Below are 72,089 nucleotides of genomic sequence, written 5' to 3'. Positions count from 1 at the left end.
ACCGAACAACCCTCCCTCGAACTTTCCAAGTGGTTATCATTCATCGAGAGGATAAGTCCGTGGTTATGATTGTACACCAGTAGTCCTTACGACCCGGGACAACACTTAGGCTTTATATGCTAGGGCTGAGCTTTGACTCGTTTACTGGCTCCAGGAGAGTCATCAGGTGGCGATGTTGGGTATAGTTGCGACACATATAGGAGCCAGTGCATTGTAGTTGGGGATTCACCGCTCACCTGCGGGTGTGGATATCCTATGTGATCTGATGAAATAATAGTGCATGGAATCTCTGGCCAGAGTACTAGATGACGTTGGAGAAGGATTTCTCCAATAGTACATGCGATGCCATTATTATAGTTATCACATAGTTGTCAAATTAATATGCAACCCTCGATGATCCAATGGTTGCAGATTCGATCGGGATATATGAGATGAAGAGACCGTACTGTACGTTAATCATAATCGACTGGTTCTTGCAGGCACTATCAGTGATACCTAGGGGATCATGGGACGATGCTACTAGACGCTCTTACCATGATCCGATGTGTGCAATCAGAAATGAGTTCTTACATTCTTGATCAAGGTGTTGATGAAAAGAATGGGGCTAACTAGGGTAAGCCCAAATAAAGGATTATGTCCAGAATCACAAGGACTTGTGAACCCACGGCTAGCTGTATCTCTGAACCATTGAGGGTCACGCAAGCACTTGATCGTTTGTTCCCGTTGAGAGAATAAATTCAAGGAGTTGAATTTATATTATGATATAGTAAATTCAAGGAGTTGAATTTATGATAATTAAAATTTGAGAAAATAAATTCAATGAGCTGAATTTATAAGATAGTAAATTAAAGAAGTTGAATTTATGAAATTTGGAGAGAATAAATTCAAGGAGTTGAATTTATAAAATTTGAGGATTTAATTTATTAAACTCAAAAGTTGAGTTTATTAAATATTAAATTTGGGAAGTGATAAATTCAAGGAGTTGAATTTATAATTCAAATATTAATTTCAAATATTGAATTTATAATGGAATTAAATTAAATGTAATTGGTATATGTATAATGGGCTTGTAGGAGTACAAGACCAACATACATATTATTAAGGTTCTTGATTTGACTTTAAAAGATTAATTATTTAATTAAACTAGTTGGACTATAATAATTAATTGATTAATCCTATTAAGTATTTAATTTATTAATGGACCATAAGCTTATATATATAGGCTTAAGGTTAAAAACACAATTCATTCACAATTTTGAGAAATCCTAGCCTCCATTCCACTCATTGGAATTTTTGAAAAATACATCTCCTTTTTCTCTCAATTTTCGGCCACCTTGAATGTTATTCAAGGTCTTGAGCCGCCTCTCAAGTTTTAATCTCCAACGAAAAATATCTTCTAAATTTCTAGTGCAATTTAGAAGAGGAACAAATCTTCTAGTCGTGGACCTGATTAGAAGGATTGAAGGAAAGAGTTCTTGAAGAAAGTTCGTAGGGATTTCATAAAGAGCTATCTCCGCTTAACCCGGAATAGTTGGAGCCGTGTGATTAATTCACCAAAATATAAATTCTTACGCCCTATGAATGTTTTTGATAAAATCATACAAGCGCCCAAAGCAAAATATATTTTGATTGTCAAAATAAAATAAAAATTTTTAAAACTTCCGCTGCAGTTTGGGCATGTAGAAAACCCTGATCCAACAGTGGTATCAGAGTCAGGTTTTTCTAGATCGTATGGTTTTGATATTGAATAATTTATTTCTAACCACACAAGAAAATTTTCAGAAAATTATAGCACCATAAAATTATTTTTTCCAGAGAAAAAAAATTTCGAATCTAACCGGAACTGTTCCGGGCAGTCCGCGCGCGCAGGGCCGCGCACGGTGGCATGCCAGCGCGCGCTTGGGCCCCCAGGAGGCACTCCACTGCCCGAAACGTTCGGCAGCGGGCGTTCAGCGCGGGCGACTGCCTGGGAGTGTCTCGGGAAAGCGTGCTGTATGATGGGCTTGAATTGTTTGGCCTAGGTGCAATTTTCTGATTTTTCAAATGTTTGGGCAAAATTGATATTTTTGAAAATTAGTTCAATTTTTATTTTGGAAAATTGATTTTTTAGAAAATTAATAATTTTCTTGTATAATAAATAATTAGAATATGATTTTAATTATTTATGGTAAAATGAGTTTTACAAGAAATCAATTATTATTGATTTAATTAAAAATTAAATAAAAGAGTTTATTTAATTTATTAAATTCTTTAATAATTGTGGTGGTTAGTGATAAAATTATTAGATATATGATTTATCAATTAATTAAATTGTTTAATTAATTGATATTATTATTTGATATTAAATGCATGAAGGATGATCGAGAGCCTTGACCAATGTGTTAGGTGTATGTTATGATATTTTACTGTTTTATTCGTTTTTTTTAATATTTGATATTATTAAAGTGGGACTGGTTTATGGCCCGTTCCCACCCCATGATATGTATCTCTTATGTGCCATGGCTATTTAAATGTAATTAATAGAAATAGTGGGAGATCAAGACTGGAAGATAGTGGGCCCGATGAACGAGATGAAGACATGTAAAATATTGGAAGCTCTTGTAATAGTTGCATTTTCATCCATGCATTCACCTAGGTTTTGGACCTGGATCCATGTTTGGCTCACATGGATCTAATAGTGTTGGAGATCGATCATCATTTTTTATTGTTGAATGTCATATTATGATATATGTGATATATAGTAGTATGCATGTATGTATATTATTAGATAATATAGTTGCATGGATCCGGCAAACATACAAACTCGTGACACGTGATTTTTAAAATAAAATGATTAGACAATTTTAAAATTAAAATCCCTCATTTTGAATATGATTCAAAATTTATATCAAACCAAAAAAGTAAAAATTAAAAGAGTTTAATTTTTTCCTTGCCTTCCATCAACCGTGGTTGCATGTTGATCGCTACCCGCGGACAATGTCTGGCTAATATTATTGGGGAGGCCTGGACGACGGAAAGCTGTGACTTCCATCGGACATATGATGTGAATTGAGTGGAACTCCCATGACTTCGGCTCATATTATTGGGGAAAATCATGGCGACCGTCTACTACAATTCAATATTGATGGGTTGGTTTGACATGAGAAAATAAACGGCGTCATATTATTGGGTCTTTTTTAAACGTGAGGCAAAACACGCGGAGGTTGCATAGGGATGCAATTGGATTCTACATTTTAGAAATTATAATTGGCTGATATTATTCGGGATTATAATTTGCTAATTGAACTCTACGTGCCCACTAAGGAAATACGATTTCTCTTTTTCATCAGAGAGTGGTGGAAATGTCAAAATAGTGGGAGAGAAATTTATAAAATAAAATCCATATTTTATATCTTAAAATTATTTTAAAATAATCAGCAACCATTATTCTGTTTTCGTATCAGTATATTTTCGATTTCGTCACGTAATACATTTCTGTTATTAACAAGCTAACCGAATCTAATTTTCAAGACTGGTTGGAAAATTGTTCTAAATTCGGAGAAATTGACATACACACTAATGTCAGTCCTGCTGAACTGACAAAGTATGCAAGATGGTAGGACCATAGTATGCAAGCTAAAGTGTAACATGCTTGCTTCTATGTCAAATGAACTGTAGGGACAGTTTGAGGGAATGTTGAATGCTGCTGACATTCTAATATACATGCAAGAGTTGCATGGTACATGAAACCCGTACATTGATGCACACCAATTTTAAAAAGCTCATGACTACATGCATGCAAGATGGGGCTATGGCCCATGAGCATGGTGTACGTATGACTGGGCTTATTGAGAATGTGGTGGGTCTGGAATATGTGATTCCTAACAAGTTACTAGATAACATCAATTTGTTGTCTTTCTCTTCCTCATTTGACGGGGTTATGGTGAACTTCAATTTGAATAAGACAGATAATAGCCTTGAAGAGCTAGTCAATTTGCTTATAACTTTTGAGATCACCATAAATCAGGGAATTGCTGTTTTTCTAATGGGCCTCTCGTCAGACGAAAAATGGCCCACCTGGTAAGGGAAAAAAATGTTCTGCCCCTCACAGGAAAAACAAACCCAATAAGAGGCAAACTCTGAAAGACACTTAAAAGGCCTACAAAGCCCGATAAGTTAGAATATATTTATTTCACTGCAAGAAGTCCGGACATAAAAAATTATATGTGCCAGAAATGTTCTGGAAATGATAAGTTAATGTCCAAGTAAACATGATTACAACAACAAACAACATAAAGTTAGATGATCCAAATTCCACACAAATATGGCACGCTAGACTAGGTCATATTTCCCAAAGAAGGATGCACAAGCTAGTGGGAGAAGGCATGCTTGATTTGTCAGACATAAATTCTCTACCTACTTGTAAATCCTGTCTAAAAAGAAAAATGACTAAAATTCCATTCAATGGAAACGTGGAACGTGCGCATGGTCTACTGGATTTGATCCACACGGACGTTTGTGGCCCGTTAAGTGTTAGCAGAATATTTGGGCATTCTTACTTCATTACCTTTACTGATGACCATTCGAGATATGGGTATGTTTATGAAACACAAATCTGAAGCATTTGAAAGGTTCAAAGAATTCAGATCTGAAGTAAGAAAACAGCTAGAAAGGAGTATTAAGATACTTCGATCTGATTGAGATGGAGAATACTTGAGTGCTGAATTTTTGGTTTATCTAAAAGAGAATTAGATTCTCTCACAGTGGACTCCACCAGCAACACCACAATTGAATGGTGTTTCTGAACGTCGAAATTGAACCTTGATGGACATGGTTCGATCTATGATGGGATTCGCTGAATTGCCTATATCGTTTTGGGGCTTTACGCTTGAAACTGCGGCAATGTTGTTGAATAATGTCCATACTAAAGTAGTGGATAAACGCCATATGAGATATGGATGGGAAAAACTCCCAAGTATTCTTACATGAGAATATGGGAATGTCCTGCTTACGTGAAGCAGACAGTGGGAGACAAATTGGATAGTAGATCCACTTTGTGCTACTTTATAGGATATCCAAAGAATTCTGTTAGATATTATTTCTATCATCCCAATGAAGCAAAGGTGTTTGTTTCAAGAAATGCCACCTTTGTAGAAAAGGAATTTCTATTAGATAGAAAAGGCAAGATGATAGAACTTGAAGAAATTCAAGATGCTCCCTCAACTATAGAAGTTGAACCCATTTCCCAAGAACCAGTAGTTGAAATACAAGCTTATAGAAAGTCTGATAGGGTTATTAGACCACCTGCAAGATATACGCTTCTTCATGAACAAGGCCATGATGAGTCTTGTGTTGGATGTGATCCAATGAATTTCAAAGAAGCAATATCTGATACTGATTCTACTAAATGGCTTGAAGCCATGCAGTCAAAAATGGACTCTATGTATTCAAACCAAGTCTCGACATTAGTGAATCCACCTGAGGGAATCGTTCCCATAGGATGCAAATGGATCTACAAAAGAAAGCTTGGGGCGGATGGGAAGGTAGTGACCTTCAAAGTAAGACTGCTTGGAAAATGTTATACTCAAAGGCAAGGAGTTGTCTATGAGAAAACTTTTTCACCAGTTGTTATGTTTAAGTTCATTAGAATACTACTAGCCATAGCAGCATAGTATGACTATATATGAGATATGGCAAATAGATGTAAAGACTGCATTCCTCAATGGAGACATCAAAGATGAAATTGATATGTCTCAACCTGAGGGATACACATCAGTGGGAAGTGAACATAAGGTATGCAAACTTCAGAGATCAATATATGGTCTCAAGCAGACGTCAAGGAGTTGGAACCTCAGATTTGATAGCACTATCAAAGAGCTTGGTTTTGCTAAGAATCCTGATGAACCATGCGTGTACAAGAAAGTTATTGGGAGTGCAGTGACATTCCTGGTACTTTATGTTGATGATATCCTGCTCATTGGGAATGATGTAGGATTATTGCAATCAAATAAAGTATGGTTAGCCAGTAAATTCTTTACGAAAGACATGGGTGAAGCATCCTACGTATTGGGAATACAAATCTATATAGATAGATCAAAGACGATGCTCGGCCTCACCCAAGCCACCTATATCAATACCATTATAAAACGATTCTCTATGAAAGAGTCCAAGAGAGGATACTTACCAATGTGTCATGGTATTACTCTATCTAAGGCAATGTGTCCCAAAACTGATAAAGAGATAGAGATGATGACACGAATTCCATATGCGTCAGCCATTGGTAGTATCATGTATGGTATGATATCGACGCGTCCTGATGTTGCTTATGCTTTGAGTGTTACAAGCAGATATCAGGCGAACCCTGGTCCAATTGATTGGAAGGCCGTGAAAGATATTCTTAAGTAATTGAGAAGGACTAAGAACTTGTTCATGGTCTATGGGTGGAGAATTGAAATTGGAAAGCTACACCGATTCTAGCTTCCAATGTTACATAGATGATTCGAAATCGACCTCTGGTTTTGTATTCATGCTTAATGGTGCGGCTGTCTCTTGGAAATGTTCCAAGAAAGACACCGTTACGGATTCCACCACTGAAGTTGAATACATTGTTGCATATGCCGCAGCAAAAGAAATAGTTTGGAAGAGGAATCTTGTCCAAGAGTTGGGCGTTATTCCTAATGGAGTTGATCTAGTCCCGTTGTACTGGAACAACACTGGTGCCGTTGCGCAAGCAAAGGAACCAAGGTCTCATCAGCGATCCAAACCTGTACTGAGCAAGTTCCACATCATACGGGAAATTGTGGGAAGAGGAGACATATCGGTCGAAAGAGTCCCCTCTGCAGATAATGTTGCTGATCCACTTACATAGCCCTTGCCAGGACCATTGTTTGAGAAGCATCGCGAAGCAATGGGATTAAAGTTATGGGTAGTTCGCTCTAGGGCAAGTGGGAGATTGTTAGAGTAGATACCCTGCAAGCCAACGGTTGGCTAGGGAATTTATTGACTCAAGTGTAATAAACAATCTTTATTTAATATAATTTAACTTTTTATGGTCTTGTTATACTTTATCTGTATACATATGCAAACAGCATAGATAAAGTCCTTGATTATGCTTTAATACAAATGAATCGTAATTCGATGTTGAAACTCATTTGTAAACACTGCATATTCTAAATTCGTTCCTAGTCGATTCAGCCGCCTAAAATAGGGATAAAGGTCACTTGAGCTCGAGACTAGCATCTGTAATGTTGTGTACTGCGTTTCTTGGTAAGGGCATGGAGATGTCCAAACATGCAGATGAGTAGTCATATGATGATTATACCGAACAACCCTCCCTCGGACTTTCCAAGTGGTTATCATTCATCGAGAGGATAAGTCCGTGGTTATGATTGTACACCATTAGTCCTTACGACCCGGGACAACACTAAGGCTCTATATGCTAGGGCTGTGCTTTGACTCGTTTACTGGCTCCAGGAGAGTCATCAGGTGGCGAGGTTGGGTATAGTTGCGACACATATAGGAGCTAGTGCATTGTAGTCAAGGATTCACCGCTCACATGCGGGTTTGGATATCCTATGTGATCTGATGAAATAATAGTGCATCGAATCTCAGGCCAGAGTACTAGATGTACGTTGGAGAAGGAGTTCTCCAATAGTACACGCGATGCCATTATTATAGTTATCACATAGTTGTCGAATTAATATGCAACCCTCGATGATCCAATGGTTGCAGATTCGATCGGGATATATGAGATGAAGAGACCGTACTGTACGTTAATCATAATCGACTGGTTCTTGCAGGCCCTATCATTGATACCTAGGAGATCATGGGGCGATGCTACTAGACGCACTTACAATGATCCGATCGGTTCAATCAGAAACGAGTTCTGACATTCTCGATCAAGGTGTTAATGAAAAGAATGGGGATAACTAGGGTAAGCCCAAATAAAAGATTATGTCCTGAAACACAAGGACTTGTGAACCCACGGCTAGCTGTATCCCTGAACCATTGAGGGTCACACAAGCACTGAATCATTTGTTCCTGTTGAGAGAATAAATTAAAGGAGTTGAATTTATATTATGATATAGTAAATTCAAGGAGTTGAATTTATGATAATTAAATTTTGAGAAAATAAATTCAAGGAGTTGAATTTATAAGATAATAAATTCAAGAAGTTGAATTTATGAAATTTGGAGAGAATAAATTCAAGGAGTTGAATTTATAAAATTTGAGGATTTAATTTATTAAGCTCAAAAGTTGAGTTTATTAAATATTAACTTTTGGAGGTGATAAATTCAAGGAGTTGAATTTATAATTTAAATATTAAATTCAAATGATGAATTTATAAGGGAATTAAATTAAATGTAATGGGTATATGTATAATTGGCTTGTAGGAGTACAAGACTAGAATAATGGGCCCTAAGCTTATAATGTAGGAGTACAAGACTAGAATAATAAGGACTAGAATAATTAATTGATTAAGCCCGTTAAGTATTTAATTTATTAATGGGCCCTAAGCTTATATATATATATATGTATTAGGCTTAAGGCTAAAAAGACAATTCATTCACAATTTTGAGAAACCCTAGCCTCCATTCCATTCATTGGAATTTTCGAAAAATACATCTCCTTTTTCTCTCAATTTTCGGCCACCTTGAATGTTATTCAAGGTCTTGAGCCGCCTCTCAAGTTTTAATCTCCAACGAAAAATATCTTCTAAATTTCTAGTGCAATTTAGAAGAGGAACAAATCTTCTAGTCGTGGACCTGATTAGAAGGATTGAAGAAAAGAGTTCTTGAAGAAAGTTCGTAGGGATTTCATAAAGAGCTATCTCCGCTAAATTCGGAATAGTTGGAGCCATGTGATTAATTCAGCAAAGGTATATATTCTTACGCCCTATGAATGTTTTTGATAAAATCATACGAGCGCCTAAAGCAAAATATATTTTGATTGTCAAAATAAAATAAAAATATTTAAAACTTACGCTGCGTTTGGGCGTGTAGAAAACCCAGATCCAACAGGCTATCAAACAGTTAGTTAATAGTTATTAAGATTATCTAAAGTTAAATAAGATAGTTAAAATTTTGGTATACAAACTATCCAAGAAGCCCAAAACTAAATATATGCATTTACTTACAATTCATTTTTCTATGAATTGGTAAAAAATATATCTATCAAGATTTTGATTAAGATTCAGTATCTATGAATTTTTTTTTTACTGCACTCTCTTACGCTAACTTATGTTGTGTTTTAACTCCCTACAGACGGTCATTTTATTATTTTAGTTTTAAATACTTGACAATTTTCTTATCTACTCATTTCTTAACTCAATAAACATATTATTTTCTAATGTTTTTTTTTATAAATGATTCAACTTTTTTCTATAAATGATTCAACTAAAGTTAATAGTAGGAGAATTTGCTTAATAGTATTGAATGCTGAAAATTTTGTGTTTTATATTGATAGCTGTTGGGAAAATATATTTAGAAAATATAAGTATGTAGTTGATTGAATGGTATGAACATAGTATGATCACTTAATTGTTTTCACATTTATATGTTTGTATAACTAATGTGCTATTTATGTAACATTAATATGATACATGGTATTAATAATTTGTTATTTTATAAAATTGGCATGATGTTAATGTAATCAATTTTTTAAACAATGATGATATCGTTTGTTTGATGTTTGGTATCGATGATATGTTACTTGGTATAGTTAAAATATTTTGGTTCATTTTTATTATACAATAGAGCTTTTTTTATTTAATGGAATAAGAATATTTGCGAGACCAAATCAAGTACCTATTGACCCGATTTAGGTATCTTAAGTATCAATTTAGATATTATATTTTGAATTCACGATACTACCAATAAAAGTCACTCAACAAAAACTACGTAATATATTTTTTACATCCCCAAATAATGGAGTAACGAAATTTACGAGGCCAAATCAAGTACATATTGACTAGAATTAGGTACTTCTGAGGCCAAATCAAGTACTCATTGACTTGAATTCAGTACTCTAAATACCAATTTAGCTTTCTTACTTTAAATTCATGATGATACCAATAAAAGCCACTCAACATCAACTCCGTAATATATTTATTTACATCCCCCAATAATAGAATATATGTATTTACGAGGCCAAATCAAGTATCTATTGACTCGAATTAGGTGCTTATGATAGCCCAAAATCAGTACACGTAAAACCAATCATTTATTTAATTGTTAAATAATTTATTTAAGTTAAAAATGATTTTAGTGAAGCATGTTTTATGAAACTTCATTATTTTAAATTGTTTATATTTACGTGATGCACGTTAAAAATATTTTCTTGAGTTTCATGTTTCAGGTGATTAATCGATGGGGGATCGAGGAAAAGAGACCGGGGACGAGTTTGACAATTTTAAAACGTGGTATTTTATTTTAAGTTAAGGTTGGGTCATTTTAAATAATTTTTTAAGTTTTAGCATTTTAAAAGCCTAAGTTATTTATTTAAGAGATTTTAGAATTTTAAAACTTTTAAAGTTATGACACTTGTGCAAGTTATTTTAAATTTAGAGATTTTATTATAATTAGGAGAGAGTTAGTATTTTAAATTAGCTTGTTAATTATTAATTAAGAAAATTTTCCTCCTAATTAACACTAATCACACGCACACACACTTTTACACACACTAAAAATCGGCTAACACACACACACACACTTCATTATTAAGATTTTTTTATGTTTTTGAAAGAGAAAACCTAGGGTTCTTGGTCTAGAGAGCAGCCGCCCCCTTCCTCTGATTTTCCAGCAAGATTTCCTTGAGTTTTCTTCAAAGAAAATCGCGCCATGTTCGTCCCGGATCGTCTCTCGCATCTTTCCCGCTTCGGTGTCGTCGATCGGTAACGTTAAAGATTTAAAGGCATGTATATTCTATTTATCATGCGTCGATATCGTCATATTATGCGTTGTGTTGTTCATTATACGTAAAAATCCTTGTGTGATGTGCAAAGTTTGAGCAGAAAATTGTTGGATCGATTTTTGAACGTTTTTAGATCTAAAACTCATAATACGCTGTCATTTGAATTACTGCGATTTTTTGGTCGAGTTTCTAGAAAAACTTTCAACATATGAAACAGTATAACTTTTTGATACCTTCGATTTGACAGTAAATTCGAAATATTTAGACAGAAATTAAGTGAGTTATGATCGTTTTCGTGGGACTGCTCAAACTGAGTTTTTCTAAAAATTTGTTATTGATGTGTTCTTGAAGTTTTTGAGTTGCAGGCTTCGTTGGACATCGCTAGGCCATCACTACTGCTTTGAGACATGATGTGGGATGTGTTTAGGTATTATTTTAGGTTTCGTTTTGAGTCGGAGATGGCTTTGGAGACAATAGAAGTCGTAGGAAGATGATCGTGTCGAATTTTGGAATTTGTCGTTTTGTTGTTGATTGTCGATGTTGGGGTTGTCGGATTGTTGGCAAGGGTTAGAGTCAATACCGTAGCAACCTAATTGGGTCTCGAAGTATCGATTCTTAGTCCATTCAATTGAGTTGGGGGAATTAAGCACAATATAAGAATTTTCGCAGGTTTGTTTTCACCCGAGGCTAGCCGAACCCTTACACGGACCCAGGCACGGGCTCCGTACCCTTGTTTCTTCCGAAGTACCATTTTTCAGTGCCTACACGGACCCCTAGACGGACCCTAGCACGGGGTCCGTGTCCTTGCTTATTTTGGGTGTATTTTTACCGAGCCTAACGGACCCATGCACGGACCCTGGCATGGGGTCCGTGTACCTTCATTTTGGGAATGATTTTAATTTCACATTAAGATTTGATTTGGGGTTCAAGATGACGATTAGTACGATGAATAAATGAGGTCAAGTCCCGAGCAAACTAGAATGTCATAAGCTACTTATTCACTTCGGTGGGGAGCTCGAGTACCTACGTCTAAGTTATGCAAGTTAAGTATTTTAAACTCACGTTAGTATGTGCGGCAGTGGCCCTAAGCGAGATTCAACGAACCCCTCAACGCCAAGTAAGTATATTCGACGTGCAAAGAAAATACTTTTAAGCTTTTGAGGTATGCTAAATGTCTTGTGACCAAATTATATATGTGATTGGAAAGCGGTAAAGTATGACCAGGGACCAATCCACCCCGTTAAATTATGAACGGGTTTAGATCAGGATTGGAATGCGGTAAAATATGACCAGGGACCAATCCACCCGTTAAATTATGAACGAGGATCTCATGTATGTGGCAGTGGATCTTCTCTATCAGCCTAGTACTGTGGTTTAGTCTGATCACGCGTATTTATGTATGGGTCACTTGCTTTGAAACATGACTCTACGCAAAATGATGAAATTTATTTATGTACAAGTATGCAAGCATGTTTAATAAAAGTTTTATGTTGATGGCACATCTATGTTATGTATGTATGTTCAAGCTTATTTATGCAAGTTCAAGTTCCAGTATGTACGTTCTATTTTAAAGCTGCATGTGATATTATTACGTAGTACTCATTACTTCTAATTTATACATGTTGAGTCTTTAGAATCACTAGGCTTGAATGATGCATGTGATTATGAGTTTGAAGAGACGAGAGGTGGGGACCAGTGAGCTGGCTTGAGCTTAGCGGGAGGCTAAACCCGAGGACCGCCATATTTTAAGATCTTATGAAATAATCAAAATACTCTGATTTCGCGTTTTGTTTACAATGTTTAAACAAGTATTTATTTCTTTAGCAAATTTATGGGCGATATCTTTTAACGCAAATATGCTTGGTTGAACTATTGATTTATGAACGAAAGATTGAAAGTTCATTTGGTATTTAAGAAAATTTTTATTTTTCCGCAATTTTCAAGTAGTTTAAAAGGATGGTACGTTACAGCTTATATGGCCAAATCTAGTATCCACTTACTCAAATTAAGTACTTAATATTAATTGATGTATCATATTTTGACTTTACGGATGCTACCAGCAAAGTCACTCAATATTAACTCTGCGATATATTTTTTAAATATCCAAATACTGAAATAGGGTATTTACGATGCAAAATCAAGTATCTAGTGGAACGAATTAGGTACTTTTGAGGTAAAATTGAGTACTCGCTAACTCAATTTAGGTTGTAACGTCCCGAAAATTTGAAGGTCCACGTAAATCTCATGCATGTAAGTTATTAAATTTCTTTGATATTTTATTAAAATGTTTTAAAGCATTAAATGCATGGATTATTTAAAGTTCATGCATAATGGCTTTTAAGATGTATTTCGCGCTCGAACGAGGAACAGAGAGCGGAGAATTATCAAGGAAAATATTTTTATGGAATAATTATTTTAATTATTTAATACCCAACCAAAGTCCATTTTCAAATATCATACTTTATGGGTTTCCAGGAGCAAAATGGTTGTTTTGCACCCGAGTCGAGATTTTTGTCCTGACATAGCCCTGAACACATTTTATCATGTTTTTAAATATTTATGCATCATGATCACGATTTTATGACTTTATGAAATATACGTTGCATGCTTGGTTTTATGAAAATTTACGCATGTGCTTGATTTTGATAAGTGATGAAAATGATGATGATTTGAAAGATGAAAATTAGTTGTGGCTACCGAAGTATATGTAAATGCTTAAGACGTATATGTAAATGATGATGATGAGGCCTAGGCACAGTGGATGAGTAAACTGTCACTGATGTCCGACAGCCGTCAGGTACTGTGGTTCTATGTATGATGGATCCATCGTAAATGATGAATGATGAAAACAGTCACAACTAATGAACTGAATTAACCAAAGAGAATGATGTTAATGATGAACGATGAATGATGATAATGATGAACTGTGTAAATCCCCGAAAATTTTAAGGTCCACGCAAACCACATGCATGCAATTATTAAATTCTCTTGTATTTTAATTAATTATTTTAATTGCATTAATTAATTATGTTGGGCATATTGACATGTTTAAAATATATTTTTCTACATGTTTGCATTAAAATATATTTTAAAGGTTATTCAAGTTGCGATCGACGAACGGAGACCGAGGGCTGAAAAATAGAAAATGTTTTTATTAAATAATTATTTAATATGGGTGAAAAATAAGGGGTTTTGAGGTGATTTTATACGTTGGGACGTAATTTTTATCGGTGTTTGATTTTCAACAAAAATACGAACTTATGAGCAACCCGACTAATAAATTCACAAAATTATTTTACTAAAACTATTTGGATATTTTAATTAAATCCTAAACAAGCACTAATGGGCCTAAACTTTTTTTATTAGGCCTAAGCCTTAATTGGTGAGTTAATTAGTGTATAAATATATGGAACCCTCCCCAACCTATACCATACTCAGGGCCACACACTCCAACCAACTCAAAACTCTCCCCACCCCCTATACACGATACACACACAATTTATTGTGGAGGAATTCGAAGGTTCAAAGTAGTGTCAACCCAAGGTCTTGCCTCGTTCTTCGTCGTCAACGTAAATTCGTGCGTATAAAACGCAAAGGCACGCCATATTCTTTCTTTTACTCATCATTCACACCATAGCATTTATTTAAAATTGGAATTGCATGAAAATAAGTTGAACTTGGATGTATTTTCGTTTTTATGCAAACATGAATTTTAAAGCTTGTGGGTTTGATCCAAAATCATGATACAAGGGTGCATGAAGCGGCTGCCATGTATAGGATTAAAAAAGGGGCATGTTTTCACACGTTTTAAAGGGTCCTAGACACACACAAAACACTGCACATGATCAGGAATGAAAGCTGGAACCGTGGCTTGCGTTTTGGGGCCAAGGTTCGTGTTTAAGGGGCTAGGCTTTGCATGGCTTGGCTTGGGACATGGCTGGGTCATGGTATGTGGGGACCCGGGCTCTAATTCAATTATCTTTGGGATTAAGTAGATCTTTGCTAGAAAATGGGTCATAAAAAAATTTCTTTTAAACATTAGAAACTATTGTATATAATCATACACATGTAATAACTTTACTTAGGTCATTAAAAGTAAGTACATGTCTTGTTCCATTTAATTTATACAAACTAGTGTTGGTAACAAACTACATATCACATGTAGAACATCTAGTTTATCTTCTACGCCCGAAATCACCACGCTGTCCAATCTTAGTCACGCTCTCCTTGACCCTGATCCTGATCCTGTTCTACTTGTTGTCATGCACACATACAGACACAACAACAGCCGGATATTCTGGTGAGAACAAATCACAGTATAACACAATGTATCAGGCATATCATGCAAGCATATATAAGATATAAAGCATAAATCAAGAACATGTATCTAATCTAGAACATAGCTCAAAAGAATGCTATACATCAAATCTTGAACTTCAAATCTTTGACTCGACTCCAATCTAAGTCTAGGGATCCCGGTGTGAATAAGACGTAACAATCTCCCACCTACTCTCCCAATCGTGGTGGCGGTACGTCTTATTCCCGGATTTCGGCCCTCTCTGTATCGAATATCTACAATATGAGTCGATCTTCTCCTACGTACATCGACACCACCGAACATCCGGTATCTTGGCATATCTGCCAATCACCTATCTCATGTGCATTGCTATAACTCAATAGACAAGGCATACCCATATCAAGAAGGCATAACCATACCAAATAATAAACAATCTAGTATGTGATTTTGGGAAACTCAAATCGGATCTAATTCGAGTTGTGTCTTCCCGAATCAACATTGAATTATACCTTTCGTTGTTCAGTCTTTATCGAGGTCGAAGTCTAGATGTTGAAGCTTGTCGATATCAATCTGAAATGGCAATGTCGAATAGCACCATATCAATCAATAACTCAACCAATACATGTACGTATCAATATTCCATCTCGGTACATTTTAGCGGCATAACGGTATCTTATCGGTATACCGGCAACTCAAATAGCATATGTGATATCAACAAGTCACAATTCTTAATAACCATCAACCATAAGACTCAAAATCTGCATAATCTCATACACATATATGCTGGAAAATCACAATAATCGCATACGGTATCATTACTTCGATCCGGTTTCGAATATATATCACCGACATCACAATAACAAATAATAGCAATCAAAATCTGATTTCCCCAATCATCTCAACTTCAAAACATGCTGAAATGTAGTAATACTTACATCATTTGGTAGCTTGTAACAAGAGGAACACGAATATAAATTCGGATCGAAAACCGGGTGGTTGGATTTTGCATAATTACTTTTCTAGTATAACTTGAAGCTTGAGGAATTATTCTTTCATGGATTCTCGGAAGGTTTCTTGGCTGCTCAAGTCTGAAAGAATGAATCAAGATACATATTAAATGGTGCCCAAGACATGTGTCAACTTCGTATGCATGCTGGACTTCTCGCGCATATGCGAGCCCTTCCTTCGCGCATATGCGCGAGACATTCTGTCTCGGCGCGTCTGTCTCACGGTAGCTCGCGCATATGCGCGCCCTCTTTCGGCGCATATGCGCGAGGTCCTTCACAATTCTTCACAACTCTCGGGTACCCTCGCGCACATGCGTGGATTCATGTCGCGCATATGCGCGAGGTTCACTGCCTTCCTCACGCATATGCGCCCGGCTGGGTCGCGCATATGTGCGAGGCTCATCCTCACGCATATCTTAATTCTTCTTCCCGGCTTTCCCGGTCTGATCCGTTTCGTCTATAATCACCTCAATCTATCCATAATTCATATAAGATTACAATAATCAAATTCTTGGGCCTTACATTTCTCCCCCCCAAGATATGATTTCATCCTCGAAATCACATGCAATTAAATCATATCAATAAGAAGGTATAACAGCAAAGGCTGTATAGAAGACTTACATCAGTAAAATAACTCTGAGACTCTTTGTCTCATATCTGACTCCGTCTCCCAGGTAGCTTCTTCGACGCCATGACGACTCCACTGGACTTTTACCAGCGGAATAGTCTTCGTCCTGAGTTGTTTGTCCTTCCGATCAATAATCTGAATCGGCTGTTCAAAATAACTCAAGGTCTCATCGAGTTCGGCCTCGTCAGGCTGAAGAATATGAGAAGTATCTTGCAGATATTTCCTTAGCATCGACACATGAAAAACGTCATGTATCCCGGATAGAGAAGGAGGAAGAGCAAGTCGATATGCACGATCACCAATCTTCTCAAGAATCTCGTACGGACCGATGTATCTAGGAGACAATTTCCCACGTTTGCCAAACCTGACAATGCCTCTGAAAGGAGAAATCTTCAAAAATACTCTGTCTCCCTGTTCAAATACTAAGGGTCGACGACGTACATTCGCATACTTGGCTTGTCTATCCTGCGCCGTCTTCATTCTTTTCTGGATCAGTTTTACTTTCTCAGTCATTTCACGAATCATATCAGGCCCAAGTTCTGGTACCTCAGATAAATCATCCCAATACAGAGGAGATCTGCACTTCTTGCCATATAATGCTTCAAACGGTGCCATCTCGATACTTGTCTGATAGCTGTTGTTGTACGAGAATTCACAAAGAAGCAGTGAATCTTGCCAACTAGTGTCAAAATCTAGCACTACAGCTCTCAGCATATCCTCTAATGTCTGGATAGTTCGCTCTGACTGTCCATCGGTCTGAGAATGATATGCAGTACTCAGGTGCAATGTCGTACCTAAAGCCTGCTGCAAACGGTGCCAAAAATGTGAAGTGAATCGGGGATCACGATCTGATACGATAGATTTCGGCACACCATGCAATCTGACCACCTCTCTGACATATATCTCTGCCATCTGATCATGTCGGTACGTCATTCTGTACGGAATAAAGCATGCTGATTTAGTCCATTTGTCAATCACGACCCAAATCGCATCACAACCCCGGGATGATCGTGGTAACTTCGTAATAAAATCCATAGAAATGTGATCCCATTTCCATTCAGGAATAAATAAGCTCTGAAGTAAACCTCCGGGTTTCTTCCTCTCAGCTTTAACCTGTTGGCAATTCAAACACTTAGATACAAACTCTGCAATGTCTAATTTCATTTGTTTCTTTAGATCGTTGTACATCTTTCTGCCACCAGGATGAATACTGAAGCGACTACAGTGCGCTTCTGATAAAATCTGTTGTTTCAAATCTAAAACATCTGGCACTACAAGACAGTTATTCACATACAAAACATGATCATGTACCTGATACTCTGAATGATGTCCTGATCTGACCATCTCAATCGACTTCTGAACATTTTGATCATTTTTCTGTGCTTCTTTAATGCGAACAATCAAATCTGGTTCCATTTGAATCGTAGCAAGTCGCAATAGTACTACTATCTGTATCAAATGCTAATCCAGACAAGCAGCAATCTTCAATTAAATTCGAAACACCTATCGTCGATAAGGATAGAGCACATACCTTTCGTCTCAAGGCATCTGCTACTGCATTAGAATTTACTGGATAGTACTTGATTTCACAATCGAAAACCTTCAATAAATCGAGCCATTTACGCTGTCTCATATTCAACTCTGACTGTGAAAACAGGTATTTAAAGCTCTTGTGATCAGAATTGATTTAAAATTTCTCGCCATAAAGATAGTGTCGCCATATCTTCAGTGCAAATACAATGACAGCCAATTCCAGATCATGAATTGGATAACGAGTATCGTGTGGCTTCATGTGGGGACTCGGGCTCTGACTCACTTGTCTTTGGGATTAATTGGATCTTTGCTAAAAAATGTGGGTCAAAATTTTGCTTTTAATATCAAAACAACTGTATATAAAACATACATCAAGGTTAACTCTATTTTATTTCAACAAACGTAAGTACATGTCTTGTTCTATTTAGTTTATACAAACCAGTGTTATTAACAAACTACATAGTACATGTAGAACATCTAGTTGTCTTCTACGCCCGAAATCACCACGCTATCTCGATCTCTCATCTTTGTCTCGACCCTGATCCTGTCCCATCTGTTGTCATGCACACATACAGACACAACAACAGCCGGAAACTCCGGTGAGAACAAATCCCAGTATAAAACATGTACACATGCATATACACAATATAAATCATGAATATACTGTCATGAATGTAATCAATAGCACGACGTCCCATAGTCTATGAAACATAATCGACTCAACTGACGCGTCGTCTCAGACTCGACTCTAATTCTAATCTAGGGATCTCGGTGTCTGAATAATGATAAATATACCGAATCTCAGTCGAAAGGAATGAATCAATCCCTAAACGGCATCGATATAATTCATATATCCAGTGTGGGCGAATTGGCCGCAGAATTGACGAATCAGTCAAAGATAGGCGAATCAGCCAATGACTAGACGAATCAGCCAGTAACTAGGCGAATCAGCCAAGGACTAGGCGAATCAGCCAATGACTCAATACATACCATGTTTATGTATCAATAGACCATACAAATCAATCTCATTATTACAAGTATCAATGCAATAAACTAACGTATGTGATTTAGGGAGACTCGAGTCAAACCTCACTCGAGTTGTGGAATCCCAATTCAATATTAATTTATACCTTTCTTTCTGATACTCTGACTCTATCGAAGTCTCGAACTCAAAGCTTGTCAATACTCAATCTGACAATAACAATATTGAGGGTACGACATCAATACACCACTCAATCAATACTGGATATAATCAGAATTCAATCAAATTCTGTTTCAACAATATAATGTCATAATTTTAATATATCCATCACTACCATATCAGTCAGATATCAATTCCAACACCTCATAATCGATAACAATTCAATTTTGATATCAAATCGACTCCAAAACTACTTCGAAAATCATAACAATTTCATATGGTATTTGTTCTCCAGTCCGGTTTCGATTATACGATGTCTTACATGACAAGAACATCATATATGAATCATATCAGATTTTGACAATACCATAATTTCAAATCATATCAAAACGTAGCAAAACTTACGTCCAATTGTAGCCTACGTCGATAAGAACTCAATACCGAAGTCGGATTCAAAATCGGACGGGCGGATTTCTCCCAAAAGGCGTAAGGATTTTCTTTCTTTCTCTGAAGCTTCCCTTTCTTCGTTTCTCCCTTCGTTTTCTTGTTCTGAAGAATTTCAAGGTATATATATATATATACATCCATGCACATGCAAAAGGACGAGTGGCTCAATGTGCATACTGCACTGTCTCGCACATATGCGCGATTAATATCGGCGCATATGCGCGAGACCTACGGGTCTCGTGGATAAACTTCTCGGCAGCTCGCGCATATGCGCGACTCATCTCCGCGCATATGCACGAGGTCATCTGGACTTCGCTTGTACAGGCTCGCGCATATGCGCGAGGTCCTCTGCCCACGTCGCACATATGCACGCATCTGTGCCTGCGCATATGCGCGAGGGCTACTGTTCCTCACACATTTTCATGCATCATCTCGTCTTTCCCGGTCCGAACCTTTCCGTCTATAATCATATCAATTATCCCCAAATTATTTCAGATTAATAGGATAAAATTCTCGGGCCTTACATTTCTCCCCTTCTAAGATATGATTTCGTCCTCGAAATCACATGCAATCAATCATATCATAAGAAGGTATATAGAAGAAGCTAAGTAAACAACTCACCTTAGTGAAATAAAACTGGGAACCTCTGTCTCATATCAGACTCAGTTTCCCAAGTAGCTTTTTCAATGCCATGTTAACTCCACCGAACTTTCACAAGTGGAATAGTCTTCGTTCTGAGCTACTTTTACTTTCGATCAAGAATCTGAATCGGCTTTTCGCAATAACTCAATGTCTCATCCAACTCGGCCTCATTTGGTTGGATGACATGTGAAGAATCAGACAGGTGTTTTCGCAAGAACAAACATGAAAACCGTCCTGTATCCCCTATAATGAAGGCGATTAAAGCGGGTCGATAGGCACAATCTCCTATATTCTCAAAAATCTTGTACGGTCCAATATATCATGGAGATAGTTTCCCTTTCTTGCCAAATCTGACAACCCTCTGAAATGTGAACAACTCTTCGGAAAGGTAAAATTTTCAAAAATACTCGGTCACCAGCCTCAAATACCAATGGTCGTCGTCGGACATTGGCATAATTGGCTTGTCTGTCTTGGGCTGCCTTAATTCTCTTTTGAATTAAACAAAACCCTACACTGTTTGGCATTAAAGAAATCGGCCACCCACTTTTAATTTCTGAAAACTTTCCCCATACTCACCACGCACACACGGCACTACACATCCCCTTTGGGAAGAAAAAAGTAGAAAGGTTCAAGCAAAAACAAGCCAAAGGATCCTCTCCGTTCTTCGTCGCCAACGGTTATTTCGTGCGTATATAACGCAAAGACACGCCATATTCTTTTTTTTCAATCATCTATCACATCATAATATTTATTTAATCGTGTTTTGTATGAAAACAAGTGACGTTTTTAACTATTTTCGTTTTTGTATGAACATGAATTTTTAAGGCATGATTTGTGATCCAAAAGTTGTTGTTTTCATGTAAAAAGGCTCTTCCATGATTAGGGTAGGATCAAGAATTGTTTTTACACGATTTCAAGAGTCCTGAGAACACACACACATGCTCCAAGCACGAACCGATTACGCTGGAACCGAATTCGAATGTTTGAGTCTTAGGTGATCGGGTTTACTAATGTATGATGCATGGCTTGGCTCAGTTGCATCCAGGGCTGGGCTAGAGTCATAAGGGGTTAGGGGTTGAGTCCTAGCCAGGCTAGGACTCAAGGGTCACGGTTGGGGAGGAGTACTACAAGCTAGGACTCCACCCAAGATCACCCGAGAAGCTGCGCTGGTACAGCAGCTTGTGCAGGGGAGAGATGGCTCGGCCTGGGGGCTCTAGGCTGGGACAGTTCAAGTGGTTAGGGTCCTAGGGGAGTGATTGAGGGGTTGGTTCAAGGGGTGGCTCGATGGTTGGGTGGCTAGCAACAGAAACAAGAGTTATAGTGCATGTGGGTTTCTCGGCCAAGCATGTGTCTCTGATGTATGGGTTCGATGTTCCACTTGGGGCCAAATCCTATGGGTTCTAAGGGTCCAGGAGGGTGCCTAGAGGGTTTGGTCATGAGTTAGTGCAGGGTGGCTTGATGGGGCTCGAGCCAAGCACATAAAACGTGAGGGAGAAGCACTTGGCACTAAGTTAGGCGTGAAGTTGCTGTCATGTAGTCCAGTGGTTCGCAGCTCGGGTTCTAGGGGCTGGGTTTGTCTGGGCTTAAGCTAAGCGTGGTCCAGGGGAGGTTAGGGTCATGAGGGGCCAAGTGGTTAAGGGCTGGGAGGGTCCTAGACTAGGTGGGAGTCAAATGGTTCAAGGGAACACACGCACACACACCTGCAGAATGTTGGGTTTGGTTCCAGGTGAGTTTGAGCGAGACAGGACTAGGTTCAGGGGCTTGGGATTGGTTAGTAGGGTCTCTAGGTGTGTTGGCTAGGTTTTGGTTCAAGGTGGCTCGGGCGTGGCTAGAGTAAATTGGGAGATGGCCCGGTGTGTTCGTCGATGTGTCCAAAACGAGATTTTAATAACTAAAATTGAATCCATGGGTCCACGGGTGTGGCTCATGACTTGGAATGGTAGAATAAATAATAAAAATGTTATGTTTAAAATTTGGGATCAAAATAACGAGTTTTGGATTTATTCGGGATTTAATTGCCGCACGAAACGCTAATCAACGAGTTAATTGAAACGCCTAGTTTTAAGATTTATAAAATTATGGAAAATTATATTTAAGCTTAAATAATTATTAGAAGTCTAAGTTTTTAATTTGGGAATTTTATATTAAGGTTTGGTTTAATTCGGGATTAAAACACATTAATACGTCTTATTTAAAGATTAATTTAAAAGTCATCGATTTAGGCCAAATAAAAATATGGGAAAATTCATGTAGACTTAAATAATTAATTGGGACATGTTAGAGTCAATGAAATTAAGAAAATGTCAAAAACGAGAAATTTTACGTCTAGGGCTAAAACGGTCTTTTTACACCTAAAAATTAGTAAACGTCATGGCAGTGCCCTAAATGCTGTTTTTATGATATTATGATTATTTTTAAATGTTTATGAAATGTTCATGGTTAAATTATGATTTTTAAATGTCTAAGAATTTTTATGATTTAAGGAACACATTTAAAAGACATGTAGCATGCTTGGTTTCAAAAACAAAAATGTTATGTTATGCATGATTTTATAAAGTGATGAGAATGTTAAATGTTGAAGGAAGTGAAGTAATTGTGACTAATTCGTTAATCTTGGAGATATCGTGGGGGTGACGGTACCAGTGGCAGCCCGACGATCGTGTTTCCATCATTACGAATATGTGGTAACGGTTTTGTGGTAACGGTAAGAATGGGAATATCGTGAGGGGAAAAGGCCCCTGAGGGAGCCCATTTATGGGAAAAGGCCCCAGAGGGAACCCCGACGATCGTATTTCTATTCGAAAAAGGATAGGCCAAGGCTCGGTTGACTGGTGAGAGTGTCGCTGATGTCCCCGCCGCCCAGTACTGTGGTTATATGTAGATGGATTTATCAAATGATGAGGAAGTCACAATTAACGATCTGAATTCAACAAAGAAAAAGGAAAAAGGATAAGGAAAAATGTTTATGATCATGAAAAGTGGCTCTTGAATGGATCAAATCAAGAACACTTCCTTCGTTGTTTGAAGTCATAGATTCGAAGAGATGTTCATATGTCAAAGGTGATCACCTACCAAGACATTGTTGAGAGAGTCTTACTTGCCGAGCATGATGAACAAGAGATTGAGAAGGAACGGCAGTTAAGGAGGCAAACTTTTCAAGTTAGAGGGCAAGGGACAAGTACTAATGTGCGATGTGGCCACAAATGAAAAGGCAAGATGGAGCAACACAACAAGCCTTCTTTGCCTTCTTCAGATACGGAGCAACCTGTGTGTCCTAAGTATGGCAAGCCACACAAAGGTAAATGTTTGGTTGGTAGTGGTTGATGTTTTAGATGCAAGGAAATGGGGCACACAGCACAGAAGTGTCCTATTTCTTCGAATCAAGGAAGAGTTCAAGGAAGAACTTTTGCAATTACCAAAGAAAGTGCTAATCCTGATTCTTCAGTGATATCAGGTAATATTTTAATCTTTGACAAGAAAGCACTTACATTAATTGATACTGGTGCGATACACTCTTTTATGTCTGAAGTTTTCATGCATTCTTTATCTGTTGAACCTATTGTTATGCCATTACACTTCAATATTGTGTTGCCCTCTGGAGATGAAATTTTTCCTACTAGTATCCTTAAGGCTTGCCCTTTTCGAATGAGTACGAGATTATTGTTTGCTGATCTTATTGTTATTCCGATGGTAGCATTTGATGTTATTTTGGGTATGGAATGGTTATCTATTTATCATGCGGTGATTGAATATGTGGGCAAGACAGTGAAGTTTTTAGCCTATGACCATGAGAATGATGTATTTGTTGGTCTAGGCTATTCGATGAGTATTCCTATTATTTCTTGTCTACAAGCTACTAAATTGTTGCAAAAAGGTTGTATTGGTTTTCTTGCTTCAATGTTGGATGTGCGCAAGGAAAGTAATATGCAATTACAGGATATTGATGTGGTTCAAGATTATCCTGACGTATTTGCAGATGATGTGCCTGGATTACCACCTGATCGAGAGATGGAGTTTGTTATTGATTTAATTCCAGGTACAGCTCCAATCTCTAAGGCTCCATACAGAATGGCTCCGACTGAGATGAAAGAATTAAATAATCAATTACAAGAGCTATTAGATTGTGGGGACCCGGATGCTAACTCATTGTTTTCAATCGTCATTAGAATTAATTGGAAACAATTAAATAAACTCGGTCATAATTTTTTTTTAAATGTTGAACACTATATAAACAAGTGTACAAAATCTATAATAAATTTGGTCTCATCTCATTCAAATACAAGATCAAGTTTAAGGTCTACAACAAGATCCAAGTACAAGTCTTGTTCAAAAGGAAATCATAACAACTAATGTTCATCCACTACATATCAGGTGATGAAAATTCAACTCTACTTCTGGGTCCGAATCTCCACTCTAAATCAATATCTCATCCTCTTCTCGACCCTGATCCTGTCCCACCTGTTGTCATGCACACATACAAACACAACAACAGCCGAATAACTCCGGTGAGAAATATATTTCCAGTATAAACAACGTATACATGCAATCATATAAACATATATAAAAGCATAGAACAGTTATCAATAACATGTATCAGAATATGAAAAACATGAATCGATATAAAACTGTAAATCAAACTCTTTGACTCTTAATCTCTGACTCGACTCTTATCTAGGGACCCCGGTCGAATAAGAACGCAATAGTCTCCCACCTACTCTCCCAGCTACTGGTTGTACTGTTCTTATTCCCAGACTTTGGCATTCTATATCGAATCTCTACAATAGGTGCGATCAACTCCTGAGCAACATCGATATAACCAAATGTCCAGTGACTTGGCACCTCTGCCAAAGACTCAATACATGCTTTGCTATAAATCAATAGACTAAGCATATCAATCTCATGAATTGCAAACATCAAAGCAATTACAATAAATTGTGTAGAACCCGTAAATCAATAGACGTATAAGCCATGCATAATTCTAGATTTTTAAATTTAATTGACTTCATTGCATGATTACTTTAAATGCATTTCTTTGAAGTTAATTATTTTATTATTTCAGTTCAGTAGTTTGATTTTTAGCATTTCAGTTATTTCAGTGAGGCCGTACCGGAGTTGGAGTTTTGAGATAGAATTTAAGATTCGAGAAATATTTCCAGAAGTTAATTTAGCTAGCAACTAAGTTCATTTAAGTTAGAAAGGGAGGTTTGATGATTTAATTTAATTATTTGAGTTGATTAAGAAATGAACTCATTTAAGTTATTAAATTAAGGGGTTAGCTCACTAAATTATTTAAAGGATTAGTAAGGCTTTCAAGGATTATTAGTTGACTAGATAACCAACACTTCCCACTCATTTTATTAGCATGATTTCGGCCCCTTGGATTTATTAAGCAATTCATTCCAACTCATCAACTTTGACCAATTCTTTGCATGTAATTAGTAGGATAATTCTAGGATTTTTGGGAGCACAATTTAATTAAATAAATGGACATATCCTAGACTAGAAAATAAGCAAAAATCGGCCACTACCTCCTAGAAGCATCCACCAACTCATTTGATATCAAACCATAATTCAAAAATTCAAAATGGGAAGACTTGGTCTTGGATCTTCCTTATATCTTGCACCCACTTCCCTCACCCTCCTAACCATTTTTCCCCCCTCTCCTTTTCGAAAATTCAGAGTGAATTCACACTCATTTTCAGTAGAAAAATCGTGAGTCTTAGCTGGAGGGAAGGGAAGAAAAATCGAGAGCTTAGGCAAGGTAGAAAAGGAAGCCACTCCGTCTCCTCCGCGCCGTCTCGTCTTTTCTTTTCGTTTCTATTTCAAACGATAACAAGGCATGTCTAGATTCTTTCTAAACCTCAATCAAGTCATATTATAATTTATTTTTCAGTACATGATCATGTTTATTCAAGTAAAAATCGAGATCCATGTCAAAACATTTTGAAACAACACATGCAGAATTTTCGATTTTCCTTGGCAAGCTTCACGGTTTCTTTTGGTTTGTGAGTTTCAGGTATTGGATCGACTCCAGGCTCCCAAGGCGACTTATATACATGTAATAGGATGCATTAGGACCACATTTGTCCATCGGTTTCAGCCCATGCTCGCTGGAAAGCAAGAAATGACAGCAACACCATTTGTGTCCCTTTTTGAGTTCGAAAATTTCAGTTTTTATGTCAAGGGGTTTGGATCTGATCTTGGCTGCCCTAAGGGCTCTTAGCCATGGTTGGATCACTTCCCTAGCATGTCTAAGACATGACTAAGTTGCCCTTTTGGTGGCTTGGTCCATGGTTCATCGGTTTTTAATAAAAACATCACAACAGCCCCTATACCCCTTCGGCTACTTCGGTTGGACAGCTTTCGGTTCGTTTCTTTTGGTTGCTTGGTATGGATCTTGGTTGGCCTATGGCCCTTAGCCACGGTTCATATCATGCTCCTAGATGTCTAGATCGTGCCATGGTCAATCAAATGGCCACTGGAATGACGCAAGACATCGATCTAAGCAAAACACTACACACGCATTCAAGATGCTCTCGGTTGGACCCTTCGGTTGAGTTATGGTGTGATGCGGATTGTGGCTGGCCTAGGGCCCTTAGCCATGGTTCAAATCATCCCTTGGGATGTTGGTAAGAGTCTCTGGTCGGTGGTTCACGCCTCCAATGGCCGGTAGACTCGAAAACAACACAAGTTAAACGATTGTACAGTTGCTGGCCCATGCTTCGCTGGAAAGCAAGAAATGACAGCAACACCATTTGTGTCCCTTTTGAGTTCGAAAATTCAGTTTGGTTGTCAAGGAGGAAGGATCTGATCTTGGCTGCCCTAGGGGCCTATAGCCATGGTTAGATCACTCCCCTAGCATGTCTAAGACGTGACTAAGTCGCCCTTTTGGTGGCTTGGTCCATGGCTCATCTGTTTTTAAATAATCAATAAGAACAACCCCTATATCCCTTCGGCCCCTTCCATTTTTCAGCATATGGTTTCGTTTCTTTTGTTGCTTGGTATGGATCTTGGTTGGCCTATGGCCCTTAGCCACGGTTCATATCATGCTCCTAGATGTCTAGATCGGGCCATGGTCAATCGAATGGCCACTGGAACGACGCAAGACTTCGATCTAGGCAAAACACTACACACGCATGCACGTTGGTTCTCGGTTGGAGTTTCGGTTGAGTTTTGGTGTGACGCGGATTGTGGCTGGCCTAGGGTCCTTAGCCATGGTTCAAATCACTCCTTGGGATGTTGGTAAGAGTCTCTGGTTGGTTTTTCATGCCCCAATGGCCGGTAGTCTCGGAAACAACACAAGTTACACGATTGTACAGGTGCTGGAAAATTACAGCAAGTTGCTGTGTAGTTTAGAAGGCTCGTTCGAGTTCTTGGTTGACTTTTAGCCCATGGCCTTGGACTGGAGAGTGCCTCATTGAGTTAGGAAGGCCATGTTTTTGACCGTTCGTCATTCGGATCATTTTTGAGGTCGTACGAGAATTTACGGTGCGATGTGCCAAATTGACTCTCGAAAGAGCGTTTCGTGTTTTGGCCTCCATTTCACCTAGATTTCGACCCTATCATTTTAGGAGCATTATTTTATGATTTTTCAGCGTATTTTAATCATGACTATACGTCAGTTCGGTGTCGGTTCAGGTTGGCTCGGAGTCATGATTAAATGCGAAGTCATTAGACGTCATAGTCGCATCTTTTGAACGTAAATTGCATAGTTGGTCAAGTTTAAGCTATTGCATATTTTTCATAGCACAGTTAGGTTGCAGCGAGCCTGGGGACGATCCAATTCAATCCAGTTGGTAAAATTACGGGACATTTTCATTATGCCAGTTAATTATTTTACGTGCATTAAATAGAAAATGATTATTTTTTTTGAGATTTATGCGATATGGCTTGTGGTTCATTCACTATGTGGGAGTGTTATTTTATACGGTCGCCAGTGACCGATCAGTTCAGTATGGTACCACCCGGTCGCCAGTGACCGGCCAGCTCAGTTCAGTTTCAGCCTCCCCGGTAGCCAGTTACCGATCAGTTCAGCTTAGTGCAGTGGCCACAGGCGTAAAACATAATCTCAACAGAAAATTTTACCAGATATTTCAGTACAGGCTCCAAGGAGCAAATATTTTTACAGTGATTTTCAGTTCAGTTGTGCACATATTATAATTGCTCAGTACAGATTATTTTCAGCATGCCTCATGACATGATATTTTATCCCATGCATATTTTAATTCAGATTTTTACTCGTTACTTGCGATATATGCATGCTGAGTCTTTAGGCTCACTAGACTTTATTGTTGTAGGTACTGTTGAGGCCAGGGCCGAGGGCGGGGACCAGTGAGCCAGCTTGGGTCGGCAGTAGTGTCACCCGAGGACCTCAGAGCAGCAGTTATTATTTTTTTTCCGCAAACATTTTATCAGTCGTTGGATATTTTTTTAAATTGTGATTTTTGGTAAACTTTATTTTCTTCCGCTGCGATATTTTAAACATTGAACTTGATTCATCAGTCGATTTTATGAATGAGGCCATTTAAGTTCTTTTAAAAAGAAAATTTTTTTATTTTCCGCAAATTTTCAAGCAAGGAGTTTTAGGGCCTTTACAATATGTGATTTTGGGAAACTCAAGCTAATTCTGACTCGAGTCGTATCTTTCAGTTTAACATTGATTTATACCTTTCTTTTGTCGATCTGACGAAGTTGAAGTCTTGAATTCGAAGCTGTTAACACTCAATCTGGCAATGACATTCGAAATATACTATATCACCATTCTATTCAAAGCAAGACTTGAATAACTTGATTAATACTCGATCTAGTTCAATGTCGACGGCATAACGGCGCAATCTCGATATACTAGTAATACAATATCAATAGATACAAATCTCAACAACTCATAATAGATTGATAAACACAATTCCAATACCAAATCTGTATATTCTCAATCAAATAAAATCCGGAAAATGATAACAATTTCATACAGTATCTGTTTTTCAATCTGATTTCGATTATATGAATACAACAATCTCAGGAACACATAATATAAATCATATCATGATTTCTCCAATATCAGATTTTCAAACCATATAAGAAAGTAGTAAAGCTTACGTCCTTTTGCAATTCGTGACGAAAGGAACACAGTACTGAACTCGGATCGAAAATCAGACGGTCGGATCTTGTACAAAATAACAATTCTACTATATAAAGAAAACTTGAAGAGGTGGCCATGGGTATCTCGGTTCTTCTTTCTGCTGGAGGTTATGAGGGAAATGAAAGTAAATTTATCATTTTATTGCCTGGCAAGAACATGTGGCTTCATATACATTCTGCACGTCTCGCTCATATGCGCGACCATCATCGGCGCATATGCGCGAGTCCTACTGGTCTCGGCATTCATAAATTCTTCTGCTCGTGCATATGCGCGCCCTGTCCTCGCGCATATGCGCGAGACCTACTGTCTCAGCACTTCTGCATTTCACATGCTCGCCCATATGAGCGCCTCTTCTTGCGCATATGCGCGAGGTCTTCTGCCTTGCTCGCGCATATGCGTGGCTCGTTTCACGCATATGTGCGAGACCTTTTGTCCTCGCACAACACAATATCACATGCTATCTCAAATCATGCCTCGGAGTGGTCCTTCTATACTTACATCAATTTATAATCAATAATCTCAGATTAACAGAATAAAATCTCGGACATTATAATTCTCCCCCTCTAAGATCTGATTTCATCCTCGAAATCACACGCAATCAAATTACATACAAGAAGGAGATATATAGAAGCTAAAGAAGAAAACTCACATCAATGAAATAACTCTGGAAATTTTTGTTTCATGTCTGATTCAGTTTCCCAAGTAGCTTCTTCAATGCCATGACGACTCCCCTTAACTTTTACAAGCGGAATAGTCTTTGTTCTGAGCTACTTTTCTTTATGATCTAGAATCTGGATCGGTTTCTCAAAATAACTCAGAGTTTCATCAAGTTCTGCCTCGTCTGATTGAAGAACATGAGAAGCATCAGGAAGATATTTCCTCAACATAGACACATGAAAGACGTCATGTATACCAGATAGAGAAGGAGGAATAGCGAGTCGATAGGCACAAGTACCTATCTTCTCCAGAATCTCATACGGCCCAATATAACGAGAAGATAATTTTCCTTTCGTGCCAAATATGACAATGCCCCTGAAAGGAGAAATCTTCAGAAATACTATGTCTCCTTGCTCAAACTCTAACGGTCGACGTCGAATATCTGCATATTTGGTATGTCTATCCTGAGATGTCTTCATTCTCTGCTGAATCAGTTTCACTTTCTCAGTCATATCTCGAATCATATCAGGCCCAAATTCAGGTACCTCAGATATCTCATCTTAATAGAGAGGAGATATGAACTTCTTGCCATACAACGCTTCAAATAGAGCCATCTCTATACTCGTCTGATAGATGTTGTTGTATAAAAATTCACAAAGTGGCAAAGAATCTTGCCAACTAGTGCCAAAGTCTAGCACTACAGCTCTCAGCATATCTTCCAATGTCTGGATACTCCGCTCTGACTGTCCTTCTGTCTGAGGATGATAAGCAGTACTCAGATTTAATTCCCTACCTAGAGCTTGTTGCAGACTGTGCCAAAAGTGCGAAGTAAATCAAGGATCACGATCTGATATGATAAGACTTAGGCACACCCTGCGATCTGACTACTTCTCTGACATAAATCTCTGCCATTTGGTCATGTCTGTACGTCATTCTGTAAGGAATAAAGCATGCTGATTTGGTCAATCTGTCAATAACAACCCAAATCGCATCGCAACCTCGGGAGGATCGTGGTAGCTTCGTAAAAAAATCCATGGAAATGTGATCCCATTTCCATTCTGGAATCGATAAGCTACGTAACAGACCTCCTGGTTTCTTTCTTTCTGCTTTCACCTGTTGGCAGTTCAAACATTTAGATACAAATTTTGCAATGTCTGATTTCATCTGTTTCCACCAAAACTATTTGTTTAGATCATTGTACATTTTTCTGCCACCAGGATGAAAACTCAAACGACTACAGTGCGCCTCTGTCAAAATCTGCTGTTTCAAGTCTGAAACATCTGGCACAACAAATCGATTATTCACATATAATACATTATCACGAACATGATATTCTGATTGATTCCCTGATCTGACCATCAATATCGAGTTCTGAACATTCTGATCAACTTTCTATGCTTCTTTTAATTCACAAAATCAACTCTGGTTCAACTTGAATGGCATAAAGTTTCAGAGGTTGATAATCTGTCTCAAATATTAATCCAGAAAGACAGCAATCTTTAATAAAATTTGAAACACCAATCGTCGATAAGGAAAAATAACATACCTTTCGACTCAGTGCATCGGCTGCTGCATTTGATTTTCCCGGATAATATTTGATTTCAGAATCAAAATCTTTCAATAAATCAAGTCATCTACGTTGTCTCATATTCAATTCTGACTGTGAAAATAAATATTTCAAATTTTTGTGATCAGAATAAATTTCAAATTTCTCATCGTATAGGTAGTGACGCAAGATCTTCAATGCAAATACAATAGCAGCCAATTCAAGATCATGAATCGGGTAGCGAGTCTCATGTGGTTTCAATTGTCTCGAGGCATAGGCAAAAACATGTCCTCGCTGCATCAAAACACAACCCAATCCTCTGTGAGAAGCATCACAATAAACAACAAAATCATCAGTACCTGACGGAATAGTCAACACAGGAGCGCTGGTTAATCTCTTCTTCAACTCTAGAAAACTAGATTCACAAGCTTCTGACCAAACAAACGGTGCATTCTTCTGAGTCAACTGAGTAATTGGTTTAGCAATACTGGAAAAATCTTTAATAAATCAACGATAGTACCCTGCTAAACCCATAAAACTGTATATCTCTGGCACTGATGTCGGTCTAAGCCAACTAATCACTACCTCAAATTTGTTAGGTTCAACAGAAATACCATCTTCAGATATACTGTGTCCCAAAAATATCAATTGCTTCAGCCAAAATTCACATTTAGACAGCTTAACATACAGTTTCTCAGTTCTCAGAATTCTCAATACACTTCTCAGATGCTCAGCATGATCAATCTTATTCTTGGAATAAATCAGAATATATTCGATAAAGATAATCACAAAATCATCAAGATACTTCTGAAATATACGGGTCATCAAACCCATAAATACAGCTGGGGCATTCGTTGAACCAAACGGCATGACTATAAACTCATAGTGGCTATACCTGGTTCTGAAAGCTATTTTCGATATATCAGAATTTCTGACTCTCAGCTGATGATATCCAGATCTTAGATTGATCTTGGAATAAACAGAAGAACCCATCAACTGATCAAATAAATCATTGATACGAGGGAAAGGATATTTATTCTTTATCGTAGCCTTGTTCAGTTGCCGATAATCAATGCAGAGTCTCATAGAACCGTCTTTCTTTCTGACAAATAATACTGGAGCACCCCAAGGAGAAACACTCGGTCTGATGTAACCCTTGGCCAGTAAATCTTCTAGCTGCTCTTTCAATTCTTTTAATCCCAATCAGTGCTATTCTGTATGGAGTTTTAGAAATAGGAACTGTACCAGGTATCAATTTAATACTGAAGTCTATTTCTTGGATTGGAGGCAAACCCGGAATCTCATCTAGAAAGACATCAGCAAACTCACATACCGCTGGCAAATCTGCCAATGACGGGCTCGATTTCAGTATATCTTTTGAATACACAAGGAATCTCTCTGCTCCTTTCTGTAATAATCGAGTCATAGACAACACAGATATCAAAGGAATTCAAGCTCTGGAACCCTTACCGTAAAATTTCCATTCATCAGCCATCTCAGGTCTGAATCTCACAATTTTCCGGAAACAATCTACAGGTAGCTCTGTACTTGGTCGGCATATCAATACCGATAATGCAGTCAAAATCAGACAAACCTAGTACAATACAATCTAACTCAATTTCATTTCCATCATACTGCAGTATACAACGTTTAACAGACTTCACTGATATAAGACCTCTCCCCAAAGGTGAAGAGACAAATACTATAGCAGATAATGACTCAATAGACAATTTATGTATCAATGCAAATCGTTCAGATATAAAAGTATGGGATGCACCGGTATCAATCAATACATAAGTAGAGTAACCACAAAGAGAACACTTACCTGCAACAACATCATCAGGTGCTTCCTGTGCCTGTTCTTCAGTCAATGCAAATACTCTGGCCTACTGTCTTGGAGGCTGGATAATAGTCTGGCTTCCTCCTAGCCTCGGCTGTGACTGAGTAGTAGGTGGCTGGAAAGAGTGAACAACAGATGATCGTCTATCAGTCTGAGCCACTGATCCAGATGATTTCGCTCCCTGGGATCGTTGAGAACCTCGCTGTGGACAGACTCTGGCAAAATGTCCTTGCTGTCGACAGATATTGCAACTACCAAATACTCATTGGCATTGCTCTGTGGGATGTCTTCCTCCACAAGTTCTGCAATAGACCCCGTTATAACTCTAGCTCTGTCGTGAACCACTGGAGCTAGATGAACTACTACCAGACTTCTTAAACTGTTTTCCTCGGGCCTTGAAATGATCTTTATTTCCACTGCTGCTACTGCCACTATCAAATCTGGGAGGGGGTTGGTGGAATGGCACTGAAGGTGGTTGCTGTTTCGTTGCTGCGGCAACATACGAAGCTTCTTTCAGCCTAATCAGGCCTGCTTCAGCTCCTTTTGCTATGTTCATGTAACGCCCTTGACTGATTTTATAAAATAACAGCGGAATTTTAAAAATTCTACTTAGAGGAAAGAAGGATTTAAAATTTTTTTGACATGAATATATTTTCAATATATACAATCAAAAGTATATACGGAATCAGTAAAGTGTTGTATCAAAATATAAAATATCATTTTGTATTCATGTCAAAATGCCAACAAAATATCTTTCTTCCTTCCATCTTCTTGTACATATGACCTCGGCTCCAATCAACGTCCCGGCTCGTCACTCTTATTTGCATCACATGCAATAACTGTAATGAGTATAAAACTCAACAAGTCAAACTCTTACATAACAATCTATACATATCATACTCTGTAAAACATGACTTTGAAATCATTAAATACCTTCTAACTCTTAAAACATGAATAACATAGTATAACATGACAATAACGATGGTATTTCTCTTTTCTCTGGTAGATTGATATCTAAACAGTATCTCTGCCTCTGTACCTATATCCCATCGATGTAACTCAATTACTCTGTTGAGATATAAGCCTATGGTCGTTGATCAACTAATTGCATGCAATCTCTGACTATCTATTTATCAATCCAATAAATCATTTGAACTCTCTCTTGGACATTAAAACAAACACTTTGAATACTCTTTCATTTACATTCCCTTTTACACAATTGAGACATATAAAAGCCTCTAATATACAACAAAGTGTATCCATACATAACATGAATCAAGTGGAAGGGAATAGCATGTTAAAACCATTGAAATACAATACATATACTTCATGTGAGCACAAGAAATGAATTCCACTTACAACCAATGGAAAGCTTGATTCTAATCTCTTGGAATAAATCCTACAACAATAAATCATGTTTTGAACCATCAACAACTTAATAATCAAATAACCATACCATAAAACCCATAAAACCAACATAATAATAAATTCCATAATTTCCCCCAACACCATAATCCAAGAATAACTAAAACCACAAGATTACCTTAGATCCTTAACTCCAAAATGATCTTGCTCTCACTTCAATAACCCAACTAGAAGCTTGAATCAAAAGAACAAAAGAAAGAAATGAGAACCCTAGCTCTCCCTTGAGCTGAAGAACCGAGAAGAGTGGAGTAGAATGAGAGAAAATGAGCAAACCCTTGTATTTAATCACTTAAAACTTCAAAACACGACTTCACTGTTCACGCACCGCAGGTGCGCTAGCTCTTTCACCGCGGGTGCACTACGTAGGTTGAACCTCATCCAAAATCCGAAAGAAACGACCGCGGGTGCGCTGAGTCTTCTACCGTGGGTGCGATAACCATTCTGTCCAAACACCGCGGGTGCGGTAGCTTTTCTGGCGCGGGTGCAGCGTCTCCTGAAGCCAACAATATACTTTGCAACTAGAATCGAATCGCAACGTCGCTTCTCCTCATAATTTGGCAACACTCTCAACATGAAAGTTGCACCTCTAAGTCTTATCTAACCATTCCGATTGGCCTCATACCAATTGGCTCAACATACAAATTATCATAAATTTAATCACAACGCCGCTACAATATAACTACACATCATCTAAAATCAACAATACTATAAATCATAAATAGAAATTTTTAACATCAAAACTATAGTTAAACTTGACCAAAATAGTCAATAAAAATAAAAAATATTAAACTGTACCGATCACCAAGCTTGGATATTACAATCTCCCCTTCTTAAAGAAATTTCGACCTTGAAATTGACGTCACTGTGCAAACAACTCATGATACTTTTTTTTCATCTCATCCTCTAGTTCCCATGTGGCTTTTTCAATCATGGGAAGGATTCGCAATATACTTCCTGAGCATGGAGACATGAAAAACATTATGAACTCTATCAAGATCTGGTTGTAAGGCTAACCTGTAAGCTCGATAACCAACTCTGTCCAAAATCTCAAATGGACTAATAAACCTTGTACTCAACTTTCCCTTTTTGCCAAACCGCATCACACCTTTAAGAGGTACAATCTTCAAAAACACGTGATCGCCAACCTCAAACTGCAATGGCCTTCGTCTTACACCAGCATAACTCTTCTGTCTTGATTGTGCTGTCTTCATCCTTTCTTGAATAACAGCAACAACATCAGCTGTCTGTTGGACCAACTCTGGACCCTACATCTTTCTCTCACCAATATCGTCCCAATATAAGGGTGATCTACATTTTCTGCCATAAAGTGCTTCATACGGTGCCATGCCAATCGTTGTCTGGTAGCTGTTATTGTACGTGAACTCAACCAGAGGCAATTTGGAATCCCAGCTACCAGGATAATCGATAGTACAAGCTCTAAACATATCCTCCAAAATATGAATAACTCTCTCTGATTGACCGTCGCTCTGGGGATGATATGCTGTAGTGAATGCTAACCGTGTACCCAAGGCTCTGTGTAAACTCTTCCAAAACTCTGAAGTAAATCTAGGGTCACGATGAGACACGATCGACACAGGGAACACCATGAAGTCTGACAATCTCTGCTATGTACTCTTCGGCATACTGGTTCATGGAATACGTTGTCTTGACTGGGAGAAAATGCGCTGACTTGGTCAACCGATCAACAATAACCCAAATAGAGTTATAGCCTTTCTGCTTTCTGGGAAGACCAATCACGAAGTCCATTGTAATGCGTTCCCATTTCCATTGAGGAATCGGCAATGACTGCAATGTTCCATCAAGTTTTTGGTGTTCGATTTTCAACTGCTGACAAGTTAGACAATGAGAAATAAACATGACAATATCCTTCTTCATACCTGGCCACCAGTAGAGTCTTCGAAGATCCTGATACATCTTGGTACTACCTGGATGTATCGAGTATGGCGCGGTATGTGCCTCTGTCAAGACGACTCGCCGAATATCATCACCAGTAGGAATGCATATACGGCCTCTGAATGTCATCAAACCATCTTTATTCATCCCAAACTCTGAATTATCTCTCTCTTCTGCTCTGGCTCTCATCTCTGTCAACTGTGCATCATTGACCTATTCTCTACGGATTCTGTCTGTCAATGTAGCCTGAATGATCAACGCTGAAAAGCGAGCGATAGTTCCAGGTACTACCAAAGCTATCTCTTCTCGTTGCAAGTCTAACCACAACGGTTTCTGGATCATAGAACTCAAAGAGGAACTTGACTTACGGCTCAATGCATCCGCTATAACATTCGCCTTCCCAGGGTTGTAACTAATCGTCACATCATAATCTTTGACAATGCTCTAACCACCGTCTCTGTCGCATATTGAGTTCTTTCTGGGAAAACAAATACCTTAAACTCTTGTGGTCCATGAAAATTTCACACTTTTCGCCATATAAATAGTGTCTCCAGATTTTCAGGGTGAATACCACAGCTGCCAGTTCCAGATCATGCGTAGGATAATTTTTCTCGTAGTCTTTCAACTAACGAGAGGCACAAGCTATAACATTTCCACGTTGCATCAGCACTGCACCGAGGCCCTTCTTCGATGCATCGGTATAAACAACAAAGTCTTCTGTACCACTGGGCAGTGCAAGTACCGGAGCTGTCGTCAACCTATCTTTCAACTCTTGGAATCCACTTTGGCATTCATTGGACCACTCAAACTTCACAGTCTTCCTTGTCAGATTGGTTAACGGCAGGGCAATTTTGGAAAAGTCTGAAATAAAACGATGATAATAACCCGCCAAACCAAAAAAACTGCGTACCTATGATACAGTGGTAGGGATAGGCCACTTCTGTGTCTCCTCGATTTTTGCTGGATCAACAGCTAAACCATCCTTCGAGACAATATGGCCTAAGAAAGAAATATTCTCCAACCAGAATTCACATTTCTTCAACTTAGCATACAACCTTTTCTCTCTCCACAACTGAAGAACGACTCTGAGGTGCTCTGCGTGAAGCTCTCTGGTCTTGGAATAAATCAATATATCATCGATGAAAACAATGACAAAGCTATCCAAATACGTCTTGAACACCCGGTTCATAAGATCCATGAAGACTGAAGGAGCATTAGTCAGATCGAACGACATAACAAAAAATTCGTAATGACCATACCTGGTCCGTAACGCCGTCTTAGGGATATCAGACTCCTTAACTTTCAAATGGTAATAGCCAGATCGCAGATCAATCTTCGAAAACACTGTAGCCCCTTGCAGCTGATCAAAAAGGTCGTCTATTCGTGGCAACGGATATTTATTCTTAATTGTCACTTTGTTGATTTCTCTGTAATCAATGCACAGCCGCAAAGACCTGTCTATCTTTTTGACGAAAAGAACCGGAGCTCTCCAAGGCGAAGAACTCGGCCGTATAAAACCTTTATCTAATAGATCCTGCAACTGCGTCTTCAATTCTTTCATCTCTGTCGGGGCCATTCTGTACGGAGCTTTGGAAATAGGAACCGTCCCCGGAACTAGATCAATCACAAACTCTACATCTCTGTCCGGCGGTAAACCCGGCACATCATCCTCAAATACATCAGGAAACTCTCTTACAACATTAATATCATCAATATTCAACTTCACAATCCTATCCGTATCAATAATCGAAAACCAAAACCCATCACAACCTCTAAACAACAACATCCTAGCCTCAAGACATGAAATGAAAGGAAGGACCAGCGAAGTACCTGCACTGGCGAGCATACCTTCCTTATTTTCATCATCTGCATATTTCACCGTCTTGGCAACGCAATCAATCAATGCACGGTAAGTCGATAGCCAATATATGCCAAGTATAATATCGAACGCTACCATCGGAATAACAATCAAATCGGCATAAACCTCTCGCTCATTAATTTGAACAGAACACGCATACAAAATAGACGTCGGGCATAACATATCCCCAGAAGGCAATACAACATTAAACCGGAGGGGAAGAACAGGTGGAACTAAACCCAAAGATCTCAAAAATAGTTCAGACATAAAAGAATGAGTAGCACTTGTATCAATCAATGTCGTAGCTACTCTGCCTGAAATTAAGATAGTACTAGAGATCACAGAAGAATCAGGATTTATACCTTCCTTCGTCACTGGTGAAGATGCGACCCTGCACCTTCTCTTTACTTGATCTTCTCAGACAGTCCTTGGCGATATGGCCTGCAGTACCACGTCGGTTAGCATGTATGAGTACCAAACCTGCACTCACCCCTATGAGGTCTACTGCACTTGGGACACAATGGCTTCTCTGGATCAAATGGGACTGTCGGTGCTTTAGAACTCGGCTCTTTCTTACCTTTCCCCTTGTAACTGCCTTTTCCTCTTTGGCTCAAACCTTGACCTCTTTGAGCAATAGCTTGCTGCCTCGCCTGTCTCTCTTTAGCAATAGTCCTTTTCATCTTGCTCGGCTAACAATGCTTTAGCCACAATCACTTTAAATGTCACCGCCTTAGACATATTGATGTCCGTCCCTCCTGATCTCTGCTTAAAGTCCTCTAATGAAATGAGCACTCTTATCTTTATCATTCGAGGCAATATATGGGGCAAACAGACAGCCCTCCTCAAATTTCAAAATGTACTCGTCAACATTCATACTTCCCTATCGAAGCTCTAAAAACTCAGTCACATTCCGAGCTCGAAGTGCATCCGAGAAATACTTGTCGTAGAAAAGATCTGTAAAATCTTGCCACTTTAATGCTGGAACATCAACACTTACCTTGGTAGCATTCCACCAAATACGTGCAGCTTTAAATAGCATGAATACTGCACAACCAACTCTCTCATTGTCTTTATACTTGAGATGATCAAATATCGCCTCAAGTGCTTTAATCCACTCTACAGCCACCAATGGATCAGTGCTTCCTACAAACTCAGGCGGATCCATCCTCTTAAAAGCAGTAAAGATCCCATCAGTCCCAACTGCTTGAACCACTTGGCCTCTCCCTTGGCCTCTACCCTGACCTGAACCTTGCAAACAGAGCAACTGTTGAATCTGTTCACTATGAACCTTAGCTTGCTCTTTCAGTAATTTTCCGAACTCGTCGACAACTCTCGATGAGGAGAAATCAATTCAATACTGAAGTCTATTTCTTGTATTGGAGGCAAACCCGGAATCTCATCTAGAAAGACATCAGCAAACTCACATACCGCTGGCAAATCTGCCAATGACGGGCTCAATTTCAGTACATCTACTGAATACACAAGGAATCCCTTTGCTCTTTTCTGTAATAATCGAGCCATAGACAACACAGATATCAAAGGAATTCAAGCTCTGGAACCCTTACCGTAAAATTTCCATTCTTCAGTCATCTCAGGTCTAAATCTCATGATTTTTCGGAAACAATCAACGGTAGCTCTATACTTGGTCGGCATATCAGTACCGATAATGCAGTCAAAATCAGACAAACCGAGTACAATACAATCTAACTCAATTTCATTCCCATCATACTGTAGTATACAAAGTTTAACAGACTTTACTGATATAAGACCTCTCCCCAAAGGTGAAGAGACAGATACTACAGCAGATAATAACTCAACAGGCAATTTATGTATCAATGCAAATCAGTTCAGATATAAAAGTATGGGATGCACCGGTATCAATCAATAAATAATTAGAGTAACCACAAAGAGAACAGTTACCTGCAACAACATTATCAGGTGCTTTCTGTGCCTGTTCTTCAGTCAATGCAAATACTATGGCCTGGTGTCTTGGAGGCTGGCTAACAGTCTGGCTTCCTCCTAGCCTCGGCTGTGACTGAGTAGTAGGTGGCTGGAAAGAGTGAACAGCAGATGATCGTCTATCAGTCTGAGCCACTGATCCAGATGATTCTGCTCCCTGGGATCGTTGAGAACCTCGCTGTGGACAGACTCTGGCAAATTGTCCTTGCTGTCGACAGATATTGCAAATACCAAATACTCCTTGGCATTGCTCTAAGGGATGTCTTCCTCCACAAGTTCTGCAATAGACCCCGGTATAACTCTGGCTCTGTCGTGAACCACTGGAGTTAGATGAACTACTACCAGACTTCTTAAAATGTTTTCCTCGGGCCTTCAAATGATCTTTATTTCCACTGCTGATACTGCCACTATCAAATATGGGAGGGGGTTGGTGGAATGGGACTGACGGTGGTTGCTGTTTCGTTGTTGGGGCAACATACGAAGCTCCTTTCTGCCTAATCAGGCCTGCTTCAGCTCCTTTTGCTCTGTTCATGTAACGCCCTTGACTGATTTTATAAAATAACAGTGGAATTTTAAAAATTATACTTAGAGGAAAGAAGGATTTAAAATTTTCTTGACATGAATATATTTTCAATATATATAATCAAAAGTATATACGGAATCAGTAAAGTGTTGTATCAAAATATAAAATATCATTTTGTATTCATGTCAAAATGCCAACAAAATATCTTTCTTCCTCCCATCTTCTTGTACATATGACCTCGGCTCCAATCAACGTCCCGGCTCGTCACTCTTATTTGCATCACATGCAATAACTGGAATGAGTATAAAACTCAACAAGTCAAACTCTTACATAACAATCTATACATATCATACTCTGTAAAACATGACTTTGAAATCATTAAATACCTTCTAACTCTTAAAACATGAATAACATAGTATAACATGACAATAACAATGGTATTTCTCTTTTCTCTGGTAGATTGATATCTAAACAGTATCTCTGCCTCTGTACCTATATCCCATCGATGTAAATCAATTACTCTGTTGAGATATAAGCCTATGGTCGTTGATCAACTAATTGCATGCAATCTCTGACTATCTATTTATCAATCCAATAAATCATTTGAACTCTCTCTTGGACATTAAAACAAACACTTTGAATACTCTTTCATTTACATTCCCTTTTACACAATTGAGACATATAAAAGCCTCTAATATACAACAAAGTGTATCCATACATAACATGAATCAAGTGGAAGGGAATAGCATGTTAAAACCATTGAAATACAATACATATACTTCATGTGAGCACAAGAAATGAATTCCACTTACAACCAATGGAAAGCTTGATTCTAATCTCTTGGAATAAATCCTATAACAATAAACCATGTTTTGAACCATCAACAACTTAATAATCAAATAACCATACCATAAAACCCATAAAACCAACATAATAATAAATTCCATAATTTCCCCCAACACCATAATTCAAGAATAACTAAAACCACAAGATTACCTTAGATCCTTAACTCCAAAATGATCTTGCTCTCACTTCAATAACCCAACTAGAAGCTTGAATCAAAAGAACAAAAGAAAGAAATGAGAACCCTAGCTCTCCCTTGAGCTGAAGAACCGAGAAGAGTGGAGTAGAATGAGAGAAAATGAGCAAACCCTTGTATTTAATCACTTAAAACTTCAAAACACGACTTCACTGTTCACGCACCGCAGGTGCGCTAGCTCTTTCACCGCGGGTGCACTACGTAGGTTGAACCTCATCCAAAATCCGAAAGAAACGACCGCGGGTGCGCTGAGTCTTCTACCGTGGGTGCGATAACCATTCTGTCCAAACACCGCGGGTGCAGGTAGCTTTTCTGGCGCGGGTGCAGCGTCTCCTGAAGCCAACAATATACTTTGCAACTAGAATCGAATCGCAACATCGCTTCTCCTCATAATTTGGCAACACTCTCAACATGAAAGTTGCACCTCTAAGTCTTATCTAACCATTCCGATTGGCCTCATACCAATTGGCTCAACATACAAATTATCATGAATTTAATCACAACGCCGCTACAATATAACTACACATCATCTAAAATCAACAATACTATAAATCATAAATCGAAATTCTTAACATCAAAACTATACTTAAACTAGACCAAATAGTCCATAAACATAAGAAATCTTAACACGTACCGATCACCAGGCTTGGATATTACAGTTCAAAGCATCATTAAAGTTATTCGATCTCCCAGCATACACTAGTGTGAAGATCTCAGGATTCAATCCATTAATGAATTGATCAGCTACTGCTTCCTCATTCTCAGCAACATGCGGAGCAAAACGTAACAAGGTAGAGAACTTGACAACATATTCTTTCTATTCAACTGGCCCTGTCTCAAATTGGCAAACTCTGCACCCTTGTATTTCCTGTACGATACTGGGAAAATCTTTGATAAAATTCAGTCTTAAAGATTTTCCAAGTAATAACTGTACCTCGATGCTCCAACGCTCTCTTAATCGTGAGCCACCAATTCTTTGCAACGTCATATGCAATTGATGCCCAATCAGTCTAACTCTTCGTTCATTTGTGTAGTCAAGGGAATCAAACAGCATCTCAATGTCATCAAGCCAACTCTCACAATCAATAGAATTCTTTGTGCCCTTCAAAGTCATCGGTTTGAATGACTGAAATCTCTTCAGCAGTGTTTCCATGGGTGTCGCTGTAACATCCATTGGATTAGTAGAAGTACTACCCTGTTATGGGATTTTTCGAGGAGGCATATCTGATTATCAAAATGGTTAGCAACCAAATATAAAAAATATATTTCAGTCCTATTCTGATCATCTTACTGCTGATCAAGAATCGGTTCTGATTCATTCTCAAGTCATACATGTTTCCAATCAAATCAGATATTCGGGTAAACATGTATTAAAGCAGTAAAACATGCTGTCATCACAAAAGCAAGGAAAGAAAACTCAATCTACCCCGCTCACTCTCTTCTAAGTCAGTCTAAGGAACCCAGTGCTCTGATACCACCTGCTGTGGGGACCCGGACGCTAACTCATTATTTTCAATCATCATTAGAATTAATTAGGAACAATTAAGTAAAATGGGTCATAAATTTTTTTTTTAAATGTTGAACACTATATAGACAAGTGTACAAAATCTATAATAAATTAGGTCTCATCTCATTCAAATACAAGATCAAGTTTAAGGTCTACAACAAGATCCAAGTACAAGTCTTGTACAAAATAAAATCATAACAACTAATGTTCATCCACTACATATCAGGTGATGAAAACTCAACTCTACTTCTGGGTCCGAATCTCCACACTAAACTCAATCTCTCATCCTTTTTTGACCCTGATCCTGTCCCACCTGTTGTCATGCACATATACAAAAACAACAACAGCCGGATAACTCCATTGAGAAATATATTCTCAGTATAAATAACGTATACATGCAATCATATAAACATATATAAAAGCATAGAAAAGTTATCAATAACATGTATCAGAATCTGAAAAACATGAATCGATATAAAACTATAAATCAAACTCTTTGACTCTTAATCTCTGACTCGATTCTTATCTAGGGATCCCGGTCGAATAAGAACGCAACAGTCTCCCACCTACTCTCCCAGCCAGATGGTTGTACGTTCTTATTCCCAGACTTTGGCCTTATATATCGAATCTCTACAACCGGAGTCGATCTACTCCTAAGCAACATCGATATAACCTAATGTCCAGTGACTTGGCACCTCTGCCAAAGACATGGCACATCTGCCAAAGACTCAATACATGCTTTGTTATAAATCAATAGACTAAGCATATCAATCTCATGAATTGCAAACATCAAAGCAATTACAATAAAATATGTGATTTTGGGAAACTCAAGCTAATTCTTACTCGAGTCGTATCTTCAAGGTTTAACATTGATTTATACCTTTCTTTTGTCGATCTGACGAAGTCGAAGTCTTGAATTCGAAGCTGTCAACACTCAATCTGGCAATGACATTCGAAATATACTATATCACCATTCTATTCAAAGCAAGACTTGAATAACTTGATTAATACTCGATCTAGTTCAATGTCGACAGCATAACGACGTAATCTCGATATACCAGCAATACAATATCAACATATACAAATCTCAACAACTCATTATCGATCGATAATCACAATTCCAATACAAAATATGTATATTTTCAATCAAATCAAATCTGGAAAATGATAACAATTTCATACGGTATCCGTTCTTCAAACTGATTTCGAATATACGAATACAACAATATCAGGAACACATAATATAAATCATATCATGATTTCTCCAATATCAGATTTTCAAACCATATAAGAAAGTAGTAAAACTTACGTCCTTTTGAAATTCGTGACAAAAGGAACACAGTACTGAACTCGGATCGAAAATCAGACGGTCGGATCTTGTACAAAATCACAATTCTACTATATAAAGAAAACTTGAAGAGGTGGCCATGGGAATCTCAGTTCTTCTTTCTGCTGGAGGTTATGAGGGAAATGAAAGTAAATTTATCATTTTACTGCATGGCAAGAACATGTGGCTACATATACATTCTGCAAGTCTCGCGCATATGCGCGACCATTATCGGCGCATATGCGCGAGACCTACTGGTCTCGGCATTCATAAATTCTTCTGCTCGTGCATATGCACGCCCTGTCCTCGCGCATATGCGCGAGACCTACTGTCTCGGCACTTCTGCATTTCACATGCTCGCGCATATGCGCGAGGTCTTCTGCCTTGCTCACGCATATGCGCGAGATCTTCTGTCCTCGCACAACACAATATCACATGCTATCTCAAATCATGCCTCGAAGTGGTCCTTCTATACTTATATCAATTTATAATCAATAATCTCAGATTAACAGAATAAAATCTCGGGCATTACATAGATAAAGGTTTTATCCGGCCTAGTTCATCGCCATGGGGAGCTCCGGTTTTATTCGTGAAAAAGAAAATGGGTTGTTAAGGTTATGCATTGATTACCGGGTACTCAACAAGGTAACTGTTAAGAATAAGTATTCTTTCCCACGTATTGATGATCTTTTTGATCAAATGCAAGGAGCCACCATGTTTTCAAAAATCGATTTTTGATCCGGATATCATCAATTGAAGGTAAAAACGAAGGACATACCAAAGACTACATTTAGAACGAGGTATGGCCATTATGAATTTTTGGTGATGTCGTTTGGACTAACCAATGCTCCTTCAATTTTCATGGATTTAATAAATATTGTCTTTAATCCGTATTTGGATAGTCTTGTCATTATTTTTATTGATGACATCTTGATTTACTCAAAGACACTGGAACTTCATCGTGAGCATTTGAGGATTGTGTTGCAGCCGTTGAGGGATAAGCAATTGTATGATAAGTTATAGAAATGTGAGTTCTGGTTGGAGCAGGTGGCATTTTTGGTCCACATCTTTCAAGAGAAGGAATTTCGTTTGAGCCATCCAAGATTGAATCCATTAAGCAATGGTCCGTTCCAAACACAGTGTCATAGGTAAGAATTTTTCTTGGTTTGGCAGGATATTACAGAAGATCATAGCGGATTTTTCGAAGATCGCATTGCCATTGACGAGTTTGACACGTAAGGCTACCAAGTTTGAATGGACCATAGAATGAAAACAAGCATTTCAAACATTGAAAGATAAGTTGACTTCTGCCCCTGTATTAGTACTTCCTTGTGGTACTGAAGATTTTGTTGTATATACAGATGCTTCAAAGCAGGGGTTGGGTGCCGTATTGATGCAGCTTGGGAAAGTGATAGCATATGCTTCTCGTTAGTTGAAGGAATACGAGAAGAATTATCCCACTCATGATTTGGAGTTGGCGGCTGTTGTTCTTGCTTTAAAGATTTGGCGGCATTATGTATATTGTGAGAAATGTGAAATATATACGCATCACAAAAGTTTGAGTTATTTGTTTTCGCAGAAGGAATTGAATATGAGGCAGTGGAGATGGTTGGAACTTGTGAAAGACTATGATTGCACCATTAGCTATCATCCTGGTAAAATTAATGTGGTTGCAGATGCTTTGAGTCGCAAGTCGAGTTCTTCATTGGGATCTATGATTCCTAAACCTTTGTTGCTGGATTTGCAAAGGAATGAGATCACTTTGGTATCTCCAGGTTCGGTGGCTCTATTATCTGCATTAGTTCTTCACTAAACTTTGTTTGATCGAATTTTGAAGGGACAATAGTTTGACGATCAATTATTAGAGTTGAGGAGGAAAAGTGATCTGACAGGAGTTTTGAAGAAATGTGTTCCTATGAATGATGACATTCGAAAATATGTACTTCTTGAAGCTCATACAGCGCCAGCGCCATATTCTGTACACCCTGGTAGTTACAAGATGTACCAAGATCTTCGACGTCTTTACTGGTGGCCAAGTATGAAGAAAGATATCATGTTATTTGTTTTTGAATGTCTAACCTGTCAACAGGTTAAGATTGAGCACCATAGACCGGCGGGATTGTTGCAATCCTTGCCTATACCGCAATGGAAGTGGGAGCACATAACTATGGATTTTGTTGTTGGGTTGTCAAGGACACAGAAGGGCTTCAATTCTCTTTGGGTGATTGTGGATCGATTGACCAAGTCATCTCATTTTCTTCCTGTCAAGACGACGTATTCTATGAATCAATATGCTGAGGCTTATATCCTAGATATTGTGAGACTTCATGGGATATTGGTATTGATAGTTTCAGATTGTGATCCAAGTTTACATCTGAGTTTTGGAAGAGTTTATATCGAGCCTTGGGAACGAAATTGGCTTTTAGTACCGCCTGCCATCCTCAAAGCAACGGTCAATCAGAAAGGGTTATCCAAATTCTTGAAGATATGTTAAGGGCTTGTACGATTGATTTCCCGGGAAGTTGGGATTCCAAATTGCCTTTGGTGGAATTCACGTTTAATAACAGCTACCAGTCTTCTATCGGCATGGCACCTTATGAAGCTTATATGGAAGAAAGTGCCGATCTCCTTTGTTTTGGGAAGAGGTATGTGAAAGGAAGATGTTGGGCCCGGAGTTGGTTCAACAAACAGCAGATGTTGTGGTATTGATCCAAGAAAGAATGAGGACCGCTTAGTCTCGACAGAAGAGTTATGATGACGTTCGACGACGACCTTTAGCATTCGAGGTTGGTGATCATGTATTTATTAAGATAGCTCCTCTCAAAGGAGTTATGCGATTTGACAAGAAAAGTAAATTAAGTCCTCGATACATTGGGCCATTTGAGATTCTAGATAAGATTGGAGACCGAGCCTATCGTCTTGCATTACCACTAGACTTGGATCGAGTTCACAACATATTTCATGTTTCTATGCTACGTAAGTACCTTTATAATCCATCTCATGTTCTTCCGTACGAGTCATTGGATCTTTTACCTAACCTAAGCTAGGAGAAAATACCGGTTCAAATTCTTGAACGCAAAGTTAAAGTGTTGAGAAACAAAGAAATTGGCCTTGTCAAAGTTCTTTGGAGGAATTAAGTGATTGAAGAGGCTACGTAGGAGCCGAAAGAAGAGATGAAACATCGTTATCCGAGTTTATTTGACGGTAAGAAAATTTCGGGGACGAAATTTGTGGGGACCCGGACGCTAATCATGTTCTTAATCATCATCAGGATCAATTTACTAATCAAGTAATTAGGGTCATAAAATTTTTTTCTCTTTTTTAATGCGGAATGTAGTGAAATCAAACTAATATACAACTCAGTATAAAATAAAGTACAAGTCCTGTACCGTCTACAAATCAGTAAAAACTAAGGTTCAACATCTAATTATCAAGTGCCAAAACTATATACATCAAAGTCCGAAGTCTCCACTCTATCACGATCTCTCCTCATCTCCTGGACCCTGATCCTGTTCCACCTGTTGTCATGTACACATACAAACAAGACAACAGCCAGATAATTCCGGTGAGAATATAATCCCAGTATAAATCAACGAAACATGCAATCATATAAACAAATATAAAGCATGTAATAGATAACAGCAATATGTATCAAAAGGATCTATCGCTCTGATACCACCTGTTGTGGGGACCCGGACGCTAATCATGTTCTTAATCATCATCAGGATCAATTTACTAATCAAGTAATTAGGGTCATAAAATTTTTTTCTTTTTTTTAATGCGGAATGTAGTGAAATCAAACTAATATACAACTCAGTATAAAATAAAGTACAAGTCCTGTACCGTCTACAAATCTGTAAAAACTAAGGTTCAACATCTAATTATCAAGTGCCAAAACCCTATATACATCAAAGTCCGAAGTCTCCAGTCTATCACGATATCTCCTCATCTCCTGGACCCTGATCCTGTTCCACCTGTTGTCATGTACACATACAAACAAGACAACAGCTGGATAATTCAGGTGAGAATATAATCCCAGTATAAATCAACGAAACATGCAATCATATAAAAAAATATAAAGCATGTAATAGATAACAACAATATGTCTCAAAATCTGAAACATAATCAATATCGGACTGTCGACAATACTCGTAACTCTACAATTCAGACTAGACTCAATCCTAGTCTAGGGATCCCGGTTTCCAGAAGTTGGCATTCCCATATCGACCAACAGTAATAGAAAAGACTCCAGTTCTATCCACGTCGATAGGGTAACGATTACCAGTAATAGAAGAAGCTCTTATTCTATCCACATCGATATAGTATCGATCACCAGTAATAGAAGAAACTCCGATTCTATCCACATCGATATGATATCGATCATCAGTAATAGAAGAGTTACGATTCTATCCACATCGATACAGTACCGATCACCAGTAATAGAAGAAGCCACATTTCTATCCACATCGATAGCCAATCATCCGGTGACAGACTTTGGCACTATCGCCAATACACTATCTTGTGACATCGTGCAATGTGCCCGTGACGATCCCGCCACTATCAGGCACTTCTGTCACAAGATTACTCGTCTAATACCCACTATCTATAAATCAAGAGAGCAAGTACCTCAATCAAATCAATGCAAATATCAATGCAAAAAGTAAAGTATGTGATTTCGGGAAACTCAAGTCTAAACCGACTCAAGTCGATCTCCCAATACCATATTGACTTATACCTTTCGTTTGTAGTCACTGTCTGAAGCAATCTCAGTTCTGAATTCAAGACTGTCTTTGTAAATCTGAAATGACATACCGGGAATACTAATATCAATATTTCATTCTCAATTCAATACTGAATCTGGTTAATCTGGATTTAATTCAAAATCAACGGTATAACGGTACAATCTCAATATTCCCGTCAATACAACATCACCAGATAACAGTTACAATCCATAACCAATATCCAATATAATCTATAATCCAGTTCCAATTCAAATCTGTCCGTATAAATCAATATTTCCTAAAAAAAATTCATAACAATTCCATAATCAGTCCGTTTCTCAATCTGACTTCGATTCTATGACGTTTAACATGTCAAGAACATCATATATGACGTGTATTCAATTCCAACAACATCATAATTTCAAAACATGTCAAAACGTAGTAAAACTTACGTCCAGTTGTAGCCTACGTTGTTAGGAACTCGGTACCGAAGTCGGATTTAAAATCAGACGGACGGATTTCTCACGAATCGAATTCTAAAATCAAAATGGAAAAGTGGCTTCGATTTTTTCCCTTTTCTCTTTGATTTCGAATTTACCTTCGTATATATATATATATATACCATGCATGCTTTCGTAAAACGTGGCTCATGTCTTTGTGCTGCACGTCTCGCGCATAAGCGCGACCTACATCGGCGCATATGCGCGAGACCTTCTGGTCTTCGCACATTTCTTCTCGGCAGCTCGCGCATATGCGCAACACCTTCCGCGCATATGGGCGAGACTCTCTGGAGTTGTGATCGAACCTTTACACAGCTCGCGCATATGCGCGCCTTCCTGTCGCGCATATGCGCGAGACCTTCTGTCCAATTCGCGCATGTGCGCGTCTCATGTCGCGCATGTGCGCCGATGGTACTGTCCTCACACATACATTTTCACACGTTACTTCAAATCGTGTCTCGGTTAATCCTTTCATAATCATATCAAATTATAAATCAATAATTACAGATTACTAGGATTAAATTTCCGGGCTTTACAAAATTTATATAAGGAGGGAAGATTGTAATATCCCGACCTTTTATCATGTTATTGTTTATGGTGTAATTTATGATTTTTTGTGATAAGGTATGGTTATAGATATTTTAATGGTTATTGGTTATGGATATGTTATTGGAATGGTTAAATATGGTTATTATTTGGAGTTATGTTTATGGTTAGTGTTGTTATGGTAATGAATGAGTTTTGTTGATGGTTGTGTTGGATGAATTGTGGATGTATTGGGATGCTAATTTTATTGGTATGGAATAGTATTGGTAAAGGTTGGATTTAAGGTGAGTTGGGCAAGATTTTTGGTGCCAGGGACAGTGCCGCAGTGCCAGAAGGCAGCGCTGCCTGGGCGTGCAGGGCAGCGCTGCAGGGCCGAAGCCCTGGCGCTGCAGGCGTCGTAGGGCGGGCGCCGCGGCGCAATTCGGGCGGCGCCGCGGTGCTAGTTGTACGAGAATTGTTATTTTAAAACACGTTTTTGGTGTATTTGAAGGCTTTTAACCCTTTTCTAGATGCTTCTCCACAATTCTTTCTTCTTCCATTAGTCTCCATCGGTTCTAGTTCATTTTTCTCTCCAAGGTTCTCTCCATTTCTTATCTTCAAGTTCAAGAGATCTAGTTGAATTATTATTGTCTTACAAGGTAAGGTTTCTTTATCTTTGGGAGTTGGAAGGGTTTGTAATATTAAGGGTTAAGTTGGGTTCTTAGATTCATTGGATTATTGGTGATGATTTATGGTTATTATTGTGATTATTGTTGTAGGATTCATTCAAGATAATCATAACCGTCATAGTGCTTGTGGGTTGTAAGTAGAATCTTCCTTTCAAATGCTCACATGATATATATGTATATAAGTCATGTTTATTGATGTCTAGCTCCTTCCATTGTTATATTATTGATGTATGTATTGTTATTAGTTAATTGATCCAAGAATACCATTGAATTCATTGATAAGGAGCTAGTACTCTATTGTTGCCTACCTAAGTATTTGTTAAATTGTCTCAATGAAATTTTCCATGATCAAAGCCAAGTAAATGATAGTTAATTTATGCATGTCATTGGCCAATTTCATGATTATGAGTATCTCTCACAGTTTTGATATATATTTTGTAATGCCCGAGATTTTATTACTGTAATCTGAGATTAATTTGAAATGATTTATTTATTAATTAAGATGATTATAAACGGAACGGATCAGACCGGGAGAACCGAAAGATTATTTAACATGAAGTACAAGAAGAGTCCCCGCGCACATGCGCGACAGGTATCGGCGCACATGCGCGAAGATTACAGAAGCATAGACGCACATGCGCGAGATAAGGCGCGCATCTGCGCGACCCGTCCAGAAACTTTGGCGCATATGCGCGAGATGAAACGCGCATATGCGCGAGTGGTTAAAAGCCGAGACCCGTAGGTCTCGCGCATATGCGCGGATTGTGTCGCGCATATGCGCGAGACGTGTTATGTGAAGGAGTGAGCCACTTGCCTTGCATGCACGAGATATATATATATATATATGTATAAATCGATTGTTCCTTCAGTAAGGAGAAGCCTGAAGAACTTCATACATCTTTTGCCTCATAGATTTGAGTGTTACGCAAAATCCGTCCGTCTGTTTTTGAATCTGATTATAATACTGTGTTCCTATCAACGCAGGCTACAACTGAACGTGAGTTTTATTACGTTTAGACATGATTTGAAATTATGATATTGTCAGAATTGAATACGAATCAGATATGATGTTTCTGCTACAGTAGACATTGTATAATTGAAGTCAGATTAAAGAATAGACTGGTTATACAATTATTATGAATTTCAGAGTTGATTTAGTTGAGATTCTATATCAGAGTTGTGTTATTATTCAGATTATGAATTGTACTGATACTAATTATGAATTCTGATATTATATCTGTGATGTTGAGATTGACGGGATTATCAAGACTGTAGTATTATGCCGTCGAAACATCAGTTGATTGATATTGATCAGATTCAGTATTGATTGAGATTGTATTGTTATGTCATTGACATTAATCAGATTGTGTTTGATTTGAGTATTGATCAGAACAGGTTTTGAACTGAGTTATATACTGATATTGTATTTATGCGATCGTCATTGTTAGATTCGGTATGGACAGATTGGAATACAAGACTTCGTCTTCATCAGACCAAGAAGAGAAAGGTATAAATTGATGTTAATTGGGAGATCGACTTGAGTTAGATTTAACTCGAGTTTCCCTAAACCACATACTTGTATGGTATTGTTTTTATACCTTCGTGTTTTAATGATTATGTTATTCTATTGAATTAGAAGTAGAAAGCAGAGAGCTATTGAGTGAGAGTCACTGACAGAGGGGTTAGATTTTGACAGTATAGTCACTGACCCATTGCACATTGTCAGACTAGGCTTAGTCTTGGTAGATACGCCAAGGCACTGGACGTTTGGGGTATCGATATGCTTAAGATACAGACATTTTTCTTATTATAGATTATTCGATACAGCTAGACCAATGTCCAGAAATAAGAACGTACCGCCACCGCGACTGGTAGTAGTAGGTGGGAGACTTGTTACGTTCTTATTCACCGGGATCCCTAGATTAGAATGAGAGATGAGTCAAGTCTTAGATATCGAGACTAGAACTTGATTTACAGATTTGTATTGATTTATGTTTCGTAGATTACGATTCAGTTATTATTTACAGATTGGTATTGATACATGTTGTTTGATTATGCTACATGTGATAAGATATAATTCATGCTTTTATGTTAATTCAGTTAACTGCATGTATACATTATTAATACTGGGATTTATTCTCACCGGAGTATCCGGCTGTTGTCTTGTTTGTATGTGTGCATGACAACAGGTGGGGCAGGATCAGGGTCAAGAGGATGATGAGAGATCGAGATTAGAGTGGTGATTCCGGACTTAGATGTAGACTTGGTTTAATACTGGAAATTAGTAGTTGAACCTTAGACTAGTTTGAATAATTGTTGTACATTATTGTACTTTTATACTGAGATGTATATTAGTTAAATTCCATTACGTTCCGCACTTATATTTTAAAAAGAAAAATTTTTAGACCCTGTTTATTATAATTGTTTGAATTCTTCCTAAAGACGATTAAGGAATGAATTAGCGTCCGGGTACCCACATATTTATATCAAAGAGATACTCTTCACAGGTCACAGGTCACAGGATTATCATTTTTTTTTCTTTTAATTCATGTCATGAAATACCATCTATATTGATTTGTTATTATTGTTCATTGAAGATGGTATTATTCATTGTTCATTACCATTGCTATAGCCATGTTTCAAGCCAAGCCATGTATATTTACTTGTTATGTATAGCTTCTTACTTACTGAGTTTTATCTCATTCAAGTTAACGTCATATGATGCAGGTGAGAAGAAAGCTTTAAAGGGATTGTCCAAGATAGAAGAAGTCATATGGCATGAGGAAGGGAAACTTTTGGCATGTAAAATCGTATTTGATGGGTTGAATGAATATTGGATAGTTATGTTTTTTTAAGTATGCATCTTTTGGGGAAAGAATTGTATATTTTGTTAATAATATTGAATGATGGTTTAATGTTCAAAAGAAAAAAAAAATGGTTATGGCAAGATTTAGTCAAGTTTTTATTCTTATGCATGTTAATTGTTTATGTTTCCCTTTCAAATGTTAAGGCTTCCGCGTATGTGATTCACTTAAATGTAAGTGTCATGGGAGTGGGTTGTTTCAGCTATTTTCTCCGAATTTAGAACAATTTTCCCAGCCAATCTTGAAAATTAGTGTTCTGTTAGCTTGTTTTAATAACATAAATGAATTACGTGACGAAATCATAATAATACTGATGTGGAAACAGAATAAATGTTACCGACTATTTTAAAATATTTTGTAAGACGTAAAATATGGACTTTTGTTTTTTCAAATTGCCTCCCACTATTTTGACATTTTCACCACCCTCTGATGACAAACGTGAAATCCAATTTTCTTAGTGAGTACGCAAGGCAAAATTGAGAAATTATGATCCCGAATAATATCAGCTAAGCATAACTTCCAAAAGGTAGAGCCCAATTGCAACTCCTTGCAACCCTTACGTAATTTTGCCTCACGTTTGAGGAAGGTCTAATAATATGATCCCCTTTCTCTTCACACGTCGAGCCCGACTCATCAATGTTGAATCTTAATGGACGGTCTCCATGAAATCCCCAATAATATGAGCCGAAGTCATGGGATTCAACGTAGTTCACATCAAATATGTTAGTGGAAGTCACAGCTTTCCGGCGTCCAGGCCTCCCCAATAATATGAGCCGGACATTGACCTCGGGTAGCATTCATCATGCAACCACCGTTGATAAAAGACAATGAATTATTAAACTTTCTTTTAAATATCCTTTTAATGGGTTTGATTTAAATTTTGGATCTCTTCCAAAATGAGGGATTTTAATTTTAAAAATTTGTCTCATCATTAATTTTAAAACTTGTGTAATGATTGTTTGTATATTGACAGATTCATGGAACTCTTGTTATTATATTAATAATAATGAACATACTGATTATTTATAATATATCACATAAATCATAAATAATAAAGGATGATCGATAACCGAGAGCTAATTAATCCATACGAGCCACATACGGATACATGTCCATAACATAGGTAAATTTAGGGATGCAAATGCAATATTACATAAGCTTCCAATATTTTACATGTCATCGATCTTCTAAATTACTTCCGAGGATCGGGCCCATCGTCTTCAAATCATGATCTCCTACTAATTCTAATATTTACATTAAATATCCATTGCACATTGGGGTACAAATTTAGGCGGTGGAAACAGATTATAAACCAAGTCCACTTTTAATTATCAAATAATCAAAAATACAATACGTAAAATATCCTAACATACACCTAGCACACTGGTCATAGCTCTCGATCATCCTTTTAAACATATAATATCATATATTATATAAATACAATAATATCACATATTATCAATAAATCGTGTATCACGTAAATTATCACTAACCACCATAATTATCATTTCAAATAAACACTTTTATTTAATTTCAAATAATTAAATTTCTTGTAAAACACCTTTTACTATAAATAATTAAAATCATGTTACAATTATTTATTTTGTAAGAAATTAATTTTATCAAAATTATGGTAGGGGTAAAATCGCCCCTATTTCAAAAATATCAATTTAACCCAAAATTTTGAAAAATCTGAAAATCGCCCCTCAGCCCGAACAATTCAAGCCCACGATCCAGCGCGGTGCCCGAAACGTTCCTATGCACATGCCGCGTGCACAGACGCGCATGTCGGGCGCGCGCCTAATTAGGTCCACAATCGAAGACTGTCTTCCTCGCTTGGATTGCACTAAAAATCCCAAACAATTTCTTTGTTGAGACTGGGACATCCGAATTTCCTAAATCTGGAGTCGGTGTAGCGACGACATTGGGCATCAGAAGGAAGAAACTTGCGACCAAATTTTTCTTCACCCTTTTTCAAAAGGCCGAACAATTTTTTTTCATACCAACTCTGTAAAGGCCCGTATTTCGTATTCGCATTTTCACGAAATTATCAAAAATTTTCTAAATAAATAACTTGTCCAATTCATAAAATAAATCTATAAATAGATTTAACTTTAAAATAACAGCGGAAGTAAATATTGTGTTTCAAAACAACAACTTAAAAATAATCCAACATATTAAAATTTGAATTTTAACATAAAAAGGTGAATAAACTGAAACATGAGGTCCTCGGGTTCCTACTACTGCTGACCCAAGTTAGTTCACTTGTCTCTGCCCTCAGTCTCGGCCTCATCAGTACCTACAACAATTAAGTCTAGTGAGTATAAAGACTCAACATGCATATATCGTGAATAGCAAGTAAATATATCATAAAATCGTATGCAACGTAAAATATCATATCGTAAAGCGTAACGTAAAAATCGTGTCATGACTAAATATAAATGTGCATATCTGAAAATCGTACGTAAAAGATTTGCTCGATAGAGCCCTGTCATAAAATATCATATCGAGATTTTTTTGGTAGAGATAATGTTTCAACGCAAGTGGCCCATAACATATCATGAACGTCTGATCAGACTAAACCGCAGTATACTGGGCGGTAGAGATCACCATAGCCCCTTGGACTGGATGTCCGTACCCATACATAATCGTAAATCGGTCGTAAGTCACCGGGTGAAGAGATCTCATAAGCATGAGGTGGCCACAAGACATATCGCATATATCTCAAAATAAACATTTTATATTTTATGCACGTAATATAATTATAACTATGTTTTTACCGGATGAGTTGGATCGTCCCCAGGCTTGCTGCGACCTAATCCTAATATGAGACACATGCAAATAATCTAAACATGACACAAAACTTCATATCCGAACCAAAAACGAGACAAACGAGACCAACAACCAAATTTCCAACCACGGCTTCGTACCAACCCGAACGAACATTGAACCATCGTTTAGCCATGATTAAAATACACTTAAAATAATGAAATAATATCCATAAGAACTGTAATACACGAAAAATAGTGAATGGAGGCCAAAATCATGAAACGCTCTTTCGAGAGTCACTTTGGACACATTGCACCGTGAATTCTCGTACGACGTCTAAACTCAACGAAATCACGAACGGCCAAAAACATGACCTTCATAACTCATTGGGTACTGTCCAGTCCAAGGCCATAGGCTAAAAGCCAACTGAGAACTCGAACAAGACCCCTGAACCGAAACATTGCTGCTGTCCTAAGGCACGGTGGCAGCAGCTGTGCATTTGCTAGTTATTTTAGGGAACTAATGGCCATTGGGCCTGAACCACCGACCAGAGTCCCTTACCAACATCCTAAGGTGTGGCTTGAACCATGGCTAAGGGCATTTGGCCAACCACAACTCAAGCAAATACTGAGGACCACCCAAAGCTCAAACCGAGAGCACCAAAATTCTGTAATGTGTGATGTATTGAATTGTTTACTGTCTTGTATCTTTCCGGTGGCCATATGATTGACCATGGCTCAATCTAGGCATGATGAGGTATTGTGTGAACCATGGCTAAGGGCTAAAAGCCAACCACTATCCACCCAAACACCCCAAAACCGAAACTCACTCACACAAACCCGAAGCGAAGAAAACCGAGGGGCACTTGTGTTGTTGTTTTAAAATTTGATGGATCCATGAACCAAGCTTTGAAAGGCTGTCTTTGTCACGTCATAGACATGCTAAGAGAAGGTTCTAACCATGGTTACAGGCCCTGGGCCAACCAAGATTCGAACATTCACCTTAGACAACCAAACAACAAAAATCGTGACTCAAACTTGCAACTATGGGAGAGTTTTATTCTTTTATTGTCACATCTTTAGCATGGGCATATGGACTTGAACCAATGAACCATCAATACTCTAACACACTCTAGATCATGCCTAGATGTAGTTTTTAGTGCCTGGGGCCGAACTCATTACCTGGAATCATCAAAACATCTCAAGCGTGAAGCACAGAATAAATGGCCGAGAAGGATTGTACAGATTATTACAAAGTTTGCTGTCATTTTTTGTTTTTATTCATGAATCCTGAACATATATTGGTTTAAAATATCTATAAGACTTGATTGAAGAGAAAATAAACAATATATAATGCCTGGAAAATTTGTTTTGAATAAAACAAAGCAATACGACGAACACGGCGCGGCGGAGTCGGAGTTTCTTTTCTTTCTTGTTTTTCTGCTACTGTTTTACGATTTCAGCAGCTGATCTCTTCTGGTATTTTCGAAGATATGGTGTAGGAATATTAGGTAATGAAGGTGAAGGCTACTAGGGGTGATAAATGAGTCATGCAAGGCATTTAGATGGGAGTTACAAGTGAAGAGTTTGAATGGCAAATCAATTGCTTCTTTCCCTTCTTGCTGAACGAAATGTGTGGGTTTGGTATGTTAGATTAGTGGGTTGAGGGAAATTAGGTGCATAATGGTTCTTGAATTATCACTAATTGGTGAGTTAAAGGTGAGGGAAATTATTACTCCATGAAGGCCATTGAGGGTTGACTTGAATGGAGAGTTGCCAAACATAATTAAATTTTCCATGAGATGATCGAAATTTGGTAACAATTTTTAAGGTACTAATATTGCTTCAATCTTGTATTTTAAATTCTTAAAGTTTTAAACACTCATTATGTATTTTAGTGAATTAATAAATTAAATTAGGATAAAATTTTTTGCATGGCATGGCTTGGTCTTAAAATTAATTATTAAAAAGTTAGGTTTTAATTTCTTGAATAAATTAGGCCTAGATTAATTTTATCTTAATTGGTTACACATTTTAATTTAAGCTTTAATTAAATATTGGGCATAGAAGAACTTATTTAATAACTTAAATCCAATTAATTTAATAAATCTTAAAAAACATTCTTTATCATTAAAATAAATCATTCTTTGGCTTAAATTAAATTTAGGAATATTTTTCTTATTATTAATCTTATCTCAAATTCTCCGAACTCCAGTCCGGTCTCGCGTATTTATCCGAAAAGATAAAACTAAATTTCTGCGATTAAAATAAATAGTCGTGACTTAACAATGTTTAAAATGAATTAAACCCTTCATGTATATATATAAAATCATTTTTAATTTAAATAATAGCAATTGTGCATGGCTTATACGTAATCTGATTTTTCGGGTTCTACAACTCTCCCCCCTTAAAATAAATTTCGTCCTCGAAATTAAAACTTACCGAATAACTCGGGATATCGACTCCTTAATTCTGGCTCAGATTCCCACGTAGCTTCTTCCTCCGAATGATTAAGTCATTTGACCTTCACTAGCTTCACCAACTTGTTCTGAAGCTTTTTCTCCTGTCTGTCTAAGATTTACATTGGTCTTTCTTCATAAGACAGGTTCGGAGTGACTGCAACGGTTCGAAGTTCAAGACATGCGAAGGATTCGCCATATATTTCCTCAACATAGATATGTGAATCACGTTGTGTACTCCGGCCAGATTCGGCGGAAGAGCGACACGATAAGCTAACATCCCAACCCTGTCGAGGATCTCAAATGGTCCGATGAATCTCGGACTGAGCTTTCCTTTCTTTCCGAATCGCATGACACTTTTCATAGGTGCTATCTTCATGAAAACATTATCTCCAACGGCAAACTCTAGATCTCTCCTCCTCTGATCCCTATAACTTTTTGTCGACTCTGAGCAGTCGTCATTCTATCACGGATCTTGACTACTAGGTCGGCAGTCTACTGAATAATCTCCGGACCCAATTCTGATCTCTCCTGTGGGGACCTGGACGCTAATCATCATCTTAATCATCTTTGGGATTTAATTATCAATTAAGATAAACAAGGTCTAAAAATTTTTTCTTTAAAATGTGGAAGGTAATGGAATCAACCTATTATACAAACCAGTATAATAATACAAATCTTGTACAACATGCTTCTAGTTCAAACTAATATAAGGTTTAACTACTAAATTTCAAGTATTAAACCAAGTCTACATCCAAGTCCGGAATCACCACTCTAATCTCGATCTCTCATCATCTTCTTGACCCCGATTTTATCCCACCTGTTGTCATGCACACATACAAAACAAGACAACAGCCGGATACTCCGGTGAGAATAAATCCCAGTATAAATAATGTATGCATGCAGTTAACTGAATTAACATAAAAGCATAAATTATATCTTATCACATGTAGCATAATCAAACAACATGTATCAATACCAGTCTGTAAATAAAACATGAATCGTAATCTACGAAACATAAATCAATACGGATCTGTAAATCAAATTCTAGTCTCAATATCTAAGACTCGACTCATCTCACATTCTAATCTAGGCTAGGGATCCCGGTGAATAAGAACGTAACAAGTCTCCCACCTACTACCACCAGTCGCAGTGACGGTACGTTCTTATTTCTGGACTTTGGTCTAGCTGTATCGAATAATCTACAATAAGAACAATATCTGTATCTTAAGCACATTTATACACCAAACGTCCAGTGTCTTGGCGCTCTGGTTTACACCGCGGGTGCGCTCACCCTACTGTAGCAGCACCGCGGGTGCGCTACCTCTGGGACCGTGGGTGCGGTGTTGCTACTGTAATTCTATTCAACTTTCTGTCCATGCACCGCGGGTGCAATCCTTCTTTAGGCGCGGGTGCGCTCATGCTACTGTAATTCTTCCACATTTCATGAGCTCAACCGCGGGTGCGGTCCTTTCCTTACCGCGGGTGCGGTCTATATTTCATGCACCACTTCATAATCTCATTTAGTGCTTCTCATTACATGTCATGCATACTCATATCTTCCGAATATCACATCAATGAAGACTAATAAATCTCAAGCCTTACATTTCTCCCCCTCTAAGAAATGATTTCGTCCTCGAAATCACAAGTAATCAATTCAGACATATTAGAAGGAATGTATACAGAGTTTAAATCAAAAACTCATCTCAATGAGTCCATTCTGAAATCTTAATCTCATAACAGATTCTGTCTTTCAGATAGTCTCTTTGAAGCACAGTCAACTTACTGTATTTTCAATAATAAAATAGTCTTCATTCTGAAAATATCTTTCTTGTACGGATCTGTGATTTTAGATTGGAATAATAATTCAAGAGCATAATATCATAATACCCTTCGAAATAACTCTGACCGAATCAATCTCACAATACTGGCTATACAACATCTGTATATACCAATCAACAGCTCATACCAAATCAATATCATTCGCTGATATCAGATCTGTTTATTCCAGTCAAGGATATATTAAATCTTTGGCCCCAAATACCAATCGTCGTCATCCAACGTTGGCGTATTAAATCTGTCTGGTCTGAGCTATCTTCATTCTCTTCTGAATTAGCTACATTTTCTTTGTCATATCTCTGACCATATCAGATCATATCTCAGGTATCTTCGAGATATTATTCTTATACCAAAGAAATCTGCAGTACTCACTGTACAATGTATCGTCTGTAACTATTTCATTATCCATCTGGTTATCTGCTAATTATTATCGTACAATAATTCACACAGCGACAATATGTCATCTTAACTGGTGCAAGCATCCAGCACTGCAGCTCTCTGGATATCTCTCAATATCCGGATAGTACGCTCTGGCTATCTGTCAGTCGGTGGATAATATATGAATGAGTTCATGGTACGTTCTGCCACAGTTACAAACTCAATCAAAATCACAATCTGACATAGTCTAGTTCTACATTCTGGTCAATCTGACCATTTCTTTGACATCGATCTTTGTCCTCTGGTCATGTTTGTACGTCATCTTGTACAAACTAATAAATATAGATTGAACAATCTGTCAATCACAATCATATCGTATTTACAATCTGGAAGTATTATAGTGATCTCATTACGAAATTCATCGAAATATACTCCCCATGTCTAGTCAAGAATATACAAATTCTGTAATAAATCTTCTGATCTCTATCTTTCTATCTTCATTTATTGGCGATTCAGACATTTCATTACAATTCTGCCAACATTTCAGCATAAATTCTGTCATAACTGATTTAATCTGTCTATATCAACACTATCTGTTCGAATTATCATATACTTTCTGTTACCTGAACGACTACTGAATCCATTTCTGTGCGCTTCTGACCCTATCTGTCATTTCCAATTCGAATTATTTGGTATAAACCATCAGTTAATAATATAAATTAAAGAAAAATACCTACCTGGTATTCGGTTCTGATTGTCGATATCAAATTCTGTTGTACAATTCTGAAACATTTGACATCACAAGATAATCATTCTCATACCGTAAAATCACATATCTGTCACTCTGATCGATGCTCTGTTCTGATTATTGAAATCAAGCTCTGAACATTCTGATTATATTTCTGATCTACTGAAATTCTCGAATTCAACTCTGATTCGGATTGAACTGTATATAATCTCAACGGTTCACATTGATCTGTATCAAATACGGCTGTAGAAATATGACAATACTCAGGCAGACACAAAACAACAATCTTATACGAAAATCTGTCAATTCAAACCAAACATACATTTCTGACATTTCTGAAATTTCTGATATGTCTGATATCGGTATCATAGATACAACAAGCATGAAATCATCAGAATATCTCTAAACATACTGAAATATGCCACCGAGAAACACTAAATCAAATGTAACTCCTGGCCCGTACTCTTCTACTGATCTTTCAATTCTTTCACTTCATTCAGTGACATTCTGCACATTCAATATCATTCTGTACTGAATTCTAAATCACAACCAGTACCTGGTGTCAATCCAATCTTTCTCTGATCATCTTACTGCTGATCATAAATCAGATCTGATTCATACTCAATAATACATATTACCAATTCAAATCAGATAATTAGATAACATGTATTTTAAAGCAGTAAAGCATAATGTCATGCTAGCACACACAATGTAAGTCAACATTAAAATAAATCTCATGCTAGCAATCACATGCAAGGAAAGATAACTCAATATACCCCGCTCATTCTCTTCTATCTCAGTCTAAAGGATCTATGGCTCTGATACCACCTGTTGTGGGGACCCGGACGCTAATCATTATCTTAATCATCTTTGGGATTTAATTATCAATTAAGATAAACAGGGTCTAAAAATTTTTTCTTTAAAATGTGGAAGGTAATGGAATCAACCTATTATACAAACCAGTATAATAATACAAATCTTGTACAACATGCTTCTAGTTCAAACTACTAATCTAAGGTTTAACTACTAAATTTCAAATATTAAACCAAGTCTACATCCAAGTCTGGAATCACCACTCTAATCTCGATCTCTCATCATCTTCTTGACCATTGATCTTATCCCACCTGTTGTCATGCACACATACAAAACAAGACAACAGCCGGATACTCCGGTGAGAATAAATCCCAGTATAAATAATGTATGCATGCAGTTAATTGAATTAACATAAAAGCATGAATTATATCTTATCACATGTAGCATAATCAAACAACATGTATCAATACCAGTTTGTAAATAAAACATGAATCGTAATCTACGAAACATAAATCAATATGGATCTGTAAATCAAATTCTAGTCTCAATATCTAAGACTCGACTCATCTCACATTCTAATCTAGTCTAGGGATTCCGGTGAATAAGAACGTAACAAGTCTCCCACCTACTACCACCAGTCGCAGTGGCGGTACGTTCTTATTTCTGGACTTTGGTCTAGCTGTATCGAATAATCTACAATAAGAACAATATCTGTATCTTAAGCACATCGATACACCAAACGTCCAGTGCCTTGGCGTATCTACCAAGACTAAGCCTATTCTGACAATGTGCAATGGGTCAGTGACAAGTCTGTCAAAATCTAACCCCTCTGTCAGTGACTCTTACTTAATAGCTCTCTGCTTTCTACTTCTAATTCAATAGAATAAACATACTCATTAAAACACAAAGGTATAAAAACAATACCATACAAGTATGTGGTTTAGGGAAACTCGAGTTAAATCTAACTCAAGTCGATCTCCCAATTGACATCCATTTATACCTTTCTCTTCTCGGTCTGATGAAGACGAAGTCTTGTATTCCAATCTGTCCATATCCAAATCTGATAATGACAATCATATAAATACCATATCAGTATATAACTCAATTCAAGACCTGTTCTGATCAATACTCAAATCGGTATATAATCTGATCCATATCTGAACAAGGTACAATCTAATTCATATCAATGATATCATGATAGAATCGAAATCATTACTGAATCTGATCAATATCAATCTACTGATGTTTCGACGGCATAACAATACAGTCACAATAACCCCGTCTATCTCAACATCACAGATATAATAACACAGCTCATAATCCTCATCATAAACATCTATCGATTCTGAAATAACAATGTTGAGTATCATTCTATCAATCTTCAACTCAATTCAATACATGTACGTAGTAATATTCTATCTCGGTACATTTTAGTAGCATAACGGCGTCTTATCGGTATACCAGCAACTCAAATGTCATCTGTAATATCAACAAGTCATAATTCTTAATCACCATCACCCATAAGACTGAAAATCTGTATACTCTCATATACATATATGCTGGAATTTCACACTAATCGCATATTCTATCCGTTTTTCAATCTGATACCAAATATATGTGTTCCTTCATTTCGACAACATATAATATCAAGCATATATAGATTCCTCCAACATCTTAATATCAAACATGCTGAAAGTAATAAAGTATATACCCTTTCGAAGCTATTGTCAAGACGAACGCAAATCTAAGCTCGGATTTAAGTTTGGATGGCTAGATGTTGCACTAACCTCAATTATCGAGAGGAAGAACTTTGAAGCTTTCATGTAGTTCCTTCTGGGTTCGTGTTTCTGAATGAAAGGGATGAAGGAGACAACACCTCATATTGCATGGCTAAGGGCAAGTGTCATTATTTTTCCATAACCACGTTGCACCGCGGGTGCGGTATGATCTCGGCAGCCCTATCCAAAATGCAGAGCCATCGACCGCGTGAGCGCTCTGGTTTACACCGCGGGTGCGCTCACCCTACTGTAGCAGCACCGCGGGTGCGCTACCTCTGGGACCGCGGGTGCGGTGTTGCTACTGTAATTCTATTCAACTTTCAGTCCATGCACCGCGGGTGCAGTCCTTCTTTAGGCGCGGGTCGCTCATGCTACTGTAATTCTTCCACAATTCATGAGCTCAACGGCGGGTGCAGTCCTTTCCTTACCGCGGGTGCGGTCTATATTTCATGCACCACTTCATAATCTCATTTAGTGCTTCTCATTACATGTCATGCATACTCATATCTTACGAATATCGAATCAATGAAGACTAATAAATCTCAAGCCTTACATCTCCCCTACTTCATCCCAATGAATAGGCGATCTACACTTACGACCGTACAGTGCTTCATATGGAGCCCATACCTATAGACGACTGAAAACTGTTGTTATAGGTGAACTCCACCAATGGCAATTTCGACTCCCAACTCCCTGAGAAATCAATGACACATGCACGGAGAAGATCCTCCAAAATCTGGATAACTCTCTCTGACTGACCATCCGTCTGAGGGTGGAAAGCTGTACTAAACAACAACTTCGTACCCATAGCTGAATGCAGACTCTTTCAAAATGGGGAAGTGAATCTAGGATCTCGGTCAGACACTATTGAAACGGGAATACCATGAAGTCTGACTATCTCCCGGATGTATAACTCTGCCTACTGAATCATGGTGAAAGTCATCTTAACAGGAAAAAAGTGCGCTGATTTCGTAAGACGATCAAAAATCACCCAGATAGCATTTGACCCTCTGGCTGACTTCGGCAAACCAACAATGAAGTCCATGGTAATATTCTCCCACTTCCACTCGAGAATAGGGAGAGGCTTGAGCATACCTGCTGGTCTCTGATGTTCCGTTTTCACTAGCTGACACGTCAGACACTCGGATACAAAACGTATGATATCCTTCTTCATTTTGGGCCACCAATCCAATAACTGCAGATATTTGTACATCTTCGTACTCCCAGGGTGATTAGAGTACGGCGACATATGGGCCTCAGATAAAATATTCGTTCGAATAGAATCGCTGCTAGGAACCCACATTTTTTCTCGATATCTCACAATACCGTCGCTAAATGTTTACAAGATACTGCCCTTGGCCTCATCTCTCTGCCTCCACTTTGCCAACTGCTTGTCTGCTAGCTGTCCACTGCGAATACGGTCTATAAGAGTAGACTGAATCGTTAAAGTAGATAGACGGGGAACTCTACCTCGAGTGTATGTCTCTAGATCAAACCTCTACATCTAAAACTGAAGAGATATCGGAATCACAAAATGAGCCATCACTGCGAATTTCCTGCTCAATGCATCCGCAACTACATTAGCTTTGCCAGGGTGGTAGCTAATGTCACAGTCATAGTCCTTCATTAACTCCAACCAACGCCTCTGACGCATATTCAACTCTTTCTGCGTAAAGAAATATTTGAGGCTCTTATGGTCGGTAAAGATCTGGCACTTCTCTTCGTACAAATAATGCCTTCCAATCTTCAAGGCAAATACTATGGCTGCCAACTCTAGATCGTGGGTAGAGTAATTCTTCTCATGGATTTTCAACTAACGAGAAGCATATGCTATCATCTTCCCATGCTGCATCAACACTGTGCCTAAACCGAGCTTCGAAGCATCGGTATACAAAACAAAATCTCCGGGCCCTGACGGCATGGCCAATACAGGCGCTGAAATAAGAGCTTGCTTCAAAGAATCGAAGCTCTTCTGACACTCATCGCTCCACACGTACTTAGCATTCTTCTTTGTCAACGACGTGAGTGGAACTGCAATAGAGGAGAATCCCTGAATAAACTTTCGATAATATCCTGCTAGCCCAAGGAAACTACGGATCTCTGATGCATTTTGCGGCACAACCCAATCTCTGACTGCTGCAACTTTCCCTGGGTCTACCTCAATACCGCTGCTAGAAATGACGTGGCCTAAGGACGCCACCTTCTCTAACCAGAACTAGCACTTACTGAACTTTGCGATTAGCTTGTGCTTTTGCAAGGTCTGCAATACTGCGGTCAGATGTCTGCTGTGATCCTTTTGATTCTTTGAGTAGACGAGAATGTCGTCTATGAATACTATCACAAACTGATCAAGATACGGCTGAAATACGTGATTTATGAGATCCATGAAGATTGCTGGCGCATTCGTCAAACCGAATGGCATCACAAGGAACTCGAAGTATCCATAACGAGTCCTAAAAGCAGTCTTGAGAATATCGGCGTCTTTCACCCTCAAATTGTGATAACCAGAATGCAGATCAATCTTTGAGAATACTGAAGCTCCCTGCAACTGATCAAATAAATCTTCAATCCTCGGATGTGGGTATTTGTTCTTCACTGTAACTCTGTTCAATTCCCGGTAATCAATGCAGAGCCTCATCGAACCATCCTTTTTCTTCACAAATAAGACTGGCGCGCCCCATGGCAAAAAACTGGGCGAATGAATTCCATGTTAAAAAGTTCCTGAATTTGCTTCTTGAGTTCTGCCATCTCTGTCGGTGCTAATCGGTACGGTGCTTTTGAGTTCGGTACTGTACCTGGCATAAGCTCAATAGAGAACTCCACATCTTGCACATGTGGCATACCAGAGACGTCATCAGGAAAAACGTCTAGAAAGTCTCTGACAATTGGGACATCGGAGGCTGACTGACTGGGTGTTTCGGGAACAGATGCAAAAGTCGCTAAAAACGCTCGACACCCTCTACGCATGAGCTCTCTAGCCTGGACACAAGATATTATACGCGGTAAATGAAAGTACCTGTCTGGTTCGAATAAGAACTGCTCTCTGCCAAGCGGTCGGACTAGAACAGATCTCCGCTGGAAGTCATTCAAAACTCTATTCCTTAATAGCCAGTCCATACCCAGAATGATATCAAATTCTCGCATCTACAATACGATAAGATCCGCATAAACAAAATTACCATCAAGTTCGAGGTCTATGTCTCGGATCACATTAGTAGCTGTCAGCTCCTCTCCAGAAGGCAGTACTACCGAATACGCTATATCTAGTCCAATGGCTTGACCTTGAGGAAATTTACAAAGGTCTCCGAAATGAATGAATGAGTAGCCCCTGAATCTATCAAGGCATTTGTAGCTGAACCAACTATAAAAATTCTCCGTGAAAGGTTGAAACAACATGCTGAACCCAATAATTACAAGAACTAAACTTATAGGCATGCGAAGGTCAAAGTTCTTCTAACATAAATTCTCGAAAATAACCCTGATTCAAAAATCTTAACCCAACTAACAAAACATTAAATTTCAAATACAAACTTAAAGCTTTTAAGATACCTGTCAAGAGCATCGTCTCCGGGTTTGTCTCCGCGGCATGGAGAGCAAAAACTCTGCCTTGGGTAGGCAGATTATTCTTAGGGCATCCTTCAATAAGTGGTCAGGACTACCACACTTGTAGCTGTGGGGACCCTGGGCTCTAACTAAATTATTTTCGAGGCTTAATTCGATCTCTATTCAAAAATACAGGGTCAAAATTTTGCTTTTAACATTAAATCAAATTTTTATAACTCAGGCACAAGATAATTCTATATTATTTCATTACAACAAACATAATATACATGTCTCGTTTTATTCATATTCTACAAACCAGTAATTAAATACAGTACATATCAAAAGTACAACTACTAGTTCATCTGCTACGCCCGTGATCACCACGCTATGTCCATCTCTCATCTCTGTCGCGACCCTGATCCTGCCCTACCTGTTGTTATGCACACATACAGACATAACAACAGCCGGAAACTCCAGTGAGAACAAATCCCAGTATAAAACATGCTGATACGAAATCATAAATCATGCATGAAAGCAATAACAATGGCTCCATAGTCTATGAAACCGATCTATCTAAACATGCAACTCAAATCAAATCATGTCTTGACTCGAATCGACTCTACTCTAGGGATCCCGGTGTGAATAAGACGTCACTGTCTGTCACCTACCCTCCAATCGGGGTAACTGTACGTCTTATTCCTAGACTTCGGTCATATCTGTATCGAATGTCTACAATCGGAGTGAATCTGATCCGAAGCGTCGATACCACCGAACATCTAGTTTGGCAAGTCTGCCAATGACTCTCCTATCTCAAAGGCTTGAATATAAATCTATAAACAAGACAGCATCATATCAAGAGATTTGAATATAAATCTATAAACAAATCACAATCATATCAAAAGATAAACAATAATTCTAGTATGTGATTTTGTTGGGAACTCAAACTGAATCTCATTTGAGTTGTGTCTTCCCTAAACAAAACATGAATTATACTTTTCGTCGCACAATGTTTGTCGATGTCGAAGTCTCGATGACGAATCTGTCACTATCAAATCTGAAATGGAAATGTTGATACATATTCTATCAATCTCTAATCTCAATCAACACATATCCAATTCAATACTTGACCTCGGTACCATTTGACGGCATAATGACGCAATTTCTCGACACCGGTCAATCCAACTCTCAACATATATCATCAATTCATACTTCTCAACTCATAATCATCATTATAAGCACATGATAGTACTCAAAATCAAATATGCTGGAAAATCATAACAATTACATATGATGTCCGATAATCGATCCGTTTACGAATATATAGTCACTAACTACTTCACAAGAACACATAATCTAGTGTAACTCACAATTTCCCCAACATCAATATTTCAAATCATGCTGGAAATGAATGAAACTTACATCCCCTTGTAGCCCTTGAAGAGGTGAGCTCAAAACCGAAATCGGATTAAAGTTTGGATATATGAATCTCTCAAAATCACAATTTAGGAGCATAAGAAAGTGAAGCTTTTTCCTCTGGAGTCGTTCGATGCTTGATGATGAATTGAGGAAGATTGAAAGTGTTACACATTATGTAGCTCATGCCATGTGTCAACTTAATGTGCATGCTGGACTTCTCGCATGCAGCACCGCAGGTGCGGTCACTCTTCACCGCGGGTGCGCTGTGCCCACGGCATGCCTTTCATTTTCTGAAATTAAACGACCGCGGGTGCGCTACATATAAGACCGCGGGTGCGGTAACATCAACGCAGGTGCTGGTCACGTTTGAACTGCGGGTGCGGTGTCATTTCTCTAAATACTTTTCAACTCTCTGTCCATCAACCGCGGGTGCACTCTTTCTTGGACCGCGGGTGCGGTGACCTTACTGTAAAAATGACTAACTTTTTGTCCATGCACCGCGGGTGCGGTGCTTCTCTAGGCGCGGGAGCGGTCCCTTTCTTCAAGCACCACTTCATCTTTTCATTTTATCCACATACAATCCAGGGCATTACATTTCTCCCCCTCTGAGATATTAGTTCGTCCTCGAACGTGAAATCAATTAATCAAAGTATGTACAAACAGCCGTAAAATTAAAAGCTGAATAAATACTCACATCATGAGAATAACTCGGGATATCTCTGTCTCATATCTGCTTCTGTCTCCCAAGTCGCTTCCTCGGTGCCATGACGACTCCACTGGACTTTCACTAGTGGAATAGTCTTCGTTCTGAGCTGTTTCTCTTTCCGATCAAGAATTTGTATTGGTTGTTCAACGTAACTCAACGTCTGATCCAGCTCAGCTTCGTCAGGCCGAATGACATGAGAATAATCTGGCATGTATCTACGTCATGTATCCCGGATAGAGAAGGAGGAAGAGCTAGTCGATATGCTCGATCGCCAATCTTTTCAAGAATCTCGTATGGACCGATGTATCTAGGAGACAACTTCCCGCGTTTGCCAAATCTGACAACGCCTCTGAAAGGAGAAATCTTCAAAAACACTCTGTCTCCTTGTTCAAATACTAGGGGTCTACGTCTGATATTGGCATATTTGGCTTGCCTATCCTGTGCCGTCTTCATCCTCTTCTGAATTATCTTTACTTTCTCGGTCATCTCACGAATCATATCAGGCCCAAGTTCTGATACCTCAGATATATCATCCCAGTACAACGGAGATCTGCACTTCTTGCCATACAATGCTTCAAACGGTGCCATCTCTATGCTCGTTTGATAGCTGTTGTTGTACGAGAATTCACACAACGGTAGTGAATCTTGCCAACTAGTGCCAAAGTCTAGCACTACAGCTCTCAACATGTCCTCTAAAGTCTGGATAGTCCGTTCTGACTGTCTGTCTGTCTGGGGATGATAAGCAGTGCTCAGGTGCAATGTCGTACCTAAAGCCTGCTGCAGACTGTGCCAAAAGTGAGAAGTGAATCGTGGATCACGATCTGATACGATAGACTTCGGCACACCATGTAATCTGACTACCTCTCGGACATATATCTCAGCCATTTAATCATGTCTTTACGTCATTCTGTATTGAATAAAACACGCTGATTTGGTTAATCTGTCTATCACCACCCAAATCGCATCACAACTCCGGGATGATCGAGGTAACTTCGTCACGAAATCCATGGAAATGTGATCCCA

General features: G+C 38.2%; 1 protein-coding gene across 1 annotated transcript; it reads left to right on the top strand.

The window, feature by feature from the left end:
* The first annotated feature begins 23,927 nt into the window (after window positions 1-23,927).
* LOC142508840 (uncharacterized) lies at window positions 23,928-47,132 on the top strand. The gene is made up of 2 exons (XM_075619542.1): window positions 23,928-24,621; window positions 46,996-47,132. Exons 1-2 carry the CDS (start codon window positions 23,928-23,930, stop codon window positions 47,130-47,132), a joined length of 831 nt encoding a protein of 276 aa, XP_075475657.1.
* The last annotated feature ends 24,957 nt before the right edge of the window (window positions 47,133-72,089 follow it).

The sequence above is a fragment of the Primulina tabacum genome, chromosome 1 (genome assembly GCF_025594145.1).
Source record: "Primulina tabacum isolate GXHZ01 chromosome 1, ASM2559414v2, whole genome shotgun sequence".
In the NCBI taxonomy this organism is placed as follows: Eukaryota; Viridiplantae; Streptophyta; class Magnoliopsida; order Lamiales; family Gesneriaceae; genus Primulina; species Primulina tabacum.
This window is presented reverse-complemented; position numbering and strand designations above follow the sequence as displayed.

Bases quoted from the DNA above. Each gene is read 5' to 3' on its own strand.
- LOC142508840 (XM_075619542.1), top strand. From the start codon at position 23,928: ATGGGGCACACAGCACAGAAGTGTCCTATTTCTTCGAATCAAGGAAGA. The intron at 24,622-46,995 runs GTACAGCTCCAA...ATGTGGTTGCAG, and splicing joins TGTTATTGATTTAATTCCAG to ATGCTTTGAGTCGCAAGTCG.